Source organism: Primulina huaijiensis, chromosome 4, assembly GCF_012295235.1.
Source record: "Primulina huaijiensis isolate GDHJ02 chromosome 4, ASM1229523v2, whole genome shotgun sequence".
NCBI lineage: Eukaryota > Viridiplantae > Streptophyta > Magnoliopsida > Lamiales > Gesneriaceae > Primulina > Primulina huaijiensis.
In genome coordinates this window covers 3,177,451-3,249,539 of record NC_133309.1, presented here as the reverse complement: position 1 = coordinate 3,249,539, position 72,089 = coordinate 3,177,451, and the positions used below count along the sequence as shown (strand labels likewise).

At 35.8% G+C, this 72,089-nt stretch overlaps 5 protein-coding genes across 9 annotated transcripts; 2 read left to right on the top strand and 3 right to left on the bottom strand.

Moving 5' to 3' along the window:
* Positions 1–13,987: 13,987 nt before the first annotated feature.
* Positions 13,988–16,901, top strand: LOC140975243 (uncharacterized). The gene is made up of 6 exons (XM_073438839.1): positions 13,988–14,231; positions 15,038–15,121; positions 15,599–15,775; positions 15,954–16,052; positions 16,136–16,381; positions 16,477–16,901. The coding sequence occupies exons 2-6, from the start codon at positions 15,056–15,058 to the stop codon at positions 16,759–16,761; spliced, it is 873 nt and encodes a 290-aa protein (XP_073294940.1). The 5' UTR covers positions 13,988–14,231; positions 15,038–15,055; the 3' UTR covers positions 16,762–16,901.
* Positions 16,902–17,320: 419 nt separating this feature from the next.
* Positions 17,321–21,033, bottom strand: LOC140975242 (uncharacterized protein At1g01500). 4 transcript variants are annotated; one of them, XM_073438835.1, is made up of 4 exons: positions 20,753–21,033; positions 20,399–20,614; positions 19,485–20,269; positions 17,321–17,886 (listed from the first exon to the last, which is right to left on the bottom strand). In XM_073438835.1, the coding sequence occupies exons 3-4, from the start codon at positions 20,184–20,186 to the stop codon at positions 17,662–17,664; spliced, it is 927 nt and encodes a 308-aa protein (XP_073294936.1). In that variant the 5' UTR covers positions 20,187–20,269; positions 20,399–20,614; positions 20,753–21,033; the 3' UTR covers positions 17,321–17,661. The 4 variants fall into 4 exon arrangements, with proteins under 4 accessions (XP_073294936.1, XP_073294939.1, XP_073294938.1 ...); XM_073438838.1 differs by having other exon boundaries at positions 20,399–20,549; XM_073438837.1 differs by lacking the exon at positions 20,399–20,614.
* Positions 21,034–26,055: 5,022 nt separating this feature from the next.
* LOC140975241 (probable methyltransferase PMT28) lies at positions 26,056–31,817 on the bottom strand. The gene is made up of 8 exons (XM_073438833.1): positions 30,572–31,817; positions 30,358–30,507; positions 29,792–30,062; positions 29,605–29,697; positions 28,649–28,823; positions 27,676–27,918; positions 26,976–27,173; positions 26,056–26,660 (listed from the first exon to the last, which is right to left on the bottom strand). Exons 1-8 carry the CDS (start codon positions 31,412–31,414, stop codon positions 26,462–26,464), a joined length of 2,172 nt encoding a protein of 723 aa, XP_073294934.1. The 5' UTR covers positions 31,415–31,817; the 3' UTR covers positions 26,056–26,461.
* Positions 31,818–34,323: 2,506 nt separating this feature from the next.
* On the bottom strand, positions 34,324–37,166 carry LOC140975904 (FAD-linked sulfhydryl oxidase ERV1). The gene is made up of 6 exons (XM_073439835.1): positions 36,913–37,166; positions 36,526–36,603; positions 36,237–36,284; positions 35,970–36,034; positions 35,038–35,115; positions 34,324–34,868 (listed from the first exon to the last, which is right to left on the bottom strand). The coding sequence occupies exons 1-6, from the start codon at positions 37,096–37,098 to the stop codon at positions 34,736–34,738; spliced, it is 588 nt and encodes a 195-aa protein (XP_073295936.1). The 5' UTR covers positions 37,099–37,166; the 3' UTR covers positions 34,324–34,735.
* A 599-nt stretch (positions 37,167–37,765) lies between these two features.
* On the top strand, positions 37,766–41,768 carry LOC140975924 (uncharacterized). 2 transcript variants are annotated; one of them, XR_012175073.1, is made up of 3 exons: positions 37,766–37,877; positions 38,819–39,266; positions 39,351–39,548. XR_012175073.1 is itself a non-coding variant. In XM_073439853.1 (3 exons), exon 3 carries the CDS (start codon positions 41,019–41,021, stop codon positions 41,580–41,582), a length of 564 nt encoding a protein of 187 aa, XP_073295954.1. In that variant the 5' UTR covers positions 37,766–37,877; positions 40,398–40,785; positions 40,998–41,018; the 3' UTR covers positions 41,583–41,768. The 2 variants fall into 2 exon arrangements, 1 of the variants encoding a protein (XP_073295954.1); XM_073439853.1 differs by lacking the exons at positions 38,819–39,266; positions 39,351–39,548 and adding exons at positions 40,398–40,785; positions 40,998–41,768.
* The last annotated feature ends 30,321 nt before the right edge of the window (positions 41,769–72,089 follow it).

Genomic DNA, 72,089 nt, shown 5'->3' with positions numbered 1-72,089 from the left:
ATCAACTTCTTGAATTTATTATCTCATAAATTCAACTCCTTGAATTTATTTTCTTAAAATTTAATTATCATGAATTCATCAACTCTTTGAATTCACTATATCATAATTTTGTATAAATTCAACTCCTTGAATTTATTCTCTCATAATTTATATAAATTTAACTATTTGAATTTACTATTTCAACGAGAACAAAAGATCTAGTGCTTGTGTGACCCTCAATGGTTTAGGGATACAGCTAGCCATGAGTTCACAACTCTTTGTGATTCAATACATTTTTCTTTATTTGAGCTTACTCTAATTTGCCTAATTCCATGCATCAACATTTGATCATGAGAATTTCAGAAATCATTTTCCGATTAAACCCATCGAATCATGGTAATAGCGTCTAGTAGCATCGTCCCATGATTCCTTAGGTATCACTGATAGTACTTGCAAAAACCAGTCACTTATGATGAACGTATATGGTCCCTTCATCTGATATATCCCGATCGAATATGCAACTATTGGTTCATCGAGGGTTGCATATTAGATTCGATAGCTATGTGATATAATCATAAAATATCCATAGTGTCATCGCATGCACAACTAGAGAACTTTTTCCTTTATGTACATCCCACACTCTGGCCAGATATTTCATGCACAATTATTTCGTTAGATCACATAGGATATACACACCCGAAGGTGAGCGGTGAATTCCCGACTACAATGCACTGACTCCTACACATGTCGCAATTGCACCCAACCTCGCCACCTTGTGACCCTAGCGGAGTCGGTAAACGAGTCAAAGCACATTCCTAGTATGTAGAGCCTCGGTGTTGTCCCGGGTCGTAAGGACTAATCATGTACAATCATAACCATGGATTTTTCTTCTCGATGAATAATAACCACTTGGAAAGTCCGAGAGAGGGTTGTTCGGTACAATTATCGTATGATTACCCATATGCATGATTGGACATCTCTATGCCCTTATCATGAAACATGGTACACAACATCACAGATGCTAGTCTCAAGCTCAAGCGGTCTTTATCCTTATTTTAGGCGGTTGAATCGACTAAGAACGAATTTAGAATATACAGTATTTACAAATGAGTTCAAGATCGAATTACGATTCATTTGTATTAAAGAATAATCAAAGACTTTATCTATGCTGATTGCATGAGTATACAGATAAAATAAAATGAAACCATAAAAAGTTAAATTATATTAAAATAAAGATTGTTTATTACACTTGAGTCAATAAATTCTTTAGCCAACCGTTGACTTACAGGTAGGGGTGAGCATTCAGTCGGTTCGGTTACCGACCGAACCGAATTACCCATAATCGAACCGAAACGAAACGAAATATTTAGCCATAACCAAACCGACCGAATTAATTTTCATAACCGATGAAAACCGAATCGAATTAAAATCGGTTAATTCGATTGATGACCGAATTAACCGATTAGTTTTAAAAAAAATTAGTGATTTAACTTTAATTATATATGGATTAAAAATATAAAAATTAAAAATTAAATATATATAAAAATTGATAGGGTTGATTTTAAAATTAAGGGTTAATTAGAATTAGAATTAGTGTTGATTTTAAAATTAAAAATTAAAAAAATATAAAAATTGATTTAAAAAAATAAAAATTTATTATATCGGTTAATTCGGTTCCGATTTCAAAATTTTGAAAACCGTAACCGAACCGAATTAACCGATATAACCGAATTTTTTTAATTGAAAAATCGAATTTCCGAAATAATCGAACCGAATTTTCGAATTGGCTCGGTTCGGTCGGTTAATTCGGTTTAACCGAAATCTTGCTCACCCCTACTTACAGGACATCCACTCTAACTATTATCTCATTTCTTCTTCAGATCTTCAGGCACAATGACCAAGAAGAAAAATCAAGATATATAAGGCTGAGAGCTTGAGGCTCAAGCCTCTAAGGCTATGTTTGGTGTGTATGATAGGATAACTAATTTGATTAATGACAAAATTTAAGGTAATGATATATAATGTGTCGTGATAAAGAATGTTTTCTTTGGTAATATTTTAATAAGTATGATAAATTTTACATTTTTTTTGTTGAGACAAAAATACCATAAACTAACATTGATGACAATTTGATATATAAAATGATATTTGTAGCAATGTTTTCAAAATCATGTGTTCAACTATTAATAAATAAATATTTTATAAAATTTTAAATTATAGATTATGTATTTATCTGATTATTTATTTTTTAATAAAAATTAATATGATTTTGCATTTTATCTCATTTTTTTCTCTATTTTTTTAAGCGCAGAGGATGATATGTGGATTTCTAATTATTTTTTTCTCTATTTTTTTTAATTTTATTTAGTTTCATCATGAAATTATTTATGTGATGTGTGTGCAAATAAAAAAAATATATACATCTAACATCATATGTGATGAAAATTTCAACTATCTGAATCCTTTATGGTGTTTCATATGGGTAAGGAACATGACTTTTAACTTGTGAGGATCAGAAAAGTTGTGGGTAAAACGGTAATTTATGTTATATTTTAAGAATTATATTAGTAATCCTCCCAAAACAATGAGATGTCTTTTCACCCAAATAGGTTTTTCTTATCATAGGCTTCTTGATTAATTGGGTCCATAAAAAATGAGACAAACTTAGGTTTATCAATCTATCTTTTGCTTATCACCCATACCAAACATACCCTAAGGAGATTATTATTGCGTCCTACAAGTCTTCGAATGTGGATACTGTATCGGATAACCATAATTTGGAGAAGGTTATCCTCAACCCGAAACGATTTCTACGCAACCTACTTCTCCTAGTCTTCAATCACCTCCCTTGGTTGAACTGTGTTATATTGTGGGTGAAATTTCTTCATCTTAGGCTGATTTGTTGGCGAAAGCAAATATCAACAAATATAATGGCTAAGTGTGACACTCGTTTGCAGCTTAGTGAGGATATTGTTTTAAAAAAGCAAGACCGTGAACTTCAATTCCACCATTTACGTGTTTATATAGTGTTCCATGTTAATTAGAATGAAATTCAAATTCAATTAATAATGATGTCAATTGAAATTTATTCTACTCCGTGTTACTAATGTGTAAATAAGTAAAGTATGCATTTAGAATTTGATCTATTGTGCTATAGTTAACGATAAGACTATAATCGAAATCTATGTATTTCAAATCCATCACCACAAGTGTATAGTAAGTCATACTACATCTCAAGTTGGGAATCCCATTTAGATAGGTGACCTTACTAATTAAGAGTTCAAAATAGTATCATGTGCTCGGGTGAATGAGATTTTCTAAATAGTTATAGCATATGCTTTGTCTACAAGAAAATGCATATGATAATTCTTCTTATTCATTAGAAATAAAAATAATTTTATTTTAGTTAATAATTAATTTCAAATATTCAAAATAATTTTTATAATTGAAAACCCAATAATTACTATATATAAATTAAACCAAGATAAATTTTTTTAAAAATTATTAAATGATTTTAAGATGATGGATTGAGTAACGACATTTGATGAACTAATTTAATTAGTTAGAGATTTTGTTGGTCTTTAAAAACACAGTCTGATTTTTCCATGTCAAAATTTAAATGGGATATCTCAAATTGAATCTTTAATAATATTATCATAACATTAATGATGTGCATTACAGTAAATATTCATGATGCCAAGGCCGATGATAATCTCGTGATAGTGTCTATGATGCACGGACGTGGTCACTCGACACTCAAATCAATCAAATATTCATGCAAATGAAATAAAATATTTTGAGAAAATGAGTATTAAGAATAATATTTGTCAATCTCAAAGTGAACTCCCTAATTGTACCTCTAATGATACAATTTATAAGGTGCCAAGGTCGATGATAATCTCGTGATAGTGGCCAGGATGCAGGGACGTGGCCCATGTCGTCTTACCCATGTCTTAGTCTCAGCTCGATCTGTGAACATGGGGGGAACGTGCACTGTTTTATCGGTGGACAAAGTTCATGATCAATTGACTTAGTCTTCTTAGATTGCTCGGGTTAGACGTGGACCCAAGCTTATATATGTGTGATCTCAGGTGGATGTTGTCTTCGCCCAAGCCCTTGTCGGACATCGCCTCAAAATATGGTAACCAAAATTTCTCTATAAATTTATGATATTCATGGTTTTTCATTGCATCTTAGTCTTTCCATACATTTTTTTAATCTAGTTCTTGACTTGAATGTCGTAAGAGTTAAATGAGAACAATTATATTTGGAAAGAGTACGACGTGCCCAGAGGCGTAGCCAAGATTTTAAAATAGGGTGGGTTGGACATTGAAAATGTAAATATTATTTAATGTATTTTTTAATTTTTTTTTATATTTTGTATAATATGAACTAGATAAATTTTAAAAATCATCTTAAGAATTTAAAATATCGAGATACATGATAAATATCATTTATAATAATGAACTTTTTAAATAAGTTCATAGTAAAGTAAGTAAAAAAAATTGAATGTACATATGATATTATTCATTTAAATAATTTAGTTATACAATTGTGTACTCTAATAATTATCAATTAATTTGATTATCATTTAGTATTAATATATTTTAAGTTTATTCAATATATTTATGTAAATACATACTTATAATCAGAACAACACAAATATATATATGAAGTGTAGAATTAGAATGAGAAAATATATAAATTAAGATAACCACATAGATATAAAATAAACTCAAATGTTTTATTTAAAACTGATAGAAATCAATGTATAAAATTTTTTATCAATGACTAAAATTCCTAAAATACATAACTATATATATACATTAATCCCGAGACTAGGCTGGGCTAAAGCCCACCCTAACCCCTACTGAAGCTACGCCCGTGCGGCACGTGCCGTCGCCCACAATTCCTCGATAAATTTAGTCTTCAACTGCTTCAAATTGAAGAAACTTTGTCTTTTTAAGAGTACTTTCGGAGTTTTGATATCATGATTAAGATAATAATAGCAAGAGATAAACTTCTATTGAAATATGTTCAAAAGTATGTTGTAACGTACCAACTTCATGGTGGCATCGACCCAACAACATTCCACTATATAATTCAAAGTTTCAAACTTTTTTCATCACATAGTCTTGATTAAGACTAAGGAAAAAATTAAATTTGGCGAGCAAAAACTTGAGTTTTCTATATTTCACCATCTATATTCATACCTTGAGAGCCGACGAGGACTAAATTGTTGAATGAAATTCCTTCGAGAAACATATAGATATAATGGATAACAATGATGATGTAATAATATAATATATTATAATAAAAGTAAAGTGGGTGAGAAAATTAATTATAATATTAATATATTATAATAAAAGTAAAGTGGGGTGAGAAAAATAATTTTAATTATAATATAAATATAAATATAATATAATAATAAAAGTAAAGTGGGGTGAGAAAATTAGGTCAATTAATGCATACTAGGATATATGACTTTTATGCTTAATTAATGCCACGAATGTCTTCTAGATAATGCATCTGCACATTCCCTTGACTTACTTTTACTTTGAAGTAAAAAATTTTCTATTTAAAAAAAATGGATTTGGTAAATTATTCAAAAAAATATATTTTAAAAATTATCCAAGATAATGTGTCAAAATATCTTTATTCTCAATATGTATTTCCTAGAATTAATAATATATAATATTCAAGTTTATAAATAAATCATATACTACTTCTTCTTTTTTTTTTAAATGATTCTCCTACAGTCTCTTAAATTATTTTAATAATAAGTTATAGGAAAAGTTATATTTTTGGTTTTTATATTTTATATTTTAATTTTGGTAATATATGATATCAAATTTCTGTATTAGTCATTTATCTTTCAATTTTTGGTAATTTTAGTATTTTTTCATTGAAAATGTTGATATACGATTACACACGTCAGCACCACACCAACTGATCATCAACGTCACGTCAGAAAATGAATAAATTGCAAAAAAAAATAATAATAACTTTAACAGACTAAAACTTAAATTTGATAATATAAAATACCAAAATCGCAAAGAAGAAAATATAGAAAACAAAAGAAATTTTCTTTCCTTGAGTTATATAATAAATACATATGATATGTTACAAACAACGCGTGCATGAATTCACAAAATTATAATAAATTTTCACCGCAAATTTAAAAAATAACAAAGATGACCTTATTATGTTATTTGATTATAATCAAATCTTATACACACTTTTTTAATTTTAATATAAAAAAATAATATTTTGTACAAAAATACTATTTTATATGACGCAATCTTGTGCAAAGGAAAACAAAAAATATACAATTATTCAAACATATGATATAATTTATATTTTCAAGATGAATTTTCGTTATATGATTTAAAAGATCATAAAAAAAATTGTGAATTTCCTTTTAAGAGTAATGATTGAAATGTTTAAAAATAATATATTTATATCGATATAATAAACAAATATATTCAATAGATATATCAAATATAAAGAAAATATGTAATTAGATATACATGTTTAGTACATTAATTAGTTTCATCATTTTTAGAATAACATAGTCCAACACAAAGTATATTAATCCATAAATATAAATGAAATTTTTTAAAAATTATAAAAAAATTAAAATTTCATTCAAAATATATTATAAGAATAATAAAATTTGTCGGGGTGCAATGATCAACTCTGTTTGGAAACGATTACTACTATATAATTTAAAATATTTGAATTATACTATTACTGCTAACATACAAAAGCAACTTTTTGGTGCAATTAGTATTATAGTCAAGGTCTCGTATTCAATTCTCATAAATGATAAGATTATAATTACTGAAAAAAGATTGTTGGAATGAGATAAATGATCATATCATGCATTGTCTTACAAAATTAATTGACTTCTCCAAACTTTTTTTTTAAGAGCAAGTGATCAATAAATCTCTATCCTAATAGTTAAATGTATTTCTATTCTCTGTCAGACCGATTCTTTTCTGCAATTTTTGGCTAGCACAAAAATATTTATGCACTCTTTGAATCCACATATGTTTTTTCGAATGAATTTGGGTGTAAAACATTGAAAATTTGGAACAAATATATGATTTTATATAACAAAATATTTTAGATCTTACACTGATATGATTTTTGAGTACCCAAACATGTATAAATTTTTTTGATACTAATAATACGTCTTTTTCAAATGAAAATTCAATACAAAATCTTGAAAAATTGCTACTAATATATAATATTTGAATACTAAATGTTCAAATTTGACACTAATATATGATTTTTGAGTATCCAAATATGTATAACAAATTTGGTGTTAATTACACGTTTTTTTTCTAATGAAAATTTGATACAAAACATTGAAAATCTGGTATTGATGTATGACATTTAAGTATTAAATATTTTAGATATAACATAATATATTATTTTTGAGTATCCAAACATGTATAATAAAATTTTGATATTAATGATGCATATTTTTTCTGGTTGAAAGTTGGTACAAAATATTAAAATGTGGTACTGATATATGATATTTTAATATAAAATCTTTCATATCAGATATTAATATAATATTCGAGCACACAAACAAATGTATAAAATATTGATATTGCTTGGGCTAAAAATAATTAATTATGGAAGCCCAATTTAATTACAAGCCCAATTAAATTATGGGCCCGTCAAATGTAGCGGACTAATTTCTATTAAATCCAACCAACCACAGAGCGCTGAAGATGGAAAAGATCGTGGGAAGACATGAACAGATCGTGAGAAAGTAGTGGAAAAGATCATGGGCTCATGGGAGAGTGGAGAAACCGCAAAGTTGCCAGAAAGAAAAAGAGGACATCGGCAAACAGACAGGACACACAACTCTCTACACACAAAAAATCTGCAAAAAGCTCTATGCTAATTTCAATCTTCAAGCATTAGTTTTCAAGCTTTCCAGTAGTTGTTCTAGCATTCTAGATCTTCTTGTTTTAGACTTCAGTAATAATTTATTATATTTTTCATGTTTTGATGAATTCCTACAGTTTTTGTAAATTCTAAAGTATGTTAGGGATTTATTTCCATCAATTTCCAATAGTTTTCTTCATTTTGCATTACATTTGTTTTAGGAGACTAGAACTGACGGTCGAATTTAGAATTCACGTCGCTTGAATAGTTAGAAGTTAGATTTTACTGTTTTTTCACACAAATTGATGCAACTTCGCATTTGACACGACCACAAATCAAATATTGTGCAAACGATTTTTGACACGCCTAGTGGGACCCGCTATGCCGCCAAGAAGAAAAGAAAACGTCAGTCAGAAGAGTGGGGAGTCTTTGGTTAATCAAGAGGGAAATCAGGTTCCACAGCCAGAACCACTGGTTGTTGAACCACATGCCGAAGAAGTGGATCTGCATGTTCCTACTACGTACAATCAAGTTTCAAACAGGGTGATGGAAGAATTGACTGCTGTAAAGATTGAGGAAATTTCACAGGCCTTATCTAAGACGGTGTCTGACTGTTTGAAGACCCTTTTGAATAAACCAAATCAGTCTATCCAAGGAGAGCGAAATACTACTGTCAAAGAGGCTGATCAGGGAAGCAACCAAGTCCCTGAATTTGACCAGAGAGTAGGAAACTCAAGGACTGGCGATCCCCGTCGCCCGAAGTTCACTCTTCCAAGTCAGTCAGCAAGAATGTATACACCACCTCACAGGAGAGAAGAGACCTTAGAGGGAAGAGCCCAGCCATATTCACGTGCTCATGGAGTGGGGAGCTCGAAACAACCGGTTACTCAAGTGTAAAGCGTGACAAATCCTCTGTACCAACCAGGAGCTTATGATGATATATCACACATGGATTATCCAGGAGTATATGGGGGCTTCCCAGGAGGTAATGTTGGTTTAAATGCGGGGTTTCAAGCTCGGTGGGCAAACTATTATCACCATCCACTCCCCCAACAGAAATGCAGAAATGATCGATCCTGATGTGGTGAGAGAAACTGTGCAAGAGTTATACCGGCCGGCCTTGAGACAGATAGGCCGCCCAGAGTTTCACAAACCCTATCCAGACTACATAGACGTGAATAACTCATATCAAGTGGTTACAGAGTTCATGATTTCAGCTTATTATCTGGGGAAGATGGCCAGTCCAGCATAGAACACATAGCCAGGATTACCATCCAGTGCGGGGAATTAGCCAACTTGGAAAACTTCAACAATTTAAAGTTGCGGCTATTCCCGAATTCTCTCACAGGTACTTCATTTGCCTGGTATGCTTCACTCACCAGAAATTCAGTGATGAGTTGGCAAGAGATGGAAATACAATTTCACATCCAATTCTATAGAACAAAGCCAGAAGTGTGTATTGCCGATTTATCCAGGGTCACCCTAAAGAAAGGAGAATATGTAGAATCTTTTATCGACAGGTTCAAAAAGATGAAGAATATGTGCTAGGTGTTCCTACCTGAGACCGAGTTCATGAAGATGGCACAAAAGGGGCTGGATTTTGAATTAAGGAAGAAATTCCAAGGTATGGAGTTCAGGGACTTCTTTGAGCTGGCTGCCAAAGTTGCTGAATATGAAGAACTGTTGCGGGAAGAGTCATACAAAAAGAAAACTATTATGGGGTCTTATTATCAGGAGGTGGAAGATGTGATATTGGTCGAAATTCAATCAATTGGTTCTTGCACATTTCCCCTACTAAAAAAGAAGCGGAAAGTTCTTTCAATTTCAGGGTCAAACTGCTCAAACTCCACTTCAAGTGACTTTGGCATGCACTGGAAAAGATATCTGGAATAAAATATGGAGTGTTAGCTCAAGAAAAATAAAACAATGCTCAAGAAAATAACTAAAAATAAAATTTTGAATTAACAGTCCCTGAAAACAGCGTCAAAAACTTGATCGAGCTAAACTTGCACTGTAAAATCCTTGATCAAAATTAATAATATTTAAGTTTGAAATAATCGCAAGTGTACGATGTCAATTAATAATATAATGTACTAGAGCACGAGTATCGTTCCACTGGAGACTATATTTTGCAATTATTATTTTCAGTTATCAAATTTTTAGCAACGAAATTTGAATGATTATTTTTTGCCACTATAATTAAATAAAACTCAAAGATAAAATTCAAGAATTAACTAATGAGATATATAATCTAGAATGGTTAATTAAATTTCAATGAGAAATGAATTTGTTGGGAATCTCAGTTCACCTACCCCTCGTTAATTAATTAATTCGTTCGATAGTGATTTACGCTTCCGACAGGATTTCCTATTCAATTGAACACGCCTTCTCGAGCTATGCCAAACTAATTCTACAAAGTGAAGTAATTAAATGTCTTTAATTATTTATCAAGAGTGAATCGCATATCGATCTATGAAATCCCTTAGTTTTCGACCCTTAGCACTATAACTATCAACATGTATCCAATTTCATATGTCTATGTAAATTGTAGATCCACGGACTATGCTACTCGTTCCTATCACAAGCTATTCTCTCGAACTCACTCGCGATATAAAAACATCGTTAAAGTTAGCTACGCTCTAATAACACAATACCACAATACCATAATCAAGAATAAATCAAAATTTGAAATATGAATTAACTAAATCAGTTTCGGGGTAAGATCCCCTTAAATCCCAACAAATATGAAAGTTTAGCTACTAGACTTCATAGTGAAAATGAAAAAAACAATGTTTAAACAATAAATTCTAAATTAGAAATACTAAATTTGACGAAAAACGCGAAGAACGATGTTTGGAATCTCGATAATCTTCAACTCCCAAACTTTGCTCCAAGCTTTTCTCCATTTTTCTCTAATCCTAGGCTGCTGAATAATGTCTGAATCCTCTAAAATTCGTCCAAATCCCCTTACCATATCATTCTCCACTCAGAAATAAGGGAAGAAATCGGTCAAAAATCTTTCCAAAAAATTAACTGCGCCCGGTCGAAAATCTCTTTTTATTTTTTCGTCGATGCACCCGGAATGACATAAGTTTCCGCCCGAGCGGATAGCTTTCGCACATCTTCTAATTTTTCACAACTTGCAGGCGCCCAGGCGGATGTAAATGTTGGCCCGGGCGGATGTCCCTCGAAAATCGACCACTTCTCTTCAGTTTATTCACGAATTTCCTGCATTTTCAACCATGAGACTTATGAGTAACAAGAAAACATAATATATGCCGAAACACAACAAAATGCATGCAATCTAAATGATATATGCAACAAAATGGGACATCACATGATATTAAAAACACGTAAAATCCACCTATATCAGTAATGAATGCAAGAGAAAGAACAATTGATGGACCGGTGGGGGGAATTGATTGTCTGGATATGAAGGGTGTCGAATAGGTCCAATAGTGGCAGAGGCAAGCAAATTCGCAGCTTTAGTCCTGAAATTCGAACAGCAAATAGATAAGAACACAACGATATAGGAAGAGAATAGAAAACCATGCATGAGAAACGGTCCATACCCAGCTTTAGCAATACCCGAAGACGGGTGAGAGACCCCAGAACCAGGTGAAGGTTGATTAACAACTGGTACACCTACATGAAACGCGTTGATATCTTAAACATCTTTATCAAACAAATGAACTATAAGCCAAGGACATACCAGACGCCATAGAAGAGTGAATCACGGGGGTATTCATCACCGAGGTGAGAATCGAGGCTGGAATGGTAGCTGGTATAGATGAAACGATTACTTCTGAGGACGAAGTCAGCATATTAGGAGCAGTCAGAGGTGGAGATGACATTGCAGCTGACAACCTGACAACCAACAAGAGTATAAGCAAGAGCATAATCCCACATTATTTCGTAAGCAAAAAACATCACACACCTAGTTTCTCCATCATGAGCTAGAATAACAACCGAGACGAAATCAGAATCAGTAGATTGCTTGGGGTCAAAAACCACTGCATGCACTCAAGAAATATTCAGAAAACCAATTGCTACTGATGTATACTACAGGGCCAAACAATGGCCACTCTACCGCACCTACAAAACAAAGGCTGATGAATGGCCGAATAATACAAAATCCATAATTCCCCACAAAAACCCGGCGTCAAAAGAGTTAGCCAAACTACACAGATAAACCAATCGCCCATCCTTTGGTTTCTTGGATACAAAGTCATACAAAGAGAAAAAGGAAATTTCAATTCAATCAAGGCGAATCAACAACTTTCGGGGAGCCAAGAACACTGAGTAACAATTCAAGAAAAGGGAAGAGGAAAATACCCATGGCCGTGGAGAGTGAAATCGGTCGCCTCGAGAAATCCACGGAAGCCGGCGCAGCAACTGGGGAAGTCAGCATGGGCATGAGTTGCGTGGGATGAGCAGAGGCGCCTAGAGGAGTGTCTAAAGTTGATATAGCGGTTGCCAATTGATGACCCGAGCTGAGAGAGGCGTTTGCCTTTGCCGAGGGAAACTGACCAGCGGCCATTTGAGAGCCCATCAACGACCCAGAGACAGCAAGGAACGGACTGGGGCCGATAGCGGAGCCCGCGCCGCGAACGCGACGAGCAGTGAAGCGGAGACGACGGTTGAGATAGGCGAGGCGCCCGCAGTGTTCGATTCAGATGGGCGCGCCGGAGATGGTTCTTGATCCATCGTGAAATTCTCGGTAACCACAACTTAGGGGAAACGATTGTGAAGGATAGGTGAGCACGCTCCAAGAATCGGCGATCGTCCAAGGGCAGTTGGGGATGGTGAACAAGAACGGCGTAAGGGAGGAAGAAGGGGAGCTACAAAGTCTGAGTTTGAATCCTATGCATAGAAGAGGGAATTCCAAGGGGCTGAAGCGTAAAGTCTAGCAGTGAATTGGGCTTGAGCGTTTAACCCCATACTACGGGCTAACTTCAAGGGATAAATGCTTGCGGGCCGCTCCAAATAAACAAGTTAGAACTGGTTTACATACAAACATTTTGGCCCAATGGGCCAATGCTTGTGGGGTCAATTATTTGGACTAAAAATAATTAATTATAGAAGTCAAATTTAATTATGGGCCCGTCAAATGTAGCGGACTAATTTCTATCAAGTCCAACCAACCACAGAGCGCTGAAGATGGAAAAGATCGTGGGAAGACAGAAACAGATCGCGAGAAAGTAGTGGGAAAGATCATGAGCTCATGGGAGAGTGGAGAAACCGCACAGTTGCCAGAAAGAAAAAGAGGACATCGGCAAACAGACAGGACACACAACTCTCTACACACAAAAAATCTGCAAAAAGCTCTCTGCTAATTTCAATCTTCAAGCATTAATTTTCAAGCTTTCCAGTAGTTGTTCTAGCATTCTAGATCTTCTCGTTTAAAAAACTTCAACAATAATTTATTATATTTTTTTATGTTTTGATAAATTCCTACAGTTTTTGTAAATTCAAAAGTATGTTAGAGATTTATTTCCATCAATTTCGAATAGTTTTCTTCATTTTGGCATTGCATTTGTTTTAGGAGACTAGAACTGATGGTCGAATCTAGAATTCACGTCGCTTGAATAGTTTGAAGTTAGATTTTACTGTTTTTTCACACAAATTGATGCAACTTCGTACCTGACACGCCCGCAAATCAAATATTGTGCAAACATATATTAATAAAATTTTCCAATTTTATTTCAAAATTTTATATTTTGTATCAAATCTAAAATAATTTGTTCTGTAATATAATATATTTGATCCATATTTTCAATTTTTTGTGCCTAATTTCATCCGAAAAAAAATTGCAGGCTCAAAAATTGCATAAAATTTTTTTTTTTTTGTGAATCAGAGAAGAAAATTTCGATCTGACAAAAATTAAACACACATTTAACTTTGTTGTTGAGCTATAAAAAAATTTCAATGTAACAAAAACTGAACACATATTTAATTTTGTTGTTGGAAATTCAAAAGCAAATTATCCTTTTTTTAAACCTAATATTTTTATAGGATATTTAGGGGGTGGGCAGGTATTGTGTGATTGCGGTAAACGACGCCGTACGCGTAACGGCCCCTACCCAAGAATAAACGTAGCCAAGAAAATCAGATTCGCTCCACCAAATGTTAATTACTATTATATATAAAACACGCACACACATAGTTCGCGGAGTTGATCACAGCTTGTTTTTGAGTGTTTTAGTGCGTGAATTTGAGCATTTTTCCCTGTTTCAACTTGTCTAGCTCGCGGAAGAGTTTGCATGACTTTTTCTTGAGGCTAACAGGACACAAGTATCTTGATCTTGAATCTTCTTTCTTTTCCCGGCGTGTGATAAATTCTCGAGGTGACAAATTTGTTCTTTTTCCTGTCCTTTCTGTTTTTTTCATGGGTTTCGGATTTTTTTTATTCTGATATTTTTTCCCACTTGGTTTGTATATCTATGCTTGCTTTACGATATAGGTAGTGGGATTTTGGTTTTCTTGCCTGGTTTTGTTTCTTGGATTGGATCTGTTTTGGGATTTTGGTTTTGGGGTTTTCGGTTTTTGTGTGTGTGTGTGAATTAATCCGATCTTTGGTTTTTGATTATTGGGTAAGTGAAAGTTTGACCATCTTTTGTGTGGTTTCTTGAATCTTTATGGCTTGATATGGAAATCAAAGCTCTGATCTTTTGTGGTTGATTGGAAAATACTATCTTTTTCTTGAATGGTTTGATTTTTCAAGTTTAAGAAATTGGAAGTTTTTGTTTGACGATCATCAAACAATGATTAGGAACTTCTGAGATTTGTGATCGTAATTTAAATTCTCCTCTCCATTTTCCCAGAACTGATGTTTGACTGAATTTGTTGACTTGATGTTGATCTCTGACTCATTTAATCTGAAATTACTTTCCCTTTGATTTAATCATTACAGTTTGTGCCGAGTTTTTGAAGTATTATGTTTTATACCATGAATCTTGGATTTTCATGTTTCTAAAGCCTAAAATTGTTCATGTCTGAACTCTTGATTGAACTGTCTGAAGCATTTATATGATGTTAATTAAGATGTTATGAACACATGCATTGAAATTTTTGTGGTTTCATTATCTGTATGCATATTCTCCTTTTCTGTTGATTGATTAATAAGTATTATGTTGTTTTTCTAATACATTAGGTAGAGCCAACAAAGACAATGTTTCGCCGCAGGAGTAATTCTTCTCATGATGACGAGAGTATCGAACTGCAGCATGAGCGCAAGGTAACTTTCTATATTTTGGCTTTAGAGATAATAAAATATATGAGATTTGGTCGCTTACTTTCCAGTTGATGTAATTTTCTATATCTTTTTCTCTATGAACATCTTGTTATGATCTCATATCGGTTCGACAAGAAATTTTGGAGTGACTAATAAATTATGGAGCCTCTCCGACCTGAAAGACTAGTTTTTTCGGTTTTGGTTGTCCTCTTGGGCGACATGGGAAATGTCTACAATCAGATGAGTGTTATGACCACACAAGAAATTATGGATTGGTTAATAAATTTGGGAGGTTCTCCGAGGTTAAAAGCTTAATCTTTTGTAGTTGGACTCAATGGCGTACCTTTTGTGTTTGGACTAAATGTCCTAACAATGTTTCCTTGATCTTTTTATTGGACATTTGGCAAATTACGAAGACTTGGAAATTTATGGAGTTGGTATATTTGTCCTAACTCAATTATATTTTCTGCCTACTTTCAGGTCACTGAGCTAAAGGCTTCCCTCGGACCACTTTCAGGTCGTAACCTGCAGTATTGCAGTGATGCTTGTTTGAAGAGGTATTTGGAAGCTCGGAATTGGAATGTCGATAAGTCGAAGAAAATGTTGGAAGAGTCATTGAGATGGCGATCGAGCTATAAACCAGAAGAAATCCGCTGGGTAAGAAAAGCTCAAAAAATCTACGATCATGTCATTTTCTAATGATGGTTAAAACTTAAAAGCATGGAGTATCACGGATGTAAATTGCGATGTATCTTATACGCCTGGTATAATGTTATTGATTTTGTTTTATACTTGTCATCATCGATCAACAATCTATCTCCTCTTTAATTCTCAGCCTGAAATTGCAATAGAAGGCGAGACTGGCAAGGTGTTCCGTGCAAATTTTCATGATCGACATGGTAGGACCGTTCTTATATTAAGACCAGGATTGCAGGTTAATGAACAAGCTCACTGACATTGCGAGTTAGTTAAATTTCAACATTTTCCTATCTAAACTGAGGTTTTGTATGTTTACAGAATACTGCATCACTTGATAACCAGATTAAACACCTTGTTTATCTCATCGAGAACGCCATACTTAATCTCCCAGAAGGGCAGGAGCAGATGGCATGGTTGATAGACTTTACGGGTTGGTCTATGAGCACCAACGTCCCTATCAAGTCGGCTCGAGATACAGTCAATATATTACAAAATCATTATCCAGAGAGATTAGCCGTAGCATTTCTGTACAATCCCCCTCGTATATTTGAAGCATTTTGGAAGGTCGGTGATACATCATCCTTGACACGACAATTTTCAATTGTCGCCGATATCTTTCTTGTTTGTGTTTGCATTCATTGTTATTCAAACATTTGCAGGTGGTTAAATACTTTTTAGATTCCAAGACATTCCAGAAGGTGAAATTTGTGTACCCGAAGAACAAAGATAGCGTCGAGCTTATGAGGTCGTATTTTGATGTGGACAACCTCCCAACTGAGTTTGGAGGCAAAGCCACTCTGCAGTATGATCATGAGGAGTTCTCAAGGCAAATGGCATTGGATGATGTCAAAACTTCTAAGTTATGGGGCCTCGACAAGAACATATCGAATGGCTTTGCAGGAGCCGAGGTTGCTCCAGAACCCGGTGCGTCGCTTCATCCATAAGCTGAATCGCATGAGATGTTGAAATAAGCTTATTACAAACTCAATAATATTTGGATTTATCCAAAGATAACATAACTGTAACCATGGATGATGGATCATCTTATCTTTAAAATGCTAAAAAATTCTTTTTCAGGGTATTATATTCGTGCATTGGATACTTTTTAACCAACTCATTTCATGGTATATTTCCCAATCATGTACTGAAGATGCTAGCTATTGGTAATTAGAATCCAGGTTAGATAGCAAGGTACTATTTAGATTCATTAGGCTCATCGTTTCATTGATGGTGTTTAACCAGACTCCGACGCTACCGGATGTGGCGGAGATTCCATCACGAAACGACGAGCGTAACCTCGAAAAATTCGAAATAATTTATCAAGTTTTTCGTTTACACGTGGGATTCAAATGTTACGAATTTATAAAACCAACAGAATTTGCAACAATAATCCTATCTACCTGTAAACAATAGCAGTAGAAAGGACTAACATGCAAAATCCAAGATTGTACTCTGAGCTAAGGGTGCACTCAAAGCTCCAACTTGCTCAAAATCGAATAATAATTATTAATTTTTTTACAAATTTGGATTTTGAACCATATAGTTAATGATAAATTTAGGATAAAATAAGATTCGCAGTCTGCTACACGAGCTCGACTCAAAGCAGCTCGAAATGGCGTTCAACTCGATCTTTTATCAGACATTCGAGAGCAGCTCAGCTCGGCTCCGACACTAGTCTTAGCCATGTATGAACTTTTTTTCTTCTTTCCTTTATCAACATTAATCCAGAAGCTTAGATAAACAGAAGAAAATGGCAACCAAGTAACCATGCACTCAAAACCCACAACCTAATGGCTGTTCCACATTACATCACGACAAGGCAAATATATTACATTGCTTAATCATTAGAAAAGGCGCCTTCTAAACGTTCGGGTGGTGGTGTGGTAACTACGAACCAACAAACCGACCCCGATACCAATGCCCAAGCAAATTCCAAGGCCAATGCCTACACCCACTCTAACTCCGGCGTTGAACCACGAAAGCTCCCCATCTTCGCCTTCAATGTATTTTGTTCGTCTCCAGTACAAGCTGTCGTTGTCTTCCTCGCTTTCTGGTTTATATTCTGCAACCTGAATACAATACATATATCTCTCTCGGATAAGGTCTCCTTTTAGCTTACTGTCTTAGATTTAAGATGATTCTTATTGTGGAACACCAAAATATTCAGATCACATGTAGCATTAACTTGAAACATGTTAGGATATGCATGTTCTGATATCTCATCATTTAAGCCCAAATATGTAAATCATACAAAAGAAAAGCACCATATACGATAAGTTTCGCAACCTAAAACGTCGTCCTTAATCATGTACTTTGATGCAAATAACAAATAAGGGATTCAGGAGAGCAACACCCAGATTGATATTTTATTTCAGATGTTCAACTCATGTTTGTGGTGATCGTTCAAGATAATCATCGAGTGCACCAAAATAACAAATCCCACAATGAAGGAGTACTGAAATGAAAAAGAAACTAGTAGGATAAACGAAGCGGGACGCTTAAGGCCAGCCAAGTTACTCCGGTAGTTTCAGAGTTATAAGTATCTTATAAAATCCTTCAAACAAACTGAGTTATGGTCGCAACATATCCTGCTGAAAAGAATGTCATCTAAAAGTGGTTTTTTAATATTATATATTAAAAAAAAAAAACAAGATCTGTTTTGAAGTTTTGGCACATATAAGTTGAGTGGAATTTCATTAATAATTTGAAATCCCATACTTCAGACACAGTGTGAGATGAGGGGACCAAGAATGCAAGTTGGAAGCAGTATTATATGGGCAATGCAAGAGAGAACAAAAAGATGTTATCACCTCTATCTTTTTAAATACCAGTGCCTGCCCATACCCCCATGATGTTTTTATAGATAAGATTACTCCCATTATTCAATAGTAATGGGACTGGTCTTTTTGTGACAAGGGGACATGCTTCACGTGAGGAAGCAAGCAGGCACATAGTAGAAGGATACACATCAGCATGAGTGCAAATCAGACCAGTACTCGATATTTGAAGGAAGGAATTAGGCGGACCACACATGCCAACCCTCTTCTTGCTCCCCTGCTAGTACAACTATTCGACTATATTTAGTGATAAATTCTCAGTTCGTAAATGCGGCAAGTGACGAGAATTCATTTGATGTATGTAACACCAAGAGTGCATCTAGCCGATGTAGTTGGTAAACACGTACACTAAATATGAAATGGTAAAAGGTTAGTGTTAGCTTACTCCAGGCTCATACTTAATTTAGAGGAGAAGGAAACTTGATCTATTCAAACAAATAGAAGAACTACTAATAAAATCAAGAATGAAGTTACATAAAACTATGGAAAGTATCCGACATTCATAGCATAAGGCAACTGCGAAGAACTGGGATCCATGATGTTGCAGAACTTTTTTATGTGATCTACTAGTTCATGGGCTCAATTAATGAAGCAAAATAGAGCATAGACATAGACTAAATAGATTTTTCTCCTCATTAAGACAACTATTCGGTCTAGAAGTCTAGCTTTGACCTACAATAGAGATGAGATGATTAAGTCATTAGTAGACATGGATCATTCTATGGAATGAAAACGGCCAAGACAAAACAATTGTGTCTGCACAAGCAAATAGAATGGATGACACAGAAAGTTGCAAATGTCAAGAACTGAGTATTTGGATGAGAAACTACCTGCAGATCATGTCCAAACGTAAGATCTTCATGGGATTCAGACGCATCATACTCTGGAATGGAATTTAGAGTACCCATTCTATGCTTCTTGCGATTTTTAAGTTGCATAGTCTTGGTTAATATGATTGGTGTTCCTGAGAAACAACCTGCAATATAAACTTCAATTGTCGGTGATGAGGATTCCGAGTCCACGATTTGTTTCCCTTTCAGAAATCCCGTGCCAGCACTGATTACCGTGTCACAATTCATGCTCCACCTTCGAGCTGGCTGATTTACCTCCCCAACATAACCATTAGCATGTGACATTTCTAAAATCCCAGATATCACAGGTTCCTCTTTATCGAAAATCTCGAATTTAATGCTACCAGTTAATCTTATGCTATCTGTGCTGACAAAGGTAGCCTCTTCAGTTTTCTTATCCATTCTGTCCCTTCGAAGGGAGCAAGAAACTCCTGAATCAACTGTACATCTTACTCCATTAACTTCAAGAAGTGTCTCTGGGCTCAGGGACATGTGATTGAGAGTAAGAGACTCCGGGGTCGAATCGTCAACCATGAAATTGCTGATTCTCGCATAGAAAACTCTTATATCAAACCAGGACAACGAAAATCTCCCAGGGGATTGGTATGAGGAATTCCTGATAATTTGCAGACCCGGATCATGAAGGTATCCGTTGCTATGTGATTCATGGGAATTCTCCATCTATCAGGAGCTTAGTTTGCACCAGATTCCTTCAAGAACGAACGTTGATGGACCAAGATGAATGAAGCCGGGGAAACCGAACCCTGTTCAAGAATAACATCTGTATCAATCTCTCGACAAAAACAAGATCGAGGAAACCAAATAAATCATGAATACAAAAAATCATGGTGGCATGTATTGACAATCCAAAATCTCAAATTTATTGCAATTACCTCTGTAAACGAAGTACGTTGTTTTTTTTCCAAACTCACATCTTTGATGATAAAACAACGCGAGTGAATGGAAAGGCTAATTTTTGGAACTGAAAACCTCTATACAAGGGAAGATGAAGACAGGATCATAACTGCCACCCCTATTTCCTAGCTAACCAGAGAAAGTTCAAAGATTCATTCCACGTAGCAATAATCTTGTCAACTCAAACCCAAATCCTAGAAATTTTACCACATAAACAATAGAACCGAAACCATCACCATAAAAAGGTACAAAAAAAATCAATCTTAAAAAGGAGAGGATAATTCATCAAGACAGCAAAAACTCAGTAATCTTCAGAGAATCAAGAAACTTACCGGAAGACCCATAAACACGAAGTCAGTATATAAATAGAATATTCTATCAAATACAACAAACTCTTCAATCAAGAAAAAGAAAGTGAATGGTGTCACAGAAAGCCAGCCAGCCAGCCAATTGCAAAAAAGACACGTCCCAGAACCTAGCCAGCTCCAAAAAACTCAGAAAAACAATGACAAAATCCCAATAAAAGAATTATAACATAGAAGAGAATGCTTTATCCGTTAAAGTTGATGTTTGACTTTGCTTTCAGAAATACTTTCATCCAACTCATTTCAACGTTTTCACTCCATACTTTTGTGCGATATACCATTTTTACCTCAATTTTAATTTAAACCTATTAATACCTTTTTTCATTATTATTTTTTTTCGTCCTTGCGGTGTAATTCTTGAATTGAAGCAGAGGACTCGATTTCTTGCATTTGTTCTACCTCCATTCACAATGGCCTACAGTTCTTCCACCACGTCAAGTCTTTAAATGGACGAATTCCACATCAAAATTATAATGAAATAGACAGGATTGTAAAGCTATAAAATGAGAAGTATATCTCTTCAATTTTCTAAATTGTCATTCATAATTTAACATTTCTACATGTTATTCAAAGTATTTATTACAATAAAAAAATGTACAATTTTCACTATAAAATATATATTATTATTTTTAAAAAATATCCCAACCACGGACCAACTCGACTCAACTTTATTGGCGGGTGGGGCCAATTCGACGGGCCCAACCTGCATTGACGGGTCTAGAGGAAAACTTGAAAAGAAATCTAGTAACGATATGAGGAGAATCACATTTTCGGTTTTCTACTCATATTTAGCATGATACGTTTTCCCTTTTTTTATCATAATTATTTTGTGTAAATTTTTTTTTATTTGTGAATTTAGAAACTCATGTAGAAGATAAAAGTAGTTGGTGATTGTAATGAGACGAAGAATGAGAATCAATATTTTTCATGTTGCTCCCCTTATTTTAAAAGTTTGATAGAAAAATTGAAGTCAATGATAGAAGAACAACAACGGAGTTGGATTAATCACACTCCTTTCGCCAAATGTGTTGATATGCATGTCCTTGCGATTAGTAGTTATCGGGTCGATTATTTTATTAATATTATCATTAATAATAATAGATAATAATAAGTTTTGATTTGGGGATTCTCGTATCCGCCCCGTCTTGCATGATTAATATTTTCAAAACGGAGATAAGGGCGTGGATGAAGATTTGATTCCCGCGGTTTCCTCGTAGCCGAAAAAACGGAGATCGAGGAGGGTATGTGGGTATGAATGGAATTCGGGAACGGGGATGGAGATGTCAAACCTCGCCGCCGTCTTGCTTAATTAATATTTTTGAAACAAGGGTGAGGATTTGATTCCCACGGTTTCCACGAAACCAAAAAAACGGAGATCGTGACGGGTATGAAGGTAGGAACGAAATTCGAAGATGGGAATGGGGATGACAAACCCGTCTCTGCCCAAACTTCAAAAAGTGTGACAAAAGCAAGAAACTAATGGGTTTGAAATACTTGCCCAAATATAGCTTTCTCCTCTGAATTTGGGTGATAGGTCCATAATCAAGAAATGGAATCCTATCTCCGTTTTATCCGTAATGTAGCTTTCTTCCAAGCAGCCTTGTGTCCCAAGATTAGATTGCGGCTAGCCCACCAAAAATCTTGATCTTGATTACGAGGATTGTTGACTTTTCTTGCAAGAATATACACCACATTATTGGCATTTTCATCATTTTATATACATTATTTATACATAAACATCGATTGGTGCTTTAATCTTGTGCAGACAAGTGTGTCTGTCTGTCTTTCTGCTCTATTTGGTTGATGGAGATGGGAAGATTGAGATTTGTGTTAGTTGATCTTATCCTAAGGGGTTTATATTTGTGAGGCCAGCATGGTATCTTGATGAAAGAGATGCAGGAATACTAGCTTAGAAAAAATCAAGAATTGTCTGACCACGGATCCAATCAAACCAAATTTCAATTAAGGGTCCTATTTCTACTTTCAGAAATTCCATTTTACCGAAGTGTTCTAGCGGCTAAGAACTCCTGTCTGATTCCATGATTTTCTAAAAAGACAGACAAATTTTGGTTGAAAATTTAGTTCCTCTATCATATCTGATTTTGTCAATTTTTTTATTTTTCATTTAAAAGTCTTTTAAAAATCTTGATCTGTTGAGTATCACTTTGGTTTTTTGATTTTAAAAAAATTACTTAAGTAAACATTGAGAAATCATCAATAAAAACTAGATTGTATTTCATTTTCTCTAAACTAATGATTAGGATATGACCAAACAAGCCCATATGCAACAATTCTAAGTTTCAGGTTAATGAGTTACACCCTTTGTTCTTAAAAGATGACTTAACTTGTTTTCCAAACTGACAAGCTGAACAAACTTTGTCTTTGAGAAATTCAGTTTTTGGCAAACCAGTGACCAAGTTATGCTTGTTCAGATTGGCAGTGATATTGAAATTTAGATGATTTAACCTCTTGTGTAACAATCAAGTCTTTGTTAAGTTTGAAGCAATTAAACACACTGGTTTATTCAGTTGAGTAGTCTAACTAATTTTATATATATTGTCACATCTGTGACTTGCCATTATCATGCATCCAGAAATATATTTGACAATAAAAATATGCTTACGGAACGCAACTGAGTAGCCATGATCACACAGTTGGCTTATGCTAATCAAATTGTATTTAAGATTTTTAACAAGTAGTATATATTCAATAATAATATTACTATGGATAAGCATATCATTACCCATAGTTCTACCTTGAGAACCATCTCCAACAGTAATCTTAGGTTCAGTAAACCGAGTCAGTTTAGATAGCAGTTTAGTTTCACCAGTCATGTGCTTTGAACATCCACTGTCTAAGTATCAAACTGACTTTTTGATTAGTTCAGTTCCTATGCCCTGCAATCACAAATGAAGAACAACTCTTGGTAACCATACCTACTTGGGTCCAAACAGAATTAGGCCTTTTGGAACCTAAACTTGGATTAGTTTAATTGACAGACAACTTGTTGTGTCCAACTATATGTATGTTAGCAGTTTAATTGATCGGCCACTTGTATGCTCCAACTATCAGTTTAATAGACCGACCATAGATGTGACGTCCCTAAGCATGGCTCGGGCCAGGGGAGTAGGCCCAACCCCCATGATGCGGAGGTCATTCCTGTACATGTCGTATAGGTTGGAGTGGCAGCGGATGACCCTCAAATGATTTTCTGACTTCACCAGCCGGAGGGGCAAAACATTAGCATGGATAGACCCGACCTCCCCACTGATGGTAGACTGACCTTGAGGGTGAGGGGTTTCAAGGGCTCGCCGCTTCCTAGACGAGGTGTCTTAGGAACTTTCGGACCCCTCCACCACCACAGCCTTGGACTTGCCCTTGTCGGGACCATCCGAGCTGGCCTTTTATTTTCTCCTGACCTCAGCTTTTTTGATGATGACATTCATGACTCTGTTAGCTGTGACAAGAGTAAAAGCTCGGTCGACCCAAAAAAAAAAAAAGAAAAAGGGCTGGAAAAAGAGTGAGAGAGGAAATCGAAGTCCACCCTCCAATGATCTTAGTAAAAGGTGTAATATCCCTGTGAGCTCTGTCCTCAAAGTGAGGAAAGACGAATTTGTAATCAACAGGAGCATAAGAGAGAGATAGGAGCTGATTCTCGTCTGAGGCATCCGACCACAAAGGGTAGAGCTCGAACCAAAGATCACTCGTCCTAACTAGTTCTTCGGTGTGATAAAAACCGAGGTGGTTCTGAACTGGACCATCATCACCAGTAGAGAGGCGGGAGCTGACCCCCTCAGTTTCAAGGTGCTCACCTGACTCGCTAGGGACATCAGCTCGAAGATCATATCGATCCACCTCACGGAAGATCTCCTCGGAGGTCGAATTGGAGGACATATTGGGGGATGCCATAAGTTAAAAGCGTACCTAAGGAGGGAAAGGTCGGAAGTTGGAAGCTAGGAAAGGATGGAAAATCATAAGGTCGGAGCCGAGATGAAAATGATGGAAATGTAAAGTATGAATGAAGAGGGATCACCAGTATTTATAAAGGGACCAAGATGAGATCAGACCATTAATTTCAAATGGATTGAACGGTCGAGATCATATCGAAGTACATAAAAGCAAACATTAGGGTAATAAATGGGAGAGAAGTTTCAAATTCAGGGAAAGAACAAACACTGCTAAGAGCTTTGTCTCACACCTCAGCACCACCCTCGGGCCTCCAAGAGCTAGGAACACAACGAGCTTCTAGTCTCATATGTCAGCTCAACTTAAGGCAGGGAGTCGTGATATCCTAGAATATAGGCTCGGCCTACTCTCGGTAACCCGAGATAATTCATGCCCAATATCTATATAGTTTCGGGAGGTCATTTTAATGGCTAGGGTTCACCAGGAGGTCACCTCATTCACTCGGATCCATCAGGTCATCTAGGGGCCCAACCCACCTTGGGCTTTATTCACCCAGATTCGTTGGGTAGTCATTGGGAGCTCACCCCAGCCGACCTCCCTGCTTTCATAATCTCCTCGACCAGCAAGGTTTGGCCAACCTCCCGAGCCAACCTCCCAGCAGGGTCTTGGCCGACCTCCTAGCATATATTATCGCAACGATTGAGAAAGTCTCGGCCGACCTCCTGAGCCGAGCTCCCATGGAAAGCTTTGACTCGCTCAGTACGCATCAGACAAGCTCATGTCTCAATGAACTCCCACTCAGATACATTAATATGTAATCCGAATAAATAAAGCTTGTAGGGGTTTAAGCTGACTTTATTTAAGATTCTGAGAATCTAGACTCCAACTGATTTAGAACTCCACAAAGATAAGAGTTTTAGTCGTCAAAGAACTCTACTCACACATTGACTATTCTCCTATAAATAACAAGTTCCAGTTGTATATTCATTCATTATATATTTATTCATTATGAACACATAAAATACTCTCCCAATTTTCCTATTTTACGACTTGAGTATCGGAGTCTAACATTCCTGGTTGTGCTTCCACATTCAAAAATCCGACCCGAGCTTCCCAAATGAGATCGAACCTCCCCGTAAGCCTCGCGATTTTCACGAACATCAATATTTCGATTGCATATTACTTTTCAAAATAGTAATTAAAGTGGAAATATATATATATATATATATAGAAATATAAAAAAAATAGAATATTAAAATAATGAGTTACAATCCAAACACTGTTGAAAAGCTCCACCCACAATAACAAACTGCATTGGCTTAAAAAAAAACGAATAAATAAGCATTCTATAGTTATACTCCCTGTTAATCACCAATATGAATTCACTAACTATGAAATCCGTTATATGAACTCGTGACCTTGCTGTACAAAATCGAATTCGTTATTCAAGAATGGCACAAATGCCTCTACAAAAGAATGTAAAAATAAAAATATTCGTCCATTCGACTTAGTGAGGGAACCAACAAAAGAGGGGAAAAGAAGTCGGAAAATCCAATGATCTAATTATAGAACATTGGCATGGAACAATACTTATCTGTATACACTGTAAAACGATCACTAATAGTAGCGAGGAGAGGACGATGAAGGCTCTATGATATACACTATAGCACCAAGGCAACACTCAGGGTGAGCAGGGAGGGCCAAGTTAGTAGTTTTTAGAAATTACACAAATTTCAAATTTTTTTCAGGTAAGGAAGTGATGCCCCTAGCTCAGGGTCGCCAAATGGTTTTTTGGGCACAAAGGGTACCTTCTTTGTTTTGTGCAAATGTCATCCGGATATCCCAGTGCAAGCTCCTGAGAATATCTTCGAGCGGATTGAGTATTTCTACCCTGTCCCTTATGATCACCCAACCACTCGGCCTTAACAGTCGATCCATCTCAACAACGATTGTTACTGTTTGCTTGCATCTGATAATGACAGCAAAAGATAAAGCACAAAAAATATTTTACAAACTCAGGTAAGAGAGCTTCTTATTGAATAATATGACATGTAATGACACAAAAAGAAATATGAGAAAACTCCTTTGGGTTTCAAAAACTTCAGAATCAAACACAAAAAGTGTTAAAGAGATGAGGCAAACTATTTTTGAATCCAAAAAATTAATGATCATGGGACTGATATAAAGACAAAAGCCAGATTCAAGTATGATAAATGATATTTTGCATAGATGATAATCAGAATTCAAGTGAACTGCTGAATGAAATTCGAAATTTTTGTCGCACCTGTTATTCTTAAGCCTTGAGAAGAGATGATCAGCATGCAGTAGGTCATAAGATCTTGGGTAAGAACCAAAAGATTCACACCAGTCATGGTAAACACCAACAAGGCCTCGCTCGAAAATAATTGGAAGTGTATTGGGTGCATGAACAGGAACAACATTCATAACCCAAATCTTCTCGTCTGAAAGCGCAGCAGCAAATCTGTTGTTGAAAATGAAAATTAAAAGTTTGAGATAGCATTTGGACGACCAATTGTGTGGGGGGTAGATTGACATTAGATTAAGCGCTTTGTGCACCTCGTTGCTCAGTGAAAACTCGGCTCAAGTCAGTTTTAAATGAGCTCAAGTAACTCGACTATTGGATTGAATTAAGCTCGAGCACCCTTCGAACTATTTGAACTCCAGATATAATACTTATTTTGTAACTCTATAAATTTATTATTTCACCCTTATTTTTGTTCATTAACCATGGTATTGTCCAACACTGAGCCCCGGATCTATTGATACACTGAAAATTGAGCTCTAGCTCGAGAAAACTGAAAAGTATCAAATGAAGCTCCAACTCGAAATTCACCACCATACAGAGTTTGAAAATGAGTTTGAGTGGGGAGTTTCTTTTTTCTAGCCGAGTATGCCTGGGAGGCTATTGGAGCTCGATTCGTGAAATACAAGAAGAGATACATCTAACAGCCTAATTTGCTTACCCTCCACTTATTGCTTTCATGTCCATTACATTGCGGATGGCAGACCAGTCGATGCCCATTCCTGTAAGATACGAATTGTTCACAATAGCTTTCCAGTGCTCACTGTCAGAAATCAATTTCTCTCGATCGTTCATCCATTCGGGAAATACATTAAGCCTGTTTGGCCATTCTGCAGGCCATTCTGTCCCACGTTGTTCGATTCCTTCAGGGATAGTATGCAAGCAAGTTTTTAATGGAACGTACCTGTATCAAGTACAATTCTTGCTCTCACATAAATAAAAGCAGATTAGGCAAATAACAACATTATATGGATATTTTACAAATTAAACCTGAGATCCTGAACGTGATACAAGTCTATTAGGTTGACCCGACTATGGTTCTCTACCAACCGTTAACAGAAACCGGAAAAGAAGACTTGTAGTTTAGTTCCAGTTTCTAGAAACAGGTTCAGACTCTTAAAAATAAGAAACTTGAATCGGAACTGCGTATCCGTCTTATGTTTTAAGGTCCGAAAATACCTAACAATTTAATTTAGATAAGTTTAAACTACTTGAATTATATCATTTAAATTCTTGCTGAATTCTTTTATTTCTTTTCTGAAATGAAATCAAAATATTCATCATATTTTATAACGTAATTTTTAATCATTAAATTTTACTGTTAAATTTTGTTCTTAACAGCTGAAATAGTAAACAATTAAATTCCAATTTAAATCTTTCAAGTCGAAAAATTTGGGAGAAATTTACAGAAAAATTAGAAATAGAGGGAAGGGCGAGGCCCCTGCCTGCTCGGCTCCGCCATTTATCAGTGCATTAGATCACTCCATCACTCCCACCAAGTGCCGCGGATTGTAAACTTACTTTTCTCAATTTAGCATAAATGTATCTTATTTGAATGCATGGAAAATTTAGATGTCTGACAAGTGATCTAAGAAAAGCCATATATATGTAAGAATTGAGCTCGTGTGATTTACCAGGTAGCATCAGGGTTCTCATTTTCCTTGCATAGAGCTGGAACTTTTTTCCTCCTCAGTTCATATATGTCATTTGTTTCCGGTTTTTGATATATCTTGACACCTATGTCACTGACCTCGTCGGATTTATCAGCCAGGATATTCCAACAGATCGAGGATGTCAACGTGGACAAAGCTGGTAGAGGAGAAATTCGGAGGAATTTTACATCCTTGCATGGCGAGACATGATAAACACAATCTTGTAGATATCACAAAATAGCGCGAAATCATGTGTTTTTGGTATTTGGGACTAAAATTTCATCGACATATTATGCAAAAGAAATCACAATAAATTCATCAATTTCAAGAACAAGGAAAGCACAGCAACAAGGACTTGAGACATTCTCATCATGGGATTCAATGCAAATAAACTGCGGCATGCATTACAATGTGCCAAAATAAGCTGGGCATGATAAAACAAAGTAGAAGAAAAGAACCTGTCACGTATTTTCGATTAAGAATCGAATGGTCAATCATGTAAGACTATAAAGCAAGAAATACAAGTGCTTGGATATTTTTTCCATTCAGGATGGAGATATTGTTATGATCTAGCGAATTATGCAAGTAAAAATGAGAACCAGAAGTGTAATATTGCATTGAGTTAATAAAGAAAACTCCCACGGTATTAAATCTCTCTGACAATCCCTCTCCCTAGCAGAATGCTAGTAACTCACTCAACAAGAATAATAACAAAATATGATTCGAGCCTTCCCCCTTTTCCCCGCCTACAATACACATTTACAATCTTGGGCCGTGGCCTTTCATTCACATCAGCAATGGTGCCTAGTGATTCAGAGCTAATTGGGCCCATTGGATCTGGATTCATAACAGATATATTCATCATGCAGCAATGACCTAACAATGCAAACAACAGCAGAAAACACAATTGCATTTGTGAACGGGAAGAGTGAGCAAACCTTCTTCAGCTTCAATAGTGCTGTGCTTAGTAGAAAAAATAAAATACCCTCCAGGCCTCAAAATCCGATTAATTTCTAGGATAAGCTTACCTCCTGAAATTCAAATGAGGTATATACTGTCCTGAATTTAGATATTAATAAACGAAGAAAGATGACTATCGAAAAAGTTGAGGGTGATGGCACAAACCATTTGAATGCCACGAAATACTGCAATCACCACAATGAATTGTATCAAAGACTCCACTGGGAAAAGGAAGTCTCTGAGTTGCAAAAGGACTGATAAACGCAGGGAAACCACGTTCAAGGGCAACTTGAGTCAGGTCCACCAGGTCATCTTTCAACCCGAGTGTAAGTGTCAAAACATCCTTCTCAAGTAGAGAAGCTGCTAAGCTTGAATCCTGACAGCCTATATCTAACGCTATCCGTATGTTTTTTCCCCACTCAATGTCAGGTACCATCTATAAAGTCCACAAAATCCAACTGAACTTCAAATATGCAAAGATGCCGTTATAGAAAGAATTGCAACCAAATCATCAAATATGACGAATTTGAGGTGGCAATTTGCCAAAAATAACAATATGGTTAACATTAGTTTTATTAAGTTCATATCTACTTGACTCTCAAGAATCTAGACATTTACTTCTTCGATAGTTTTGACCATTTCAATTTTTGCTAGCCACCTATAAGGCTATACATAGAGAGACACAATACAGACACACTTCAGAGCAGTGCAGAACAAAATGAACAGATTACCTCTTCTATGGATTCTAGGTAATGCTGAATTCCACCTTTGAAAACAGATCGATTCAACGGAAAAGTAAGATATTCTCCTGATTCCACCACCCAATCTTTGGACTTAATATATGATGCTAATTTCGGATGTGCCACATTTTTATATAATATCTGCAAGCAACACAGATTAGCTACATTCCATATATGTCCTATACCATGTATGAACAATGTATACCTTCATTTTGCTTTCCGGCCAGTGCTCGGGCTCACCGTAACCGTCACGGGGAAGCGGAACGAGACACATAACAGCTGATCTAGGACAACTCCTCTCATGATGCCGATAACTCTGTATTTTTCCCGTACCACTTTCAATGTCGATGCAAGGAATGTAGTTATACTTGCTTCTAGTGTTGCATAATTTCCATGTATATCTTGCTTTAGGATCAAATAGAGGACCCAAATTCTTATTCTTCTTCTTCACTGAACTTTCAATTTCTTCATCTAGATTTTCTTGATCCACGTTTTCTGCATTAACCAAATCAGGATCCCCTTCCACCTCCTCGGTTTCAGTGCCATCACTCTCCAACTCTTCACCTTCTTTCTCATTTCCTTCATCTTCCTCCTCCTCTATTGCCACCTCTTTCGCCTCAGATCCATCATTTTCTTCATTTTTCTCCTCGCCAGATCCTTTCGACGACTTCAAATTCCCATCACCTCTTCTCTCCACACCCGCAGATTCCACCTTCTCCGGCCTCTCCTCAGGCTTCAACACCACAGACCCATTAACATTTTTCTTGTCTTTATCATCCAATCCAGACTTAAATCTCTGCTTATCACTTTCTTGACTTTTTTTGTGTCCAGAATTGATCTGTGAATTACCCACCTTCCCAGCAGATACAGACACTGGCTCAACAATATCATCAAAGCTCTCCCTTCGAGAAGTGACAGAGAAATTTGAAAACGCAGACCATACGAACACAAAACACATGCCCAAGATTACAACTACTGACAACTTCACGCAGAACCCATATGACTGGTACGAGCGTTTAACCTGGCGACCGAATCTTGCAATAGCCATCGGAATTCTACCCCCAAACCCAGAAATTTCCTTCCAAAAATACAAACTTTTGGATCAGATTCAGCTAAAACAAGTTAATAACCATCGAGACAAAGCATTAACTTGGCTATAGAGTACTTGGGATGGTAATAATTTGCAGACAATGTAGTTCTAACTGCATAAAGTAAATACGAAGAAAGATCCAAGAAAATTTGTTCCGATTCATTATATTAACTAAATCACTCTCAAACAAATGAAAAAATCCCAAGTCGGGATACTGTAAAACACTCTGTTTTCGTTGGTCGGTTTTTACGAACTTTTTGAGAATCTCAGCTCAGATTGTTGTAGTAAAAAATTCAAAGAATCACGATTTGGTTTTGGTCCGGTTATTACATGGATCACGGTAAACTGTGAACAAAGCATCATTTGAACCTCGAATCACGAAAGAAAAATAATAATTCTCTTCATTTAACAAAAGAAAATTTCTATTCTAAAAAGTTTTTGGTCATAAAAATATAATCTTTTTGAAATATAACAAGTATTACTACCATCTACTTGAATATATCTCGTTAGTTATTGAAAATATTTGGCTGTTTCCAAAGGAATTCGCACACGAAATCATAAAATAAAAAAATTTTAAATTTCTTGATTCGTCCTATAAATTTTGTAAAAGTATATTGAAATAAAGATATATACATTGTAAATCTAGTTTGTTACTTACGAGATATTTTTAAATATAAGTTTGATCATTTTTTTAAAAAAAAAATGACATATTTAAATGTATTTCATTTTTAAAAAAAAAAAAATTTGACAACGTCTATTTATCCAATTTTTCCCTTATTTGTTCATATAAGAGGTAATTATGAGTAGGTCTCACGTGAGACGGGTCAACCCTACCCATATTCACAATAAAAAGTAATACTTTTAGCATAAAAAGTAATACTTTTTCATGAATGATCCAAATAAGAGATCCGTCTCACAAATACGATCCGTGAGACCGTCTAATACAAGTTTTTGCCAATAATCAAACTAAAAGAGTATAAAAAAAAATAAATGATTTGATAGGAAGATTGTATTTGATGAGAGCGTTGAAATTATTTTGTTGACTCGCATAATTTAATTAATTATACATTGACAAGTTATTATCTAATAAAGAACTCAATAAGGTAATCTAATTAATTATGAGTTTTCAAAGTATTAAATAAATCGGTATGATACATCTTATGTGTAGAAGCTCATTCCAATTAAGCTTTTGGGTCGAAGAATACTAAGTTATACAAGGTTATGGCCTTTGAGAGATATAGAATAACACAAAATATATATGACACATATATTCTTGATCTCTTTCCTTCACTCATCTAAGAAAAGAATAAGGTGGTCGATTCTCTATTCTCTTGGAAGATCCATAACTCCAACGTTAGATAAATCAATGGAGAGAATGTTGACAAATTCATTGAAAGGTGCAACATGTAACCAAAACCTCAATTTAACCAATTCTCCAATCTTTTTTTGTTGAGCATCATCACTTCCAAAGATGCCTGAGGATTATGTGGTATTTCCTCGACGAATAGGTGATCCGCTCCTTGAAGCCAGCATCTTCGTGTCAAATGTGTTTTAAATACATTTCAGAATGTCATTTTCTTAAAAAAAAAAAAGTTGATCGGGTTATTTTACAAATTTCTTATGTCACGACGATACCGAGTTTCAATAGATAAAACCCGACCCTAACCTAAATTCCATGAATCTTTGACGTAACTGTTAGTTCTAGCCTACTCGGATTTCCGAGATGAGAAAACTATATGTTTGAACAAGGAAAATCGATTCGCAATTTTAATTAAAATAAAAAATCTTTACAACCGAAAGAAACTAGAATAAAGCTGAAATCTTGCTACTAAACACTGGAAATTTACAAAGGAACAGGAAATCAAGTTGCTAAAATTTTGTAGAGAATTATTGATAAGTTATCTGACCCTTTCCTGCTTCAATTATTCCCAAAATTAGTGGGCTGAAACCCTAACCTTCAAATTACTAATTGCATTTATCTTTTGGGAAGGTGCTTTATTTATTTGGGTGAAACAATATGTGTAGAACATTAATTTTAAGTTACTTTTAGAATTAATCGATTTTTGTGTATAAAATTATAAAAACCTTAAAATTGAACCAACCGTTTTATATACTAGCGGGTCGTGACACACGCGATGCATATGATCCGTAAAAAGTAAACATATTTTTTAAAAATTTTTTATCAATTTTTAAAATTGAAATGATAGGAGATAAGAGATATGATGAAAATAGATTTGTAAAATATGAAATCCAATAGGATAAATGACATTTTTGGAATTATAAAAAAAGCTGCAACCATATCCAAAAGTTGGTGGTTAGTATAAGGTGTTTAAGTTTAATTATTAACTAGTTACTCTGCACACGCGATACGCGTGTACAATTTTTTTAAGTGTGTTGAGATTTAAAAAAAAACAAAAAACAAAAGTGTAATGTTAGTATGTAAAGTTCGAAGAAAAATTTGGTGTCTTTTCTAGGTGGTTACTATTATATACTCAACTTTAATAAAATAAAATAGATATAGATTATATATATGCTCAGATAACTAAATAAACTAAGTCATCTTCAAGATTTTCCTTAGAGGAATTGATTGATTGGTCGTTAGTATTATCGCCTACAATAGATCAACAATGGCTATAAGAAATTAAGAATCAAAACTATATATTTTCTTTGCATACTCGATTTTGACATGTAAAATAACTAAAATCATCATATTTGATTGTGGGTGATTATATTTGTTTTGAATTGCTCATTTTATTTAATTATGAAATTTATTATATTTTTAGAGTAACCAATTAAATATAATTCCAAATATGGGTCATGACCAAATGAGTTTCTAAAGTCAAATTGATTTCCTTTTAGGTATCAANTTAAGTGCTTACAAAGCAATTGATTAATCAATGTGTGGGAGGCATCTAACATCTTGGCACATTTCAAGGATGGACATATCGTCTCAAATATGATATACTGCGGCGACAATGTAGACGCCTCTTTGGTTCTGCCATTGCTGCTGTTCTCTAATCAATACTGTGGAGACAAATCAGTTTGAAACTCTCTTGGATGCTGACAAATCCAAATGGAAAGATAGGCCTATTCAATACGAAACCGGACGAAACACTCAGAAGTCCGTCCCTAGTAATACACATTATTTGATGTGTGAGAAATTTTGTGGTTTCTACACTTGAATGTATATGGAACCTGCTCGTCTAATGGAGTTTGGTGTGTAATGAGTATCTATCCCATTCTAACATAAACTAGATCAAGACATGGTTTGTGGGGGACTTATCTTCTGTAGTGTGCAGCATCAGTAACATCCATTGAAGCAGACCCTTGTAGATCACATGCACGATGCTCACACTCTAGCTTCCCCCATCGTGCATCAACTCGTTCACATGGAAAAGTAAGTTTGCCTAGGCTGTTGAAACAAGAATAAGGAGAGTAGCTCTTGTAAGCAAGAACACGTAAACAAACTTTGTAAGGCAGTTTAAGAATACGGAATCAATTTGTTGGTTTGAGCTTGTGACAGGTGCTTTCTGTTAAATGAAGCAAGCAAAGTGTAAAAGATTGTGTTATGCATTCAGTACCTTCGATTAACAACATTATGCACGTGGCATAACCAGTGAGAGAATTCTTCATGAGATCCCGCCTGAACCGGAGTTGCTCTGCATAAGATTTGACGTCCAAAAATGTCTATTATTGGGAAATAAAAATTATCTGTCATTTGGAAGCATTTAAGATCATCTAAAATACGAGACTAAGGAGAACCAAAGTATTATACTCCCCATCCATATGCTTACTTATACGCTTGCTGTTTTGGACTCTTAAGAAATTAGATGTTAATAGCAACGTAAATGTCTATTATAAACCCATTGACGTTGCTATTAACATCTAAATAGAGCCGAAACAGCAAGCGCATGAGTAAGCACATGGATGGGGCGATGGGCAAAAGGACATTGCAGGTATCAATAATAATGACCATTAATCATTTTCAAGATTATAAGAACATTCAGCGGTGTCATTATCGACCAGTTTAGGCTTTAACAACAGGAGAACAAGTATTCGTTGCTTAAACTTATACTGAAACAATTATTGTTCCTATATCATAAAATTAATTGTTTGTGGTAGATTAAAAAACAAACATGCTTTTATAGGCAGAGGCAGAGGATGTGTTTGATTGGCCTTTCATTTCTTTCATCTCAAAATTTATGAAAATTGCGATCCAGGTTGTTTTCCGTTTTTTTATAATGATATTTGGAAATTGTTATAGAAGTTGATAAGATAGATAATACATTAACTCTGGATGGTTATTTGAAAAGGTAGAGTGAAGAAAGATTGAATAATATTGTTTCTAAAAAGGCATATTACATTGAGGTTAAACAAGAGAACTATTTTTTAAAAAAAAAACAAAAAAAATGGTAAATAAATATTCAAAAAATGATACATTGAGATGAAAAACACCGTTGCAAGAAATGAAAGCAAACTTATAGCACTGGAGAATCAAAAAGATGATACTTACATTAATACCTCTCTGAAGTGATCCGCGCATTCCTTGCAAGGATACATCCGAGACAAAATGGCCATCTACATAAAACATAATACATTGGTTTGTAAGCGCTTAATCACATCCCATCTGCTTTTCGTCGGCAACTGCTTTATAACAACAGCATAAACTGTTTAAGTCCACAGAATGATGAACTCCATGTAGTTTCTTCAATTTGATATTTAAAAGAAGTCAATTGATGTAGCGACGATCATAAATAAAAACAGAGAAAAATGATCATACCAGCTCTTTTACATCCTTCTTCTGTTGCCTGGTTGGCTTTTCTGGATACTGGCCAAAAAAATTTTAAAAAATCATTTCAACATGTAAAGTTATTACTACTCGGGGTAATATATTGAATGCCGAATGTGGGAGACTAAAATCATTTAACCTTTAAGAAAATGGAAGCACAGACATATACCAAATTGAATTTGTCTAATCTTAGAAAACTACTAACCAAAAGGTTCAATATTAAATAATGTAAAAAGTTGAAAAACTGTATAAGAAGGAAGAAATACATAGCGTAAAAGACCTGAGCAGCAAGAGTGTGAAGAAAGGTCCAAGTGGCTCTTCCAAGATCCTCTTTTGTTGTAGGCCCGGAAGTTTTTTGCTGAAAAATTATTTAGTAAACAAGAAATGACAAACGTTTCCATATGCTGATATGCAGCAATCTGCAATTAGCATGGTACTGAACGCAGCATATCCCATCACAAATCAGTAGAATTCGGCGAAGCAAAATCACATAAATCATGAAAGCACTCGTAAACAAAAAAAGATGTCCACCAAATTCCACTTCGAGCTTTTATCGAACAGTTAACATGCACTCACCAACGCACCATCCAAACAAACAGAAACAAAACCAGTAGCCATGCAGGCCATGACAGAGGTAAATTTATAAACAACAGTGAAAAGGGTTCACCTTCTGAAGAATTTCAGGATGAAAAACACCGACAGAGTGTGAGGAAAGAGATGTAAGAGGGCTGTCCTTGTGGGCCGAAGCTGGAGGCTGATCCGAGCGTAGAATAAATCTAGTCAGTTGGGTTTGAATACATCGTGAAATGCCGTCGAATGCTTGGAGGAGATGCTGCACCAGATTCTCGGACATTGTGCAGCAGCGACTGCCGAAGCTTCTTCCAACGGTAGATAACAAGAATAAAATATTTAGGCAAATTTTTGAAAAATTTCTAAAATTTGATATTATATTTAAATTTTGTAGTGAATTTAATTAAAATATAAATAAGAATATAGAATTATTTAATAATTTAAAAACTTTTGGAAAGTGAATGGGACATGATACGTACGACCTCTGATATCCATGAAATCAAAAAAAAAATAAAAATAATAAATTAGTTCTATAAATATGTCTATGTTTTTGTTCCCTTTTGCCACATTTGATTTAAATTTGATATCTTTCGATTATTTAGATATTTGGCTACTTTTTACCAGATTTCAAACATGGTTGCTGAATTGACATTTTTTTTGGCGACATTTAACTTTGAATTGTAGGTTTTGTCATATCACACATATGCTGTGTTTCGTTTGCCAGATAAAGAGTTGATTGTCTCATAATCATGATTTGTCATTTGTTCTTCTCACCGATTGAGTGGTCCAATTTAATCTTTGGGCATGTGACAAATAGATAAGTTGGGAGGAGAAGAGATCCCTGCTCACCCAAGTGATGAGTATCCAGTATTAAACAATATCAAAGATGAGAATTTTTTTTTACACAAATACCCTTTTCCCAATAAACCTTACAAGAGTGAGAGGCGGCAATATTTTTTCTGCAAGGAAAAAAGACGGTATTTTACCCTCTTCCTCCCATGACCACTGTACGATGAAATGAAGAAAAATAAATTTCAGAAGGTGTAGCAAGCATCGACCAAGGTAAGTGTGTCGATCTTCATGACAATGCTTAGTTTCTTCAAGAATTTTAATCATTCTTTGTTTTGAAGTTTTTTGTTATGAACATCGACCAACAATTAATTTTCTAAAGATGGAGATCTCTACATTGATTTAAGCAATAATTATTGTATCCATATTTTTTTCGAAACATTTGTTGGCAATAACCTCTTTTTCGAATAAATGCTCAAAATTTTTATTTGTGTTTTCTATTATGTGTCGATACACTGTGTTGGTCAAACATAAGAACTGTTTTTTTGTGCTTTAATTTACTTGTTTTTTTTTTCTTTCAAAGTTCAGTTATTGCCATTGTGTATCTAAATTTATTTTAGAATATTGTATATATCAATGACATGGTGTTTTGTTTCAAGATTGTTTCCACCTTCTGGTTTTATCTCCTACTATTGAATACTAATTTGCTCTTGTAGCAATAATTTTTTTGTAAGGGGTAGCATTGACAAAGAAGTGATTGTGAATAAGACATAAATACACACTGTACTATCCTCTACTATGCCTTTTTATTACAAATCCTTCTCATGTTTAGAATATAGTTTGTTATTGCAGTAAGTTTAAATTAATTTAAGGAAGTGGATAAATTTTGCCGGTTGAATGGAGAAAGATTAAGTGCTTTTTCATTATGTTCAAATCCTATAGTCGCAAACAACAATATACACGTATACCAATGTGAATTGATATATAATTTTCCGGAAAGAAAGTGTAAAGGGATCATTACAAGTTTCTACAATAAAGGAAATAAGTGGCCTAAGTGTTTATGTGTTGTTCCCAAGTTCATTGAATTTGTATTCCATTTACTAATCATATGGCCGAAACATTTCTGCTGCTTCTGCCATGGATGGAGAAGATTGTTATATCCAAGATGCTTTAGTTTTATATCAAACGGTGTTGTGCTCATTTGTGTTCTTGAGTCATGTAACACGGTATTACCAGAAGCTCATAGCACCACGTAAGCATAGGTGTCGCCAAACAGATATTTCATACAATGTGACAGAAAAAATATGTACTCAAGTAAACCACTTGCATATGATTATTGAAGCCAGTGATGTGCAGTGTGTTGTCAACTTAAGGATGTGTCGAAACGCATTTGGAAGGCTATGTTACTTGGTAAGGCATGTCAGCGGGGTTTTAGATTATCGATATGTCAGAGTCGAAGAGAAGGTTGCAATGTTCTTGTCAATATTAGCGCATCATAAAAAGAATAGGATAATTGGACACGACTATTTACGAAGTGGCCACACTGTAAGCACTCACTTCCATGAAGTACTTATAGCAATTCTTATGCTACACACAATACTTCTTGCGAAGCTGGTTCCTGTGGATGAGACTTTCTCGCAGGAAACATGGAAATGGTTCAAGGTATGTATGCTATGATTCAAAGACATTCTATATATGTTTTATATCGATATACCTTGGAGTGAATTTTATTTGCATTGTTAGCAGGGCTGTCTAGGCGCTCTGGATGGTACATATATCAATGTTCATGTACCAATCATGGATAAGCCAAAATATAGAACAAGGAAAGGGACGATAGAAATTAATGTTTTGGGTGTTTGTGATCATGATATGAAGTTTGTGTATGCATTAACCGGGTGGGAAGGTTCAACAGCAGATGCGAGGGTTCTCCGAGATTCTATGAATCGACAAGATGGGTTGAAGATTTCGAGAGGTAATATTCAAAATTTGATCTTTGCTTGTACCATCAATACATCAATAATATTATGATACAAATAAAAATAAAAACATTATAATATGTCAATAACTTCAAATTTTAATATTTTATTTTGAATAACAGTGAGCCCAAACTCATAGTTTACAATGATGACAGGTTGCTACTATCTATGTGACAATAGATATGGAAACGTAGAAAGATTCTTAACCCCATATAGAAGAACCCGTTATCATATTAATGATTGGGCGAATTCTAATAGTGGACCACAAAATTATAAGGAATATTTCAACTCCAAGCATTGTCGTGCACACAATGTTATTGAGAGGGCTTTTGGTTTAATGAAAAACGATGGGCTGTTCTTCGGAGTCCCACATTTTACCCTCTTCAGGTTCAAAACCATATGATCTTGGCCCGCATGCTCCTACATAATTTTATTCAATCTGGAATGCCCGACGATCCACTCGAAGAATTTGAAAATGCATCGGGAGCTTCTAATGAAGAAATAGAAGATGAGTTCATTGAAAACATGGAGTCTTCAGTAGCTTGGGATATGTGGAGAGATAACTTGGCCATGTTGATGTATCACAATTAACTTATGTTTTAATTATTAACATGTTGTTTGTTTTCTTCTGTGAAGAATTTGATAAATGGGTGTGAGATACTTTGTGGTTTACTTTTTGTTGTACTAGACATAATGTGATTTTATTTGACATTATTTTATTTTATATGATATTTTTGTTATACTGAATATCATAATGCATAAGTTAGTATAATTTTTTTAAAAAAAATTATGACCAACATTTATGTTCTCAATTCAGGGCATTGACTAATATTATACAGAGTCATGGAGTTTGGAGCATCTAGCAACACTGGATCTGGAAAAGTGAAGAAATCAGAAAAAAGTAGGCGTGTGTGGAATAGCCGTGAATAGGAAGTCCTTATTCAATCTTTGAAAGATGCAATGAGAGGAGGATTTAAAAGTGAAAATGGTTTTCGGGCTGGGCACTTGGTTTTTCTTGAGGAAGCTATGAGAAAAGTGTTTCCCAACACTGATTTACGAGGCAATCCCACATAAATTCTAAAATCCATGTGTGGAAAAAGACTTATGGTACTCTAGTAACTATGCTTAGCCGAAGTGGAGTGGGGTGAAATGAAACAGAAAAAACGATTGATGCGACTGACGAAGCATGGGACGTCTTTGTGAAGGTTATTGTATATATGTAAATGTGAATATGATGTGTTATTTCCAATCAAATGACATTAGTCTTACAAACTATTATATGCAAATTGTTTCTTACATTATGCAATTGAAGAATACAAGGTTATTTAAGTTTACAAAAGATATTTTATGCCTCGTTATTTCATATATGAAATATAGTTATTTGATCAGTAACATTTTATTTTTCTTTTTTATACAGAGTGATAACAATGCACGTACGATGCGGTACAAGTCATGGCCGTATTTTAATGACTGGTGTGAGATTTTGGGTAATGATCGTGCCACTGGAGAGCGATATGTGGGCTTTACAGCTTCTGTACAAGCTGTTTTGAACATGAGTACCAACCCACCACTGCAAATGGACCCACCTCAAATGGATACTATCATGGAAAATATATTACATGGGATTGAAGAAGCTGCCGAATCTATTTCTGCAACCAACCATCCATCGATCAATGATTTTGGTAGCAAAAAGGTTAGCGGCAAGAAACGCAAGCGCCAATCACAAGGCGAAGATCTGTTTGTTGATGTCATTAATAATTTCACAGAGAAATTGGTTGAAAAACTATCAGAGTTAGGACACCGAGGTGGTCGAGATGATGGGAAGTCAAATGGAAATAAGAAGGTGTTTGATGCCTTGGGGAGGATTCTCGAACTCGCCATGAACGAAAGAGTTGTAGCTGCAACAATGCTAGTTGACAAACCAAGCTACTTAGAGATATTCTTCAGTCTTCTAGATGAGGCCAGAATTTCTTTGGTGCGTTGGCTTCTCAACACTGTTTGATTTGTTAATTGCTCATGATAGCCTTTTGATAACTAGTCTTCCACCATGCAATGATATTCTCAAGGTTTGCCGCGACTTAGTATGACACGGTATTTTGGTAAGGTTTGCAGGCAGTAATGTTTTGAAACTGCACAATATTGTGATTGTGAATGTCTTATGTTGAACAAACCATGTAGTTTTGGAAATACACAATATTCTATTTTTCCTGCCACTCTTAAAAGCATATATAAATATATGCTTGGTTTTATTTGTGCATTTTTAGATTTGTATTTCTGATTTGCTTGTTTCTTTGATTCGTGGTTTGTAGGTCTTATCATTTGGTTGGTCCTCGTATTTGTAAACATCAATTTATCAACTAGTTCATTACATTGAATTTTTTATATTAAATTTGAATAATATATTATTCGATGGGTTGACAAAAATAACAAGCGAGATTAGTGAAACAATAATGAACAAGTAATTGACATATTTTGGAAAAATTAGCAAATAACAAACCCATAACGATTTAATTGCAATTGTAGGTGAACCATTTGACTTTTGTTTTGAACCTCTTACAGGGGCAGTAGCTTTGTAACGACCCATTACAGGCCCAGTGGACCGCCCATACGGCTAGATCAATTGGTACCAGACTTGTGCTGAGTATCTATATATCCATGTGATCTCAGGTTCGAGTCTGGGAAGGCACAGACTCCAGTGCATGGGCTGGAGAGTTCTATGAGTAACCCATACGACGCCTATGGAAAGCCCGTGAGGGAAGAGTTCCATAGATGGGCCAAGGCCCATAGAGCAGAGCCCAAGATCGGGATAGCCTTGGGTCGATTGGGGCAGTGGGCCGTATGGGCGGTCCACTGGGCCTGTAATGGGTCGTTACAANTGTATTAGTGTTTTGAACCTCACTTTTGGCTTTGATATGGCCTTGTAATGTAACGCTATCTATGTATTTTGGATGTCTAGGCAGGTTTATAATATATGTATGTTGTTTTTGTATGCCTTAGTGCATAAGAAGCTTGTAACGACCCATTACAGGCTCAGTGGACCGCCCATACGGCCCACTGCCCCAATCGACCCAAGGCTATCCCGATCTTGGGCTCTGCTCTATGGGCCTTGGCCCATCTATGGAACTCTTCCCTCACGGGCTTTCCATAGGCGTCGTATGGGTTACTCATAGAACTCTCCAGCCCATGAGTATCTATATATCCATGTGATCTCAGGTTCGAGTCTGGGAAGGCACAGACTCCAGTGCATGGGCTGGAGAGTTCTATGAGTAACCCATACGACGCCTATGGAAAGCACGTGAGGGAAGAGTTCCATAGATGGGCCAAGGCCCATAGAGCAGAGCCCAAGATCGGGATAGCCTTGGGTCGATTGGGGCAGTGGGCCGTATGGGCGGTCCACTGAGCCTGTAATGGGTCGTTACAAGCTTCTTATGCACTAAGGCATACAAAAACAACATACATATATTATAAACCTGCCTAGACATCCAAAATACATAGATAGCGTTACATTACAAGGCCATATCAAAGCCAAAAGTGAGGTTCAAAACACTAATACATACTTAGTTCACATTAACTTTTGCCTACGAATTTTAAGAGGGGATGAAGATGATTGGGAGCTACACTGCTGAAACGATGGGTTGTTACAGTCTGGAATATCAAGCCGCTTCTTTTTGTTGGTCAGTAAACCATTCAACTTGTGTTTCATTGTCTTTGAAGAGTGAACATTTATATTTTTCTTCCCTTGTGCAAAGTTTATATCCACCTTCCCTATACCATCACCTAACATAATATGGCCAGAATGATGAGATGCACAAACAGATACAGTACCTTTCCCAAGAGAGCTTACTTCCACTTTATTTTCCACCGCACACTCAGCCTCTTCATCGTCCGATGTAAGGTCTATGATTTTGTTATGATCCGATGTAAGTTCTATCACTTTGTTATTGGCCTCACTGTCACTTAAAATAACATAATACTTGCTTGTAACAGTAGCCTCGGAAGAACTATCCAGGTTCTTAGACATTGTTGAACCATAAGCAGCTAAGTAAATTTCTTTGGTCTTTGAGGAGGGGTATGATATGCATGGTCTCAGTAAAGAGAATGCAAAGTTGTCTTTAAATAAAAAAAATTTTGTAAGTGAAAAAAATTATATCGGTGTCAGCATTAAAGTCTTATATACCAACCACATTTATGCGTAACAAAAAATATATTATCAATAAATATGTCAAAGTGCAGTTAATTGATCATGATAAATGTCACTCATCTATAGTGGGAGTCATGTCTACATAAATTGCAATAAGAGATTATAATGTAGACTCTAGCCTCTTCAGAATATTAAAAATGAAGGATATGCATATTAAACAAATTGAATCATATATCATTCGATAGTAATAAAAACTAGATAGCAACAAAATTAGATAGCAACCCAAATTTATATTAAAATTATGTCTCATACAAGCAACACAAAACAAAACACTTACATAACACCCAAATTATACAACATACCATGTATACTACAACAAACAATATCATACCAAGTGATGATCATGTGACACAGAAATATCTGATATGCATGTTTTTATTTTGACACAACAAGGCACAAAATTAAAAATAGTAATACGCAGAGAAAGAAACATATACAACCAAAGCAGCAACAAATTTTCTACATGGAAAGCCTTTGGGAATTGGTGTCATGCAAGGGTAAGTTCGATGACGAGAGTTTGTTGTTAGATGTATAAGTGTTGACCGTGGATGACGAGTACTATGTGGGTGGTTCGCGATTATATCCAGCTCTATTCATGCATTTTTTTGTGGTATGACGACTTGTTTGACTCATGTTTTGCGCCTGTGTCTGCATGTTATCATTGTCACAGGTTGTATGATATTCATCATACCAATAAATTTGTTAGGGTGCTTCAAAGAGGCCAGGAAAATGTAGTAATGCTTCCCTGGATGAGTGGCAAATTCACTTGCCTGGCGCAAAAGCATGAAACCATTACCACACTGGCATTGTGGTGGCCTTCTGAATTTCATGACAACTACAATATCAAACATGTCGAATGTGTCATTCATCATGAGCATTAACCTCATACAGAATAATTAACTCTTACCAACACGACACAATATTTTATTATGCTAACATACATTTCACATAATCCACATTATAGAGAAATTGAAATAAAACTAAAATCGGATTTTAATTTTGTATATTTACATGGGATCTCTACTTCAAGTCAATTATTAGTTAAGAAGATAATCATACAAAAGAAAAAATAACAATTATTTCATTTCAGTCACAAGATATTATTTCTAATACACAAGATTTATGACTCTATGCTGACCTTATTTGCTAAATGACACCAGAGCAGTGAAAATTTTGAGGAAATCGGTATCCCCCAAAAAATAACAAACCTATTGAAAATGAGGAACTGAATTATTAAATCGAAAATCACGGATTTGCAGATCTGTTAAAAAATCAGGCAAAAATATGTCAAAAGTCGGCCGTGAAATCGGATGAAGTTGGTGAAGTCGGCTGGCATCTCCGAATGAGTAGATGTTTTGCATCAACTCAATTTTTTCATGCGAAGGTTTTTGAAGAAATAATGAAGTTTTCTTCTGGCTTGTGAGACACATGAAGGGTTGGGTGATTTCTTGTGCGTAGGTATGGAAAGAAGGTTCAATTGAGGGCATTTTGGGAAATTAAGGTATATTTTTAAATATTTTACTTTTATAATCAATGACACCAAACATTCAATTATTTATCCCAATTTTCTAATCATTCATACCAAACACTGTATATTTAATAACATTATATCAACTATCTTTATATTTATATAAATAATCATTTAAATATTTTTTTACTCAGTTATCCCATCACACAAATCAAACGAAGCTTATAATGTGGAAGCAAATCCTTAGTTTTCTTTCAACTAATCCCTAAATGTCTAAGAAGAGGAAAAATTATTTCACACGAGATTACGACGTCATATGTTTCTGAACGGGGAATATCGTTCTATAAATGTGGAAAAAGATCACAATCGAAGGTTTTTTAGACAAATGATAATTCGGGTAGAAGGTTCCATGGATGCCTAAATTAGAGGGTGTGTGTCTTGTTTTTCAATTCTTTGATTTTACATATTTCTTATGCTTTGATTTTTATAGTCTTGTACTAATTTGTTTAGTAAAACTTGTTGCTTTTTGTGGCCGAGTGAGATGTGTGATTTTTTCACATGAGAAAATCCATCAATTATCTTGTAGATCGATAATTATAATTCTTGACTTGAAATTAAAATTGATTGTGCTCAAAGTTTACAAGAAATGAACTGAAAAATAGAATAAAAATTTGAAGTTCTTACTTGTTAGACCATGATTGATTTTTTTTTTTATCGTCTTTATTGATGATATTCTTGTATATTCGAAATCAAAAAAGGAGCATGCTGAACATCTGAGACCGGTACATCTGGGACCGGTACTTCAAACTCTTCTCAATGGCTATTTATATGCTAAATTGTCCAAATGTGAATTCTGGATGCATAGAGTAGTATTTTTGTGTCACGTCATTTCGAGACATGGCATATCTCTTGATCCTGCTAAGGTTGAAGCTATATTGAATTGGCCGAGACCTACAAATGTCCCTGAAATCCGTAGATTCATGAGTTTAGCTGGTTATTATAGTCGTTTTATTGAAGGATTTTCAAAAATAGCTAAACTTATTACTCAAATGACACAGAAGAATCAGACATTCATTTGGTCAGATGAATGTGCAGCTAGTTTTCTTGAATTGAAGACGAGATTGACCACAACACCTATGCTTACTATTCCCTCAGGTACCGGAGGATTTGTATTGTGTACAGATGCATCAAGTAAAGATTTGGGCTGTGTTATGATGGAACATGACAAGGTGGTTGCTAATGCGTCTCGTCAATTAAAATCTCATGAAACTCGTTACCCTGTTCATGATATGGAATTGGCTGCCATTGTGTTTGCTCTGAAAATTTGGCTCCATTATTTATATGGTGAAAAGTTTGTTATTTATTCAGACCATAAGAGTCTGAAATATTTCTTTTCTCAGTCTGATTTAAAATGAGGCAACACAGGTAGATGGATCTCTTAAACGACTTGTATCACCCTGGATCGGTGAACGTTACTGCGGATGTCCTTAGTCGTAAAGTTCATGACTCTGTTTTATCTCCTGTAAATGTCGCCAAAGTACACGAGGATATATGTACTTCTGCCTGGACTTTTCAATCGAATTGAAATTCTGTCACCGTCTCCGCATTGCAAATTGAGCCTAATTTGATATCTAAAATACGAAAGGCCCAACAAAGCGATACTCTGATTGAAAAGTCTAAATAACTTGTATCTGCAGGACATCATTCTGGCTTTCATATTGCTTCTGATGGATCTTTACGACTTAATGGTTGGTTGTTTTTGAAATCTGCCCTTCTTCGTGAAGCACATTGTAGCAAATACATTATTCACTCTGGGGTCCGAAAAATGTATTTTACATTGAGACATCAATTCTGGTGGAGACATATGAAGAATGAAATTGCTGAATTTATTTCTAAATGCCTTGAATGCCAGCAAGTGAAAGCCGATAGAATAAAACCGGGAGGATTACTCCATAGTCTTGAAATCCCAAAATGGAATTGGGAACATATTGCTATGGACTTGGTGCGGAGGAGTCAACGTGAGAATTGGAAAGCAAGATGCGAGAATCATATCCGCACTTGTTTGATTCTATTCCATTTGTTCCTTTGTATTCAATGTATGATGATATATTCACTGATTTTAGTTTTGATATGTACTATAACTGGTGAAGTAGTTAATATTCCAAGGACGAAATCTTTTAAGTGAGGGAGAAATGTAAGGACATCGCATCATATTATCATAAATCATATTTTGATTCTCGATAATTCATGAAATTGTCATATTATTAAAAGTGTATAAAGTATATAATTCACAATGAAAGTCAGAAAATATGTTATGATAATGAAAGATTGTAGTAGTAATTGATTTGTGTTTGAATGATGTACTAAACCGCAATAGAAAAGTGACACATATTACGGTTTTCGTCATAATTATCTGAGTATTAGTTCAAATGAAATGAAACCAAATTCATTACAAATCTGATACATAGAACTAAAATTTTCATGTTTTGAGTTTTATCCAAATCAATTTGGAAATAGGAGCAAAATCAATACGAAGTGTATCGTGTGCATTGAAATTCCTACACTGACAAATTTTTGGAGAATGAGCATAACTCTAGAGTCTGATATCCAAATTGAGTGAGGTCGGTGACAAATGAGATCCGAGACATAGATCAACAACTTTTATGTTGACTACTTTTGCTAATTCGAAATCTAAAATAGTGTTTCGGACAAAATAAGACGCGCACCCTCTCAGGATCCCGCGCACCCGCGCCCGCAGCTTTGTAAAAATACTTCCGGACATAACTATGAGCGCGGCTGCGCTAGTTCTCGAGCCTATGCGCGCACCGCTTAGCTGAACAACATTTGAGGTCGATAAGCATGGGTTTCCTTCAAACCTTTCTTCATTTTACCTGAAAAATACGAAAGAAAAACAAGAAAACCAAATTCTGTTATTCGAATCTACCTTGAAACGTTGTCAAAACTCGAAACAAATTATATATTCGGAATCCTCGTGTTGAGAGCATTCTTTTGGGGTAATTTTCTCTTGGATTCAGCACTTTTATTTATTGAATTGCAGGAAAAGCATGTATTTGAATTCAAGATCAATATATGAGATAGAATAACTGACAAGAACTAACTTTTAAAATTGAAATTGAATTATGTTATGATTTCAATTTTATATGAATTTTCAAAGTTTCAAAACAATTTTTGAAACTTGAATTTTGATTGTAAATGAATGGATGTATAATAATGATTGCATAATAACGAGTTATTATGATTTATAATGTGATATAATTATTCTTAAAATGAAAAGGTTAAACTGAATAGTGTAGAACGAATTGATATATTCAAATACACTATTAGTATTAAATTTGAATGAATTAATTGATTGAGATAAATATTTTGATTATATAGATAGATTTTATGTACTAAAATCCTAAAGCTACATTGAGTTGGAAACGAAGAATTGAGGTATGTTGCGACTGAGTAACATACGACATGTATCTGTGTCATATGATATATGCTTGATTTATTTGACTGAAAATATGTGTCTATATGCCTTATTTGTTGATTTGATGTGACATACATGACATTCATGATTGGTAGATTGATGTATAAATAAATATTTTGTTAACACACATCATTTTATACATATATCGATACATGACATGCATATTGAGCTATGATCCTTGGATACCTTTATATCATTTGATTTTGATTATGGGGTTTTGAGCATGATGTTATGTTTGGCATTATGTGGCTCCCTATGATTGATTGGTTGAGATTTGGGATTTGATGGCGCTTTGCCGACTCTATCATACGGATATTCCCTTATACTTGACTGAGACCGGTGTGCCAGCTCGAGCATTGATTTGATAGCGATTCGATTGGTTCTGATATTTTCTCAGTAGATGGGCATTCGACCTAATATCTCCACGATATACATGCATTACATATCATACATCATTGTGTAGATACATGTTGTATATATTATGATTATTCCATACGGAGCGTTTGTTCACCCCCAAGGGGGGCTGTTGTTATCTTTGTGTGTGGACAAGGACAGATACTCCTCAGGAGACCGGAGAATGTAATTTTGGAGGGAGTCACATTTGAGTTGAGGTTGAGTGGCCTATTCCAGTATATATATGTATCTATATACCGGGACATGTCCCGAAGATATGAGTTGTTTGTATGTAGTTGATGTCAGTCATGTGTAAGCATATTTTATGATGTGATATGTTGTTGGAAACTTAATTTTGGCTGTTTGACAAACCATTTATCTATTGGACTAACTGATCAAGTATTCATATTACAAAACTTGCCTAACTGAAGTATCACGTGAGTTATCAAAGGCAACCGAATCCAGCAGACCTGAATCTTCGGAGTTAACTGACTGATCAGTTGGAAACTGATCAGTTGAACCTAACTGGATTTCTGAAGACAGCTGACTGATCAGTTGGAAACTGATCAGTTGATTCACTCATCACAAGCTTATCAGCTGATCGCTCAACCATACATGTCATCAAATGAAAAGGACGTTCAACCGACATCAGTACAAGAAGACTGCAACTCATAGTGGAACGCCGTATTTCAGAGGTCTACAGTGAACAATTGTCAGGAAAATATCGACGTGGCAATCAACGGATATAAAATTCAAATATTATATCAAGTTATCGATGGAAGAGAAGCCTATAAATAGGCGAAGAGAGTAGCTGAAGAAACAAGGATACAAGAACAACTATTTTACTCAAGCTGTTACTCTGCTGAAATCAAAAGCTCACTCTTACTAAGTTCTATCTGTAGCATTCAAGGCTACCTTCTTTGAGCTTGTTAGCACACTGTAATCTCTGTTATATTGTTAAGTTGTGCTAAGATCAGTCACGAACTGAAATAGCCTGTTGTAACTAATAGTTTCAGTTTTGGCACTGATAAGACCAAACTGAAGTGGGTCAGTACAAACATTGTATTCGATCAAAGTCTTTTAGTAGAAATCCTATCTTCGTGATAGAAGGGGTGACGTAAGAGTTATTCCATTCTCCGAACATCCAGAAACAAATCGCGTGCTTTTCATTTCATTTACCTTTTATTGTAGTTATTCTATCTTTCATTCAGTTTATTTCCACAACTGTTTTCTCAGTTAAAATGATTGTCATCGACTGACGAGATACTAGTATCAGTTTGTCATTAAACTGAACTCAACTTACGAAAAACGAATAGAATCCGTAAGTGTTTATTCAACCCTCCTTTCTAAACACTTTTCACTTCTTAACTGATCCTTTCAAGTGGTATCAGAGCGGTTATATCTCGTCTCAGAATATCTACACTTTCAAACTGATCATTATGTCTTCCTTCAACAAGATCCCTATGTTTTCCAGAGAGGACTTCGATTACTGAAAAACAAAAATGCATACTCACTTAGCTGCACAAGATGATGACATGTGGTACGTTATCACTGACGGACCGATGAAGATTCTGAAAGCCAATACAATAGTGGCTATTACTGAAGGGGCACCTCACCATATAGAAAAGCCTAGAGATGAATGGACAACAGAAGACAAAAGAAAAGCAAGTTTGGATAATGTGGCAAAAGATATACTGTACAAGACACTGGACAAAGTAACCTTCAGCAAGATCAAGATGGGTAAGACAGCTAAGGAGAGTTGGGAAAAGTTTATCCAGCTGGGTGAAGGAAATGAACAAACCAAAGAGAATAAACTTTCTGTTGCTGTGCAGAAGTTTGACAAAATCAAGATGAGAACTGGAGAATCGATGCATGAGTATGATGAGAGAGTCATCTGCATCATCAATGAACTCAATGCACTTGGAAAAGTATATACCAACAAAGAAGTTGCATTAAAAGTAATCAGAGGTCTTCCCAAGGAGTGCGACGTAAAGACCATGACAATGAGGGAATCCAAGGATCTAAACAGAGCTGAGCTTCATGATCTATTCGCTGATCTGAAAGCCTATGAGTTTGAGCTGCAAACTCGAGAAGGAGAGCCTTCTACTCCAGCAGTCACAACTGCATTAGCTGCTGTCAGAACAGAACCAACTGGTTCAGTCGAGAAGTCTGCTGATCAATTGTGCAATGATGCTATGTCATTGTTCAATAAAAAATTCGGAAGATTTATGAGAAGAAATCAAGGTAGCTTTCAGAAGAATTATCAGAGAAATAATTCTAAAGAGGAATCAAATGGCTGCTACAACTGTGGCAAACCCGGTCACTTCATTGCTAACTGTCCCAAACCCAAGAAGGACAGTCAGGGCTCGACTGAAAGAAGAAAGAAGTCATATGAGCATAGAAAGAGATCCAAGGATGATAAGAAGTTTTCCAGGAAGAAGCATGAGGTACTCTTAGCTGAAGAAAGTAAATCTAAATGGGCAGAAACTGACAGCGAGGAGTCAGAACCAGAAACCTCATGCAGTTCCAGTGATGGTGAAGAGGAAGTGAAGTGTCTAATGGCTAGTGATGCAGAAGAGGAGTCAAGCAGTCAACAGGTATTTGACTTCAGCTTAACTGATTTCACTAGAGAAGAACTTATTTCAACTCTTCATGACATGGTTAATGAGTAGCATAAGCTTGCCTTATCGTTTGAAAAGGCCAGAGCAAAGCAAACTGATCCCATAAACAATAAAACTAAAACTGATGAATCAGTTGATGTGTTGAGTCTGAAAAGGGAGATTGCTGAGCTCAATGCTGAAAAGAGCAGGAATCAATCAATGATTCAAAAGTTGACGCTTGAGAATTCAAAGCAAACTGAGCTCATTCAGGCTTGGAACAAATCATTTGTTGCATTAACTGAAATGCAGAACTCACAGAAATCAGTTACTGATAAAACTGGTTTAGGGTTCAGCACCCAAGATGAAATGATTTCCAATGATACTCGACCAAAACTGAATATGGATAAAGAGAAATTCATTCACTTTGTCAAATCAGTTATGGTACAAGAACAAGCTGAGCCAAGTAAACTTGTTGAATAGCCTACTGAAAGTACGAACAAAGGCTAGAAGATATGATATTGGTTATAGCCCAAAAGTTTTAATTGACTCACGTAGTCAGTCATTAAAAAGATTCAGCATAAAATATTCAAATGGATACTCCAATTACTATAACAGCAAGCCGTTTCAGAAAAGATATCGGCCGAACAATCAGTCGAACAAAGCTAAATCACATGTTGTATCATCCGCACACTACACACCAAACACACACAAATCGAGAAAGACCATCTGAAATATAGCAACTGGATAGTCAGTCAGACTAATCCAAGTCTGGGTTCCTAAAAGACTAATCAGTTTAGGACCCAAATAGAAAAAGGTACCAAAAATTATATCTTGGGTGTTATTGCAGGTAACAGGTACAATAAAGGAATCAGTCTGGTACTTGGATAGTGGATGCTCACGACACATGACACGAAATGCAGATCTGTTATCTCAACTAATCAAGTACACTGGACCAAACATCAGTTTTGGAGATAATTCCAAAGTTAAAACTGTGGGTAAGGGTAAGCTTATCCATGGTAACTTTACCATTAATGATGTTTTTTTAGTTGAGAATCTCAAGTATAATCTGATTAGCATCAGTCAGTTATGCGATAACGGAGTCTCAGTTCAGTTTGACAAACACTCTTGTTCAGTCAAAGACTCAACTGATGAGGTTATTCTAACTGGCAAACGGTGTGGAAACACTTACAAAGTCAGTTGGAATGATCAACCTTATGCACCAGTATGTTTCATTGCTTCAAAAATTTCTAAAAACTGGTTGTGGCATAAGTGATTGAACCACCTGAACTTTAAATCCATTGCATATCTGAGTAACCACGATCTTGTAACTGGTTTGCCCAAAATAGATTTTGTCAAAGATAAAATTTGTTCAGCATGTTAGTTTGGTAAACAAGTAAAATCTTCTTTTAAAAACAAGGGCCGTAAATCTTCTTCCCGATGCTTAGAACTATTACATATGGATCTCTTTGGTCCAATACCAATCATGAGCTTAGGGGGAATGAAATACACCTTGGTGATTGTGGATGATTTTTCAAGATTTACTTGGGTTATTTTTCTCAAATCCAAAGACCAAACTGCTGCACAACTGATCAAGCTTTTCAAAAGATTATTAAATGAAAAATCAGTTGGAATTGATAGAATCAGATCTGATCGAAGAACTGAATTTATCAATCAAACTCTTTCAAATTTTTTAGAAAATGCTGGAATTAAGCATGAGCTCTCAGCAGTTAGAACTCCACAGCAAAATGGTGTAGCTGAAAGGAGAAACCGGACCCTTAAAGAGGCTGCTAGAACAATGCTTGCTGATTCGGGCATTTCTCAAAGGTTTTGGGCAGAGGCAGTAAACACTGTGTGTTATACTCAGAACAGATCGATGATTAATAAGAATAATATGAAAACACCATATGAGATCTGGCATGGAAGAAAAAGTGTGGTCTCATACTTTAAAATATTCGGCTGCATATGTTTTATTCTCGATAATAGTAAAAATCATTTAAAAACATTTGATGCAAAATTTGCAGAGGGAATATTTCTTGGATATTCTTTAGTTAGCAAAGCATATAGAGTTTTTAATAAAAATTCTTTGAATGTTGAAGAATCTATCCATGTTGTTTTTGAAGAAAACGCTCTCTATACTTTTCCAGCTTTGCCAACACTCTAGGAGTGTTCGCTTCTCCACATTCATAGAGGAACTGGAGTCCTTGCAGCTCCTCCCAATAGCAAAGGATTTTATGAAAGACCTCATCTTCCATATCAACTTTACATTTCTCCAGAGCAGTGTTCATAAACTTTTCAGCGATATCTGGAGTCCTTGAGCTACTTGCACCTGCCATTTTATCTGTTGAATATTCGTAACTGATATGTTTGATACTAAATGAGCCACTTCTATTTATAGCGCAGGGTCAAGGAAGATGAAAGGGCTCAGTCACTTCAGCAGACGATTAACCTTCCAAGCATAAGATTTTATTTAATTAAGCTTGCTTAAGTTCTCGTAATATTTATATGCATTTATTAAGGGGGAATATTGATTTTAAGAGGTTAACTGAGAAGACAGAAGTTAGTAAATCTTCAGCTGAAAGGACACAGTTTTACAACTGATCGTTCAGTTGGATATTCCACTAATCTTCTCACATACGTTAACCAATTAACCATTTTTTTCATATTCCAAATTAAGTGACGTGACTATCTATCAAGCATTAAATGCTATCTTTCAGCAAATGACAAGTTGAAACGTGGACTCACATAACCCACATGTTTACTACACACGTTCTTACCACACGAACACACGTTTTTATTGCAAAATTTTCATGGACTGACACGTGTCCAATAATACGAACAGTCGTGTACAAAAGTACTTTTCCCGCTCCATTTCAGTTCTTCTTCTTACGCTTATCCAAATTTCTCAGAGCGCAACCAAATTCAAGCCTTCTTTTTCGCAGAAAATCATTCAGCTCAAATGGCCAACCAGATTCCAGCGAATATGTTGAATGCTATGGCGATCAATTTCAATTCAGTCCTATCTATCAAAGAAGCCGAGGTCAAGAATGTATTTCAGAAGCTTCAATCAGCTGGGCTCAGAACATTCTTGGGACAATCTTCCCAAGAGATCTATCCAAAGGAGCTTTTCGATTTCTACTCTAGTGGATTTATCAATCAGGATGGAAGCATCTCATCTACAGTCAATGGTCAGTTGTTGACCATATCTGATGACTCCTTTGGTGAGATATTCTTGTTGCCGTCTGATGGATTGGCACACCTTGCTGATGTTAAAGCATCAGATATTGAAGAGATGCAGACACAGCTCTCCGCTGATGGACGGAAAATCAAAGTTTCCGATCCAAAGAAGGAACTAAAGCATGAGGTTCAGTTGTTGGCTGACATTGTAGCCAAGGGGTTATTGGCAAAGGCAGGATCCTTTGTTGCTCTTACCTTGAAGAAATTTCAAGCTCTTACCATTATCATGGCAGGACGAAGATTCAACTGGAGGCAACTCACCTTCAACATATTGAAAAACATGTTTCAATCCACCAAACAGTCCAAAGGATTCGCTGTTCAGTTGAGCTATTTGCTGAAAATCAAAGGGTTGGTGGCTGATGATTCTGAAAGATCCTCCAAATTCAAAGTTTTCAATGCTAAGAATATTCTGCCGCTCAAGGCCAAATTGGATCTTACTCCTGATCAATTCGTCAAGATCAAAAATGAGATTAGAGCACAGCAGGCTGCTCCCAAGTCTGTGAAAAAGGCAAAAACTCTGGCACAGCTGAAAACCTCCAAGAGGAAGCTGATTGTCAGTGAATCGAAATCGGAGAAAACTCCATCTCCCAAAGTTACCAAAAAGCCCAGAACTCAGAAACCCAAGCCAATAGCTTCGCTGGAAGCTATTCAAACTGAAAGGCTGAAACCTTTAGACGCTCAACAGCCTATTCAGGCTATTCTTCTAAAAGCCGTTCCAGTTGAAGTTTCAGCAAGAGATCAGTTGACTCAATCAACTGATCCATCCAAGAAGGTCATCACCTCAGCAGGTGAAAAGGAGTCAGCCAGGGCCGTATCTTCTCTGCAAACTATCAATCGCCCTACCATCTTTGCTCAGGCTCGACCTAAAGGGATCAATAAATGAGAATTGGTGGAAACGACTCGCTCGGGTCTGAACATTCCACACATTCTCACTGATGAGAAAGGCAAGGACAAGATGATTGAAGAGCCCAGGCCAACAAATGCAATACAGACCCATATTGACCTAATTTGGGAACAGTTCAATGCTTTTGCAGCATCCAAACTGAAAACTTATGAGACTTGGATCGCATACAGAACTCACACTTTTTCCAAACAATTGAAAAAGAAGTCTCAGCTGAAGAAGTTTACCAGTTTGGAAGCCATCATTTTGAGGATAGTCAAAGCTGCTACTATTGTGCAGGCTTTGGAAAGAAAAAATTATTTCTTTGATTTGATGAGAGCCAAGAAGTTGGCTCAACTAGTTGAAAAGTTGAAAGCAAACTACATTTCGACGAATCCAACTGCTTATAATGATCGAGCTGTGCTTACTCATTTGGATTCAGATCTTACTTCCCTGCATGTACAGATAAGATTTTGAGAACAAGATCAGGAATTAGTTATTCATGGAGGGTCTTCAGAAGAAGAGGGAGAACCCTCATCACCGAATAAAGAGCAAGCTCAGGATGTGCCCAAACCCTCTGTTGCTGATCCTCCAATGTACTCAGAAGCTGACTTAACACTTGAAAATATTGATGAAATTATTCAGTCAGTAGTACAGGAATCTCAACCAAAGGAGCTCATTTCTGAATCAGTTGATCACTCGACTGATCAAGCAATTCTAGAGGCTCCTATCTTAACTGAAGAGCCCGTTCAGCAGGATGATCCAACTAATGTGCCAGCTCAGTCCACAGATAAAGAAATTGCTGAAAATGTGGAGGCTGAGTTGCTCAATTTTGAAAATATTCCAACTGACGAGCCAGCCCAAATTTTAGCTGATTCTCAAGCAGAAGCACCAGTTGATGATCCTCCAACTGAAGGTCTCACAGATTTACCTCTTCATCAGGACAGTTCAGTTGCTGCTCAGGATCCTTCTTCTCCTCCTCCAGAGCAAGTAGAGGTTACTGAATCAGTTGTTCCAGAACAAACTATTGCCGAGATAGTTGTATCTGACAGGACCTTAGTAGTCTTTGATCAAGTCTCCAAAGAACAAGAACCTAGAACTTCTGGACATCTACCTCCTCAGTCGTCTAGTGATCTTGAAGTAGTTCTTGAAGAAATTCAAGACATTCAGAATAATATGCACAAAATACTTACTGCCGTTTCCCAGATTCAGCGAACTCAACTCGCTCATACTCTAAAACTGGAACATGCAGAGGTATTCAACTCAGAAAAACTGAAGGAAGTTCATGCTACTGTGACCTCTCTTTCCCTTGCAATAGAAAATATCAGAAAGAATAGAGGCTTAGCTGAAAGTCTCTCTGTATCCCAAGATGCAATCAGAAATAGAGTTGACTTTTTGGAGACATCTGTTTCCAGAAAGATAGACTTGATGCAAACAACTGTGCTGAATGCAGTCTCAGACGTAGCCACTTCTGTTTAAGTTCTATCAATTGATGTTAAAAGATTATCTATCAGAATGGAGGCGTTTGACAAAAAGGAGGAATAGAGACCTAAGCTACAATCAAATCAGTTGACAGATTTATTTATACAGGGATTTATTTTGTACAGATTATTTCATTCTTTCATTGTACGAATCTGTACATGACAATTATTATTTTATCTACAACCGATTTAAAGGACGTCTATAAGATTAACTGATCAGTTATTATTCGCTTAGTTTTGTCAAACACCAAAAATGGGAAAATTGTTGGGAACTTAATTTCGGCTGTTTGACAAACCATTTATCTATTGGACTAACTGATCAAGTATTCGTATTATACAACTTGCCTAACTGAAGTATCACGTGAGTTATCAAAGGCAACCGAATCCAGCTGAACTGAACCTTCAGAGTTAACTGACTGATCAGTTGGAAACTGATCAGTAGAACCTAAATGGATTTCTGAAGACAGCTGACTGATCAGTTGGAAACTGATCAGTTGATTCAGTCAGCACAAGCTTATCAGCTACAATATATCAGCTGATCGCTCAGCCATACACGTCATCAAATGAAAAGGATGTTCAACCGTTATCAGTACAAGCAGACTGCAACTCGTAGTGTAACTCTGCATTTCAGAAGTCTACAGTGTACGATTGTCAGGAGAATATCAACGTGGCAATCAACGGATATAAAATTCAAATATTATATCAAGTTATCGTTGGAAGAGAAGCCTATAAATAGGCGAACAGAGCGGCTGAAGAAACAAGGATACAAGAACAACTATTTTACTCAAGCTGTTACTCTTCTGAAATCAAAAGCTCACTCTTACTAAGTTCTATCTGAAGCATTCAAGGCTACCTTCTTTGAGCTTGTTAGCACACTGTAATCTCTGTTATATTGTTAAGTTGTGCTAAGATCAGTCACGAACTGAAATAGCCTGTTGTAACTAAGAGTTTCAGTTTTGGCACTGATAAGACCAAACTGAAGTGGGTCAGTACAAACATTGTATTTGATCAAAGACTTTTAGTAGAATCCTATCTTCGTGATAGAAGGGGTGACGTAGGAGTTATTTCATTTTCCGAACATCCAGAAACAAATCGCGTGCTTTTCATTTCAGTTACCTTTTATTTTAGTTATTCTCTCTTTCATTCAGTTTACTTCCGCAACTGTTTTCTCAGTTAAACTGATTGTCATCGACTGACAAGATACCGAGTATCAGTTTGTCTTTAAACTGAACTCAACTTAAAAAAAACGAACATAATCCGTGAGTGTTTATTCAACCCCCCTTCTAAACACTTTTCACTTCTTAACCGATCCTTTCATATGTTTAGACGAGACTTTATTATATACTATTTTTAGTATTATAATTATAGTTGAAACATTTGGGCTCATTGTAAAGAAATTTTTACTCGTTTTTCGCTATAATTAATTAACTCTAATCAAATTACATTGTAATAACGATTAGGAGTTAAGGGCCCCAAAATTGTTTGACTCGTTTACCGACTTCGCAAGGGTCACAAGGTGGCGAGGTTGGGTGCAATTGCGACATGTGTAGGAGCCAGTGCATTGTAGTCGGGAATTCACCGCTCACCGATGGTGTGAATGTCCTATGTGATCTAACGAAATAGTAGTGCTTGAAGTCTCTGGCTAGAGTGTAATATGTACATTAATAAAAAGGGTTATCTCATGCGATGACACTATGAATATTTCATGAATGTATCACATAGCTATTTAACCTAATATGCAACCCTCGATGAACCAACGGCTGCAGATTCTATCGGGATATATGATATGAAGGGACCGTACTGTACATTAATCACAACTGATTGGTTCTTCCAAGCACTATCAGTGATACCTATAGAATCATGGAGCGAAACTACTAGACGCTCTTACCATGATTCAATGGGTTTAATCAGAAAATGATTTCTTAAATTCTCATGATCAAATGCTGGTGCATGGAATGAGGCAAATTAGGGCAAGCCCGAATAAAGAAAAATATCATGAATCACAAAGAGTTGCGAACCCACGACTAACTGTATTTTTGAATAATTGAGGGTCACACAAGCACTGAATCATTTGTTCCCATTGAGACAATAAATTCAGGGAGTTGAATTTACATAAAATAATGAGATAGTATATTCAAGGAATTAAATTATGATAATTAAAATTTAGAGAGAATAAATTCACGGAGTTGAATTTATAAAATTTGAAAATATTAAACTTAAATGTTGAGTTTATAAAAGATTTAATTAAAAGTAATGTGATATGCATAATGGGCTTGTAGGAGTACAAATCCAACATACTAATTAATTAAAATTTTTAATGGACTTTGATAAATTAATTAAACTAGTTGGACTAGTCAAATTTATTAACTAAGCTCATTAATATTAATCAAAGAACCTAAACCTATAATTAAAGAAATTCGATTAATGGTTCAATATTAAGGAAGATGACCACAAACCCTAGCCTCCAAGCTTTTCAATTTTTGAAATTCTCTCCAAAAAAATCACTCCAAAATTTTTGCCATCGTGAAAAAGTTTAGGGTTTGAGCCGTCTTTTGGTTTTTTGCTTAAAAACGATAAAAATTCTTCTAAATTTTCTAGTGCAATTTAGAAGAGGAGCAAACGTTCTAGTTGTGGAATTGATTGGAGAAAGAAGATTTCAAGAAGATCGTTCGTAGAGAATACTTCAAAAGCTATATCCGTTAATACCGGAATAGTTGGTGACAAGTGATTAAATCACCAAAAGTATATTTATAAACGTCCCATGAATGTTTTAATTTGTTTAAACCATACGAGTGTCCAAAGACATTATTTGAATGCTAAATAATTTTTTTAATACTTCAGCTACATTTTAGACACGAGAAAACAAATTACCCAACATTGATCATTAGCACTAATTGGTATAATCAAAAGCTGCTTGACTTCATTTTCCGATCCTTAATCACTGATGAAAAAGGTCTTTGAATCTATCTTGTAACGAGTGATAGCCTATCGATTTGAATTAACTTAGAAATCTCTGAATCAGTTTGTTCAGTTGGGATACCGATCAGTTAAGCTATCTGATTCAGTTCCTGCTTGGCTAGTGATCAGTTGGGTTATCGATTTCAGTTTCTGCTTGACTGATAATCAGTTAGATTATCTTATATCTATCATGCACCAAATTTATGTGTCCCACTAGATCTCGTGGGAACTCGTGCCAGTTTGAAGATTTTAAACTGATTTCAAATAAATTTTATATATTTTTAACACTTTGAGAATTATCTGATCATGTAGGTGATTCAAAAAAAAATTGGGAAAGCGTCAAAACTAGAGTTTTTTTTTACTATTATTATTATTATCATTATTTTAGAAGGCTCGTGAGTTGTTTAATATATGAAACTCTAGTTTAGAAAATATTTATGTAATGTATTTTATTTGGAAGAAAAAATCTTGCTTGCTTTTTGATACGGAAACTCAAAAGAGGTTACATTTACGTTGTTTAGTTTTGAGGAAATGGCGATTGTTTATTTTGGCGATAATTAACATTTTAAATTATTTAGGAATGTGTTATGTTTTGGGATAGTTAAAAATACAGTCGAGATGCTGCCTGTTTTTGGCTTGAACTTTGTGTATAAAAAAAGTACTTTTTTTAAATAAAAAAAAATTTAAAACTTTACGAATGGATCATAGGAGAGAATATATGTCACAAGAATTTGCAGGTTTTTGTGATAAACATGGAATTTGAAGATAATTAACATCATCCTACACACCTCAACAAAATGATGTAGCAAAGATGAAGAATCGAACTATTCTCAACATGGTTTTTGAAGAATGACTGCCAAAGGAAGAATCCCGAAGATTTTTTGGCTAGAAGCTGTAAATTGGAGTGCTCATTTTTTAATCGATCTCTCATCTTTGTAGTAAAAAAACCGTTGCTGATCAGCTAGACATTAAATAAGCATAAACCGATTTGCCATGATGTTCTTCCTAAAACCGTCGTTAAATTTCAATGACGAATATTTTAGCGACGAAACTCAAAACCATCGTTAATTTAAATAGCGAAGGTTTTAGGGACAGTTTCGATCCTCGTTGGTTGCAAATTATTTTTGTAGAGAAACTGATAATTAATCATTTTGAAGTATTCGGTTGCATAGATTATGCATTCATTCGAGTTGAGAAGAGGAAGAAATTAGATGAGACGTTGAGAAAAATTCATAAACCACAAAATTCATCGTACTAAATCATTAAGAATTTTACTAAAAACTTAAGCGGAAGCGTACTGGAAGCCATAATCCTTATTCTTGAGAAATAATCTTGATCTTCTATATCTACACGTTAATTTTTTTTTTTTGAGAGAATCCATCAGTTTCTCTTCAAAAATATTTTCTGTTTTAGTTCATCATAAAAAAAGAAATTATATTTTATGTCTTTACACACTAAATGCTCACAACCTATTAGATACATTAAATTCTAATAACTCGAAACATTAATTGATCACTTTATTTTGGGTTTAACTTAATAGACAACCCACAACATATATTTATTCAAATATGAGCCAACAAAAATAAAATTGATCCAAAAATCTCTCACTTAGACTATATGCGTAACCTTGTTGTCATTCCGAAATGTATCCATAACTAATCTGGTCCATCAATCACATCAACATAAGATCAAAGCAGTCTTCGCTACTCAAGGTAACTAGACTCATCAATTGTCACATATTCCAATACAACCAAATGACATGAGTTATGAAGTTGATGTGTAGCATGGAAATTTAATGCAATGTGATCATAACATACTTATTTCCAACTGGTTTTCCTTAAACCTTATTGAGATCAAACTTTAGCCATAGTCAGAGTGTCACTTAGCTTGAAATTTATTTCTGCAGAAAATTAATTTGCATAAACACAAAACAAATTATTGAACATGTCTATAAAACATTTAAAATTACAAAGTTTCATTGAAGATGAATATCTTTAATTGACCAAACATCTAGATAAATAATGTGCACAAAATCCTTTTGGGTGATAGTCCCGTAATAATTTGGTCCACAATTATGGAGTTTGTAACAAAGTTATTTATAAACAACCATCAATTCTAAAATATTCTTTTAACAACCAGAAACTTGATTGAATACAACATAACAAGCTTTAAAATATATTGTCATAATAAACTAGGCTATAACAAATAAGATTTTAGCACTCATTCATGAGACAACACCTTATGCCAGCAAATAAATATAGATCAAAATAGTTTTTCATACTATCTTGCCATCCCATAAAATCGTAGTTGATATACCAAATAATTTCAAACTGATCTAACATCCGATACATGAGCAAGTAATCTTTTGTTTTCTATAAATGCCATAAGAGTCTGATACACTATGAATGAGCTTATCAAGATAAGGCCCAAACAATACTTTGGACCACCGACCCATTCCTAACCTAGGTAAGTGGCCCATGAAGGATCTCACGCACGCTTCTATAAATACCAGGTTTGAGTGTCCAATTCATTCATTCACTTTATTGATTCTTAGCTACGTCCCTAGCTGCTCTCTTATTTTATTATCAATACCTGACTTGAGTGTCGGAGGGGCTACGCCGGGACACCCTCTCGGCCCCTTTCTAACGGTGTCCTTTGTGATTTCAGACCTGGAGTGAATTCGAGGTCTGTATTCAGGCTAATATCACATACTGGAACTGACTCCTATATTTCTAGAGATATCACTTGGCGCCATTTGTGGGAAGACTTGCGTTGAGACGTAGAGATGGTAAACCAGAGAGGGAGCAGAAGAACAAATTCAATGTCATCACGTCCTCAGACGAGACCCGAACAACCTCGTCTCGAAGAGACGAGACTTGAACAACCTCGTCCCAATAAGAATGTGGGGAACTTGACCTTAGAACAATTAGGCCAATTCATTACCAAAACGGTAGAGGAAGCCGTGAAGAAGAACCAAGAATCCATGTTTGCTGAAGAACAAGCTCTTCCCCAAGAAGAGGAGAATGCGGAGGGTCATCAGAGTAGGGTTGAAGGCAAGCAGCCCACCCCAAAGGGGGAGAATCTTGAGATGAAGAGATGTAGAAAGAGATAAGAATGTTGAGGCAACAGTTGGGAAACAGAGCTCCAGCACCTAAAAGAGAGAGTCATTTTTCCCCCGCCATTTTGTAAGAAGAGCTTCCCCCAAGTTTTCGACAACCAAGCTCTTGTATTAAGTTCATAGATATTGTTGAATTATGAAGATGACATGAGCCAAAATTTTACCTACTGAGACTGTGCCTAGTAAAGGAGAATAGGTGAGGAGACTGAAAATTAAATTCTACCTACTTAGGCTAAGCATAGTAGATGAGAAAAGGTGATAAAACTGAAAATTAAATTTTACATACTGGGTTGAGCCTAGTAGAGGAGAAGAGGTGGGTAGATATAAAATCAAAATTTATCTACTTGGACTGAGCCTAGAAGAGGTGATGAGACTGAAAATTAAATTTTATCTAATGTGGTTGAGCCTGGTAGAGGAGAAGAGGTGGGGAGATCGAAAATCAAATTTTACCTACTTGGGTTACGCCTGGTAGAGGAGAAGAGATGAGGAGAATGAAAATTAAATTTTACCTACTTGGCATATGCCTAGTAGATGAGAAGAGGTGAGGATATTCAAAATTAAATTTTACCTACTTGGATTATGCCTAGTAGAGGAGAAGAGTTGGGGAGAATGAAAATTAAATTTTACCTACTTGGGTTATGCCTAGTAGTAGAGAATAGTTGAATAGATCGAAAATTAAAGTTTACGTACTTGGATTATGCCTAGTAGAGGAGAAGAGATGAAAAGACTGAAAATTAAATTTTACCTACTTGGGCTATTTCTAGTAGATGAGATCGAAAATTAAATTTTACATACTTGAATTATGTCTAGTAGAGGAGAAGAGGTGAGGAGACTAAAAATTAAATTTTATCTACTTGGGCTATGCCTAGTAGAGGAGAGGAGTTGAGTAGATTGAAAATTAAATTTTATCTACCTAGGCTGAGCCTAGAATAGGAAAAGAGTGGAGGAGATTGAAAATTAAATTTTACCTACTTGGGCTATACTTAGCAGAGGAGAAGAGGTAAGGAGACTGAAAATTAAATTTTACCTAATTGGGTTATGCCTAGCAGAGGAGAAGAGGTGAGGAGAATGAAAATTAAATTTTACCTACTTGGACTATGCCTAGTAGAGGAGAAGTGGTGTGGAGACTAAAAATTAAATTTTACTTATTTGGGCTATGCCTAGTAGAGGAGAAGAGTTGGTGAGATCGAAAATTAAATTTTATATACTTGGGCTATGCCTAGTAGAAAAGAAGAGTTGGAGAAATTGTAAATTAAATTTTACGTACTTGAGCTATGTCTAGTAAAGGAGAAGAGGTGAGGAGAATGAAAATTAGATTTTACCTACTTGGACATTGCCTAGTAGAGGAGAAGAGGTGTGAAGATTAAAAATTAAATTTTACCTACTTGGGCTATGACTAGTAGAGGAGAAGAGGTGGAGAGATTCAAAATTAAATTTACCTACTTGGACTATGCCTAATAGAGGAGAAGAGTTAGGAAGAATGAAAATTAAAATTTACCTATTTGGACTGCGCCTAGTAAAGGACAAGAGTTGAAAGATATTAAAAATTAAATTTTACCTACTTTGGCTATGCCTGGTAGAGGAGTAGAGCCGGGGAGAATGAAAATTAAATTTTACCTACTTGTGCTGCGCATAGTAGAGGAGAAGAGTTGGAGATATTGAAAATTAAATGTTACCACTTGGGCTATGTCAAGTAGAGGAGAAGAGGTGGGGATATTAAAAATTAAATTTTTACCTACTTGGAGTATTCTTAGTAGAGGAGAAGGTTGGGGAGAATGAAAATTAAATTTTAGCTATTGGAGCTATGCCTAGTAGATGAGAAGATGTGTGGAGATTAAAAATTAAATTTTACCTATTTGAGCTATGTCTAGAAGAAGACAAGAGTTGGGGAGAATGAATATTAAATTTTACCTACTTAGGCTATGTCTTGTAGATGAGAAGAGGTGAGGAGATTAAAAATTAAATTTTAGCTAATTGGGATATGCCTAGTAGAGGAGAAGAGTTGAGATGATGAAAGTGAAATTTACATTTTTCCTACCATGGCTCGGCCTAGGTAGAGGAGCTTGAAGTGAGGAGGGTGAGTGCTAATAATTTGACTACTAAGGCTGAAGCCTAGTTGTGAGGCCCGGGGCGGAAGAGGACATGGTGAGTTTGTATGAACAATGAGCGGTTCCTGACAAGCTTCTAGGCGAAGGAAACATGGATGAACCGATCTTACAGCGAAAAGAAAGTGATTCCAAAACTGTTCAAAGTATGGAACTGTGCAGTTGAGGAGTGTTTAAATGATTTGATAGGTACTACGCATATTAAGAAGGTGCATCTTCATTTCGTGAGCTCATCACATAAGAACTCCAAGGTTAAGCATGCTTGACTTGGGGCAATTTTGGAATAGGTGACCCCCTGAGAAGTTTCTTAGGGTGCATGTGAGTTAGAACATAAGCATGCTTCCAGAGTGCATGTGAGTGAGGACATAAGCACACTGAAAATTGTAACATCCAAAAACCAACCCACGTAAAAAGTATGCATGCAAATAATTTAAATGACATAAATTGATTTATTTAATTGATTTTAAATGCTTAAATGATACATATTATATGATTGAAGGTTTAATTGCAAGGTTTCATAAAATTTAAGATTTTAACCAGATATTCGATAATAGGCTGGGGAAAAGAGATCGGGGACGACTAAGATGAAAAAATTTTTTTATAAATGTTTTTAAGGCTCGATAAAATGATCAAATATGATTAAAATTTTCTAAAAATGCTGGAGTCCAAGTAATTTTATGAGTCGAGCCCTAATTTATTTGGGAAGCCGGTTTTACTCAAACGAATGACTTTTTAAGGCCCAAAAATTATTATTTTTGAGAAAGAATTTTTGTAAACTTTTATTTTACAATTAAATAGATCTTAACGGGCCTAATTTACCTAAAATTATTGAACCTAATTATTCATAAACTTAAAAGCCTAAAACCCTAACTTTTAAACATGATTTTCGAAATTTTATGAAATCAAAACCTAGGCTTGAAGACTCTTATTGGACGAAAGCACACACACACACACTACACTGAAATTTTCAATAATTTGAGAGCATAATCCAAGGTTGTTCGTCGCCCGTTTGTCCTTCGCAACCCACGCTAACGATCGAATATTCGAGCGTTTTAAACGCAAAGGCACGCTTCAAAAATTTATTTATGCACCATTCAAATCATATTATGTAAGATTTATGTTTTCTAGCATGAAAAATATTTGAGTCCAAAATATTTAACGTTTTGATGATTATCTTCAAAGTTTTGATGATTCTATGCATATATGAACGTGTTACGGATTATAATGGATACGCTGCCAATATAAGGCATTTAAGGGATGGAAAAAGGGTCGTTTAAGGGAGAAACGTGGGCTGAACAGGATCGAGAGGAGCCGTGCATGGTTGACGGATAGAGGCTAGGGTTTGGTGGATCTACTTGGGTTTTTAAGGCTAGGCTAGGAGGGCAGGCCCTGGGCTCGGCCAGGGCTTGTCAAGGGCTCGATGTGGGCTATGTTGAGGGGCTAGGAAGAGTCCTAGGGCGGCTGGACACTATTGTTCAATGAAAAGAGGAAAAAACCGTAGGTTTGAGGGTGAAGGGGCGCACACGGCTCAACCTGGGTTCAGTGGCGTGCGTGGTGGCTTGAGGCTGGTCAGAGGGGGTCAGATAAGGTCCTATATGGGTTCTTTGGAGGCTGGGATAGGCTAGATCGAAGGGCTAGGGCAGCCGCAAACCCTAGGGAAAATAAGAGTTGTTGCGCGGCTTGTCTTGGGACTAGAGGCTAGTGCCTAGTCCGGGTTGGTTCAATTAGGGTCCAGAAGGGGCTGTGCGTGGTCTGGTCCATGGTGGCTCGAGGGTGGCTAGGGCTTTTGGGAGAAACATGGGTTAGGAAGGGCTAAGGCTATGTTTTGGCTAATGGGAGGAGTAAGGGCTCGAACCGTGGTTCACGGGGGGCGGTGAATGGTTCAAGGGTGTAGTTTAGATATGAAAAGCTTAATTTTAAAAATTGGGAAGAAAATATTAAGGTTGGAATTAAATCGGGTTTAAAACGCTTCACATTTTATTTATTAAGAAAAATGTTAGAAGTCAAATTTAAGCTTAAATGATGCTTTGTGATAGAATCGGGTCAATAAAAGTGAGAAAAAGTAAAAAAAATCGAGAATTTTAGAGTTCAAGGGTAAAATGGTCATTTTATGTCTCGGGTAGTACAAAAGGTGTGGTAGTGTCGAAGAATCATAATACATGCTAAATGATATTTTAAAATGCTTATGATGAAAATATGATATTTTTATGATATAAGCAAATGCTGAACGAGTTTTCTCAAAAAATGCTATTTTACGACTTTTAAAGGATACGTTATTTAATAAATAAAAGGAGAGGAAAAATATTTTGAAGGATGTGAATTGATTATGACATATATGATATGATTGGGGATATCATGAAGGAAAATACCCCAGACGAAGCCCGTTTAAGGGAGAAGGCCCCACAAGGAGCCCGACGATCGTATTTCCATTTTTTGCCACGGCCCAGTGACGAGAGTTGCTGACGCCCCGCCCCCAAGTACTTGGTGAGCTAAGACTGATCAGTCGACCACAAGATGATACAATTACAGCTAGTACTTTCGAGGATCAAATTTCACCCAAAATGATATATGATATTGTAAAGCTTTACGATTTAATGATATATGATTTATTTACGCTTACAAATTTATGCTAGCTTATTTTAAATAAAAGTATGATTTTAATGTATGTGCATGTATATGTATTATTTGCTACGTATGGTTAGGACGTGCTGAGTCATTACACTCACTAGGTTTGGATGGTTGCAGGTGAGGACGATTTTGAGGAAGCGACGACGCTTGAGTGGATCGAGTCCGGCAGTACACTCCCGATGGACATTTATTTTCCGCATTAGATTAAGATTTAAAGTTTGAAGTAAAAGATTTTGAGGATTATTTATTTAAAGATTTTTTGTGCTTTATTTTGAAGTCTAGTTTTGGATTATTTGAAAGTTGACGTATGATTTGGTAGTTGACGATTTATGGATTTTTAAGTATTTAAGATTTTTAAAGGTTGAGCTATTTTAAATGAGTGTTTCGAATTTTATGATTAAAAAAAATAGTAGGATTTTAAAGTTAAAAAATGAGGGGCGTTTCAGAAAGACTCGTCTTGGTACAGTCAGTCGTCGAATACGGGGCGTTACACTAGTAGAGGAGCTTGAGGTGGTGAGAGTGAAGAACTTGACGTATGGAGTGTGACGGTTCATAATTTTCATACTAAGGCTGAATCCTAGTAGAGAAGCTTGAGGTGGTGATGGTGAAGGTTGGAGCCTAGTAGATGAGTTTCAGGTGGTGATGGTTAAAAGCTTGAAGTATGGAGGGTAAGGGTTCATAGGGTTCATAACTTTCCTACTAAGGTTGGAGCTTAGTAAAAGAGATTGAGGTGGTGAGGGTGAAGATTGGAGCCTAGTAGATGAGCTTGAGTTGGTGAGGGTGAAATTTGGACCCTAGCTAGAGGAGTTTGAAGTGACAAGAGTGAGGTGCTTGAAGTATGGATGGTGAGTGAAGTACTCGTTTCTCCTACCTAAAGCCTAGTAGAGGACCTTGAAGACGAGGGAGAGATGGGCGAAGGCCAGACGAGGACGAGGGGCTGGCAGAGGCTAGGCGAGGAGCTGAGAGAGGGGCGATGAGGTGAGGTTGTGGGATGCTGGAGTGAAATGGAGAGAGGGCAGGTGAGACTACAAGGGTGTAGGCGAGGGGAGAAGGAAGCACGGGCGTGGAAAGGCATGGGAGAAGGGCGAGGGCGAGGGCGAGGGCGAGGCTGCAGGCGTGGAGGGCGAGGATGCAATGGCGAGGCCAGGGGATGGGGCGAGAACGAGCAGCGTGGGTGCGAGGTTGCGAAGGCGTGGATGAGGAGCTGGCGAGGGCAAGCGCGTTAGAGGAAGAAGCGAAATGGAGAGAGGCCAGGCGAGGCTGCAAAGGCGAGGCCAGGGGATGAGGCAAGAACGAGTAGCGTGGGCGAGGGAGGAGGTGCGAAGTTGGATATGGCTGTGAGGGCGTGGGTGCAAGGTTGCGAAGGCGTGGATGAGGAACTGGCGAGGGCAAGCACATTAGAGGAAGAAGCGAAATTGAGAGCTACTGATTGAAGGGTGATTGATGGAAGGTATGCCCAGGGATGTGGGCAGCGTAATCGAATTTCGAACATGCGTGTCAGTTCGACTTGGGAGGGGGAGAATGGTGATACCTTTTGAATGGGCCCATCAAGATCAGGTCTAAACAAGACTTTGGACACCCGGCCCATTCATAACCTAGGTAAGTGGCCCATGATGGATCTCATGCACGCTCCTATAAATATCAGGTTTGAGTGTCCTATTCATTCATTCACTATACTGATTCTTAACAGCGTCCCTAGCTGCTCTCTAATTTTATTATCAATACCTGACTTGAGCGTCAGAGGGGCTACGCTGGGACACCCTCCCGGCCCCCTTCTAACGCTCTATTTCATGATTTCAGGCCTGATGTGAATTCGTGGTCTGCATTCGGAATACTATCATCTACTGGAACTGAACCTTATATTTCTATTGAGTGATACCCTATGAATGCACCCATCAAGATCAGGCCCAAACAAGACTTTGGAACTCCGGCCCATTCCTAACCTAGGTAAGTGGCCAATGATGGATCTCATATATATTCCTATAAATACCAGGTTTGAGTGTCCAATTCATTTATTCACTATATTGATTTTTAGCAGCGTCCCTAGATGCTCTATCATTTTATTATCAATATCTGACTTGACCGTCGGAGGGGCTACGCCGAGATATCCTCCCAACCCCCTTCTAACGGTCTCCTTTGTGATTTCAGGCATGGAGTGAATTCGAGGTCTTCATTCGGGCTAGTATCACCTACTGGAATTGAACCATATATTTCTAGTGAGTATTAGAGTCGTTTGACTACTTTCCAATACTTTACTCCCGAATTATTAAAATAACTTTCCAACATTCCATTCACGTACTCATATCATAACATGTATAAACCCAAGCAATGCATTAGATGAGGCATTGAGAATCCTTTGCATTTTATTTTCCTCAAAATCATTCTTGAGGCATTGTTTGAGACTAATTTGTCTCCCTTAGCTGCATGAGTGTTTGTTGGTTTACAATATTGCATCCAATATCGTTTGAGAACTTTTTCGATATAGCTTTTTTGTGATAATCTAAGAATACATTGAGAGCGATCCCAATGCATCTGCTGAATCTGTCTGTAAATATTATATTTTTCTTGTATTACTGAGTAGAGTGGGTGCACTACATTTTAGTGTGGGTGCACTATGCTTCCTACCCAGGTTCATAAAATTTCTGATGACAAGCGCGGGTGCGCGCCTTACTGACCAAAAAAATGCACGTGTTACCTTGATACTTGCATACGACCATACACAAATACCAAAAAGCAAAATTTTGCTCGAAAACAGACAATATCATATCCAATGAGACGATAATATAAGTGCTAAAATTGCACTTAACACTTCTCTGGTTACATCAACTTGCAATCGATGTTCAAAAAGTCATATTTACTATGATCAATTGTAAATCAATTTTTTAAATTGTAATTTGTGATAATTATACAGCTTGAATATTTTAAACTATACAATAGCCCAAACATCTCATTTGGTCACCCTTCTAATAGCATGAATTGTTACTTCCCAACATGCATTAGAACATTCTACCTTTCACCTTAATTTTGAAATAGTCAATATTAGGCATGACAATGAGTAGGGTTTTAACATGAACCATATTGAACCCGTCTCGTTCGAGACGAGTTAGACATAGATATTTTAGAGTTGAAATGATTTTGTTTATTGTGATATGTTTAATATGAAAATATATAGTTGTAATTTTTCTTTTGTTATTAATGGAATATAAATTAATAAATTTTAATTTGTTATAATATTTTTTGTTCATAAATATTACTAATATAAAGTGATAAAGTAAATTTAACGATTTGTTGATTTTTAAATATTTTTTAATTGTGTATCGAAAAAAATTAAAAATTATGTAATTTTTTATGGTTCAACCCGTCGGGTTTACAGGGTGGAGCAGATCTCCTGTTTGGTCAAACACGTTTTAGACTCATCCTGTTGTCATCTCTAATCAACGTTCTAATTTCTAATTTCTAATTTTTTAAACTAATCAAAATTCCAATTTGTTGTTAAATAAATGACATTCATGAACCAACACCCTTGGTGAGTTGAGATTAATGGTGTAAACAAAACAAGCCGATTCATAAGTTTTTCGAGCCACCAAATATTTGATTCATATTCAAAATTATCAAATTTGATCCAAAACTTGGGCTCAAATTATTTTATTTTATAATTTGCAAACTGTTCACGAATTTTAATATTTTATTAATATAACATAATTAAAATAATGCTGAAAGTACAACAAAAATATTGTACGACGATATTTATAACAATTATATCGTTAGATTTTATTATAATATCGTAAGATTTTGTATTAAATTTATCGTGAGATTTTGATAAATAGAATTTTTTATGTTATAAGAATTGTTGTATAAATTTAATTGTACATGTAACATTAATCAATTAATTATACATTAAATAAACATATTTCGAGTATTTATTTTCAAGCCTTGATTCGAACCGAATT

Excerpts from the sequence above, each read along its gene's own strand:
- LOC140975243 (XM_073438839.1), top strand. The coding sequence starts at position 15,056 with ATGTTTCGCCGCAGGAGTAATTCTTCTCATGATGACGAGAGTATCGAA. Across the intron at positions 16,053-16,135 it reads TATTAAGACCAGGATTGCAG|AATACTGCATCACTTGATAA; the intron begins GTTAATGAACAA and ends GTATGTTTACAG. Across the intron at positions 16,382-16,476 it reads TATTTGAAGCATTTTGGAAG|GTGGTTAAATACTTTTTAGA; the intron begins GTCGGTGATACA and ends AAACATTTGCAG.
- LOC140975242 (XM_073438835.1), bottom strand. The coding sequence starts at position 20,186 with ATGGAGAATTCCCATGAATCACATAGCAACGGATACCTTCATGATCCG. Across the intron at positions 17,887-19,484 it reads CGTTTGGACATGATCTGCAG|GTTGCAGAATATAAACCAGA; the intron begins GTAGTTTCTCAT and ends TATTGTATTCAG.
- LOC140975241 (XM_073438833.1), bottom strand. The coding sequence starts at position 31,414 with ATGGCTATTGCAAGATTCGGTCGCCAGGTTAAACGCTCGTACCAGTCA. Across the intron at positions 27,919-28,648 it reads GAGAACCCTGATGCTACCTG|GTACGTTCCATTAAAAACTT; the intron begins GTAAATCACACG and ends TACTTGATACAG. Across the intron at positions 26,661-26,975 it reads TCAAGGCTTAAGAATAACAG|ATGCAAGCAAACAGTAACAA; the intron begins GTGCGACAAAAA and ends TGTCATTATCAG.
- LOC140975904 (XM_073439835.1), bottom strand. The coding sequence starts at position 37,098 with ATGTCCGAGAATCTGGTGCAGCATCTCCTCCAAGCATTCGACGGCATT. Across the intron at positions 36,604-36,912 it reads ATCCTGAAATTCTTCAGAAG|CAAAAAACTTCCGGGCCTAC; the intron begins GTGAACCCTTTT and ends ATAATTTTTCAG. Across the intron at positions 34,869-35,037 it reads CATAATGTTGTTAATCGAAG|CCTAGGCAAACTTACTTTTC; the intron begins GTACTGAATGCA and ends TTGTTTCAACAG.
- LOC140975924 (XM_073439853.1), top strand. The coding sequence starts at position 41,019 with ATGCGGTACAAGTCATGGCCGTATTTTAATGACTGGTGTGAGATTTTG.